Below are 66389 nucleotides of genomic sequence, written 5' to 3' on the forward strand. Positions count from 1 at the left end.
AAGAAAGAAAGGAAATTATCCCCGAGCAGTGTTTCTCAATATTCCTAATGCTGCAGCCTTTAATGCAGTTTCTGGAACTCATTCAGGCGGACTCATCTGGAGATGGATAGAGAGGAGCCGTGTCTCAGTTCCTAAGCCCATTGGAAATAGGTGTTTTCTGGTGGTCTTAGGCGACCCCTTTGAGGGTCATGACCCACATGTTGAGAACCACTAGGGCCTAGAGCCACAGGTGGTGGTAGACACCTGTAACCCAGCACTCAGGAGGCAGAGGCAGAGAATGGCAAGTTCGAGACAAGCCTAGGCAATTTAGTAGAACCTCCTTCAAAACTAGATACAGCTCATTGGTAAAGCACTTGCCTAGGACAATCATCAGTATTGGGCGGGGGTAGGGGGAGCACTGGACTAAGGAACTAATGAAACTCCAGAGCAAAATGGCAGCCAAGGGGCAAAAATACAGACTAAATGGTCTAATGCTAAGTAAAACAAGAGCAGAGCCAGCAAAGAAACGCATAAATGCCGTGGCTGCATTCCAACAGAGATCCAGGTGGAAGCAGGGGGTTGAGAGTTTGAGACCAGCCTGAACTGCATAGTGAGACCGGGTTTAAATAAATATAAGTAAACTGGGTTTGGTGACTGACGCATATAACCCTCAGGTAAGAGGATTGCTCTTGGAACGCAGCCCGGGAATGGAAGTCCTTTGAGGGGAATTCCGAATGCTCTAAGAAAACAAAGAGTCTTGTGACCTCAGTTCTTTCAAGACATGAAATTGTTCTTGGAATGTGGTTTGTGCCCCTCCCAGGTGGAGGGGATAAGAGCGAGTTGACTCCAGATCAGACTCTGTTGCTTGCTGCTGTTATTATATGTCTGGACAAAAGACCCTGAGTTTGCCACTCCTGCGTCTTGTCCCTGTGATCGTACACTCACATGATTCTTCTCAGCCTTCAGAGTATAAACTGCCTGATGCTCTGAGTAAAGGTGGCTAGTGCGTGAGACTTAGTCTGCCTCATTTTTCAGGCTCCGTTCTCCCAAGTTCAACCACCTCAAGAGCTGTAAGCAAATGACCACAAATTTGAGGCCAGACGGGGCTACCCAGCAAGACCCTGTCTCAGAGACATTAAGAAATCGAGGCTCTGTGCAAGAAACATGGGGCCCACCCGCTCTTAAAGAGACCCTGCCCCAGCACGACTCATGTCTGCCTGCCTGCCACAGTTGGGTCTACTGTTGTATGGGATTCCCTCAGCCTTCTTCCCACTCCAAGGAACAAGACGCTCCTTACTATATTAGCATGCTCAAATTCTGCTTGTTAGAAAACTGCATCCATGGGGCTGGAGAGATGGCTCCGTGGTTAAGAGCACCAGCTGCTCTTCCAGAAGTCCGGGGTTCAATTCCCAGCACCCACATGGCAGCCCACAACTGTCTGTAGCTCTAGTTCCAGGAGTCCAACACACATAAATGCAGGTGAAACACCAATGCACATTTAAAAAAAGAAAAAGAAAACTGCACCCTTTGAGCATCAAGATTACAGGTTGTAGAGAACCAGCTCCCACCCCTCCTCTTACCCAGAACCATGCAGGCGGCCACTGGACAGTGTCTTCCTCTTGGCCTCTGCAGCCTGGGCCCCAGCCTCTGAAGGTAGCGTTTTTCTGATCTGTTTGGCTCTGGCTCTGTTTTTGCCGACTCTTGTCTTGCTGAAGTTTTCATGGTTGTATCCGTAGCCCTTTTATTATCCTTACAGAGTCTATTTTCCCCATCAGAGTGGTTCTCAACCTTCCTAACGCTGCGACCCTTTAACACAGTTCCTCATGCTGTGGTGACCCCTGACCATGGAATTATTTTCATGGCTGCTTCATTAACTGTGATTTTGCTCCTGTTACGAATCATAATGTAAATATCTGATATGCCGATAGTTAGGTGACCCCTGTAAAAGGGGTTCGGCCACCCAGGGGGTCTCGACCCACAGGTTGAGAACTACTATCCTGTACTGTTCACCCAGATCCATGCCTTTTAGGTTGACCCTGCTTTCACAGACAGACTCCTTCCCTTCTGCACTTCTGAGAACTCTTTATTGACCCATCCAACACCACCTCACCCCCATTATTTCATGATTCCCCTTCCATGCTGACTTCCCATCCTGTGAAACTCTCCATTTTACCTCTTCACACTGATCTAATAATATCACTAGAAAGGGACTCCCTGTGGTCTGCACCCAATGGATACTTAAATGAATAGTTCCCAGACGACAAGAGTTTAGGTATCTGCCCACCCAGAGGGCATTTAGAAAGTGTGACTTCTAAACTGGGTGGTGGTGGCGACACATGACTTTAATCCTAGCCTCGGGAGGCAGAGGCAGGTGGATCGCTATGAGTTCAAGGCAAGCCTGGTCTACAGAGTAAATTCCAGGACAGGCTCCAAAGCTACACAGAGAAACCCTGTCTTGAAAACAAAATGTTACTTATAGCTGGATGGATAATACACACCTCTAACCTCAGCATTTGGGAGGCTGAATCAGGTATTGCTACAAGTCTGAGGTCAGCCTGGGCTACCTAAGAATCCTGGCCAGCCTAGACTACAGGCAGTGTGAAACCCTGTCTAAAAAGTGGCGGGGAGACAATGGTACATGTTTATGATCTCAACTCTTGAGCACTGGGGTCAAGAGGATCAGGAATTGAAGGTCATCCTCGGCTACGCAGTTTGGGGCCAGTCTGAACTACATGAGACACAGTCTAAAAAAACAAAAAAAAAAACAAAAAACAAAAAAAAAACTTGAAAAAAAGTAGGCTTGCACTGCATAAACCAAGCATGGTGAAACATGCCTCTATAGTCCTAGCGCTCAGGAAGTGGAGGCAGGGAGCTAAAACCTTCAAGGTCCTCCTCCTCTACACCACGACTCTGAAGCCAGCCTGAGCTACAAGATACCCTGTCTAAAACTAAAACAAACAACAACAAAACACACACACACACACACACACACACACACACACACACACACACACACTAATAACCAGGCATGAGAGCTCAAGCCTGTAATTCCTGCATGGGGGCGGGCTGCGAGGAGGGATTGCCATGAGTTTGAGGATAGCCTGGGCTACAGTGAGAGGCTCTGTCTCAAATACGCGCAAAGTGTGTGTGTGTGTGTGTGTGTGTGTGTGTGTGTGTGTGTGTGAAAGAGAAACAGAAACAGAGAGACAGAGAGGGACAGAAAGTATTATTTGGGGGGAAATGACATTTACATGATTAAAAACTTCAAAAGTGATTTGTAAAGAGTGGGTCCCTCCCATACTCTCCGGATTCTCCTCTCCACAAACCTTCTCCTATTGTGTGGATCTCCCCGTGTCCATTCCAACGCTGACCAGGTTCCTTTCGCATGTCCATTTCTGGGCACCGAGCTCCCCGGTAGCTGTCTGTCTTCAGCGGCTGGCTGGCGCGCCCCCTGGCGGCAGCACCGCGCGCCGCTGCCGCAGCCGTACGCTGCTCCCCCTGGCGGCCGCGCCCCTCCACTACAGCGGCCTAGCGCCCTGCCCCGCCCTAGCCGGAGCGGCCCGGCCGGGGGAGGGGTCGCGGCGGCGGCGGCGGCGGCGGCGGCGGCGGTGCCGTCAGCGGCACCCGGGCGGTAGGGAGCTTCAGGCTCCGGAGCAAGATGGCGGCACGAGTGCTGCTCGCGCGAGGAGGCCTGCTGCGGCCAGCCGCCCCCGGCAGCTTCCTGCCCGGGCTCCGGTGAGCCAGCGCCGCCCTTTCCGGGGCCCGGCCGGGGAGGGGCCCCGCTATGGTGCACCGAAGGGTGCAGGGTCCCCGGGGCGGACTGTGGGACACCGGGGGAGGGGGAGGGGGGCGGCCGAAGGGCTGGCGTGGCTGCAGCGCCTTCCCGGGGGGGACCCCCCCCTCCCGTGGGGTTCAAGGTCACGGTCCTGCCGGCGCCGCCCCGGGCTCGGGCTCGGGCTCGGGCTCGCGGGCCACGTCTGCCCGCAGCCTCCGTGCACTGCGCTCTCCCTCCGCAGTCGCCCCTTGGTTGTGCAGAAGTGAGATGGTGGCAGGTCCCCTCCACCCCATCCCATCCCCCTTAAACCCTCCCGGGGAAGCTCTGCACCCAGGTCCCCCCGACTCGGGATGCAGCAAGTCTCTGGACTTAAATTGGAAAGCGGAGTGGATCGGAAAAGTCATCGACAGTGGCCAGCGGGCGTAGATGGCGGAGTTCACGTTCAAACTTTTTTTTTTTCCCCCTTTGCCTAACCTCAGTGGATTCCGTGTGCAGTTGTCTGAATCTGTCACCTTGACATTTGAACAAAATAGCTAAAGGCTATCCTAATTTACCGACAGATTTGTTTTCCCTTCCTTCCCTTGTATGATTATTTGATTTTTTAAAGCGGATTTATTTTTATTTTATGTGTATAAGCGTTTGGCTGCATGTATGTGTACCACGTATGTGCCTGGTGCCAGTGGTAGCCAGAAGGTGGTTGGGATTCCCCGGAACTGTGGAGTTAGAGAGGGTTGTGAGCCGCCATGTGGGGGCTGGGAATTCAATCTGGGTCCTCTACAAGAGCAGCAAGTGCTCTTAGCTGCTGAGCCATGTCTCCAGCCCCTGGTTACTTTTTGAGACAAGGTCTTAATACATGTATCTCTGGCTGGCCTGAACTTTCTGCAAACAGGTATTGATTGCAATTGCAGGTGTGCACTACCAAGCCCAGCCTTCGCTAATTGAAATGTTGCCTTTTAAAAAATTAGTAGATTTATCTAGTGCGCGCTTGCCCACACGAGTGTGTAATTGGTTTTCTTCCACCATGTGGGCCTGGGAAATTGAACTTAGTCCCCCAGATTTAGTAGCTAGTGTCTTTACCCTTTAAGCCATCTCACCAGCCCTAAAACTTTTTTTTTCTTTTTTAAGATTTCGTGTGTGTGTGTGTGTGTGTGTGTGTGTGCGCATTTTTACCTGCATATGTGTATGTGCACAGTGCTCATGTCTGGTGCCTACAGAGGTCAGAAGAAAGCATCCAATCCTCTGTAACTAGAGTTAGCGAGGTGGGTTGTGAGCCACCACAGGGGTGCTGGGAATGGAACTCTGGCTCTCTGGGAAAGGAACAAGTGGTTTTAACCACTGAGCCGTGTCTCCCCAGCCCTGTGTGTGTGTTATATAATATGGCTTGTCTAATTTAGTAGCAATCTTAAGTATGGGGTGTGCATTTCAGAAGATGGAGCCTCACAGAGACTAGGGAAAGTGTGAACTCAAGTGTGTCAGGCCCGGTGCCTTTTCTAGGACAGATGCAGCTTGTAGATGCAAATTATTTAAGTCACGTGGAACATGTTTCCAAGTAGAATGGGCAAACAACTTCGACACCTGTGGCTACTAAACAAGCAATCCGAGCCTCTGAAGTGTGTATTTTGTTCCTTGGTAAACAGGTTTCAGGCAGCTGAAACCCAAAGCGTTCAGCTGAAACTCAAAGCGTTCATTCAAGACCTAACAAAGTTGTAAAGCTGGTAAATTCGAGATTTGGGCCTACCAGGAACCCCTACTTCCTGCTGGAGCCGAATGCCCTGTGCTTCCTTAGAGACACATTCACCCTCCCCTCTCCCTTTCTGCCAGTCCTTTCTGGGAGCAATTCAGAGAAGGAGGAAGGACCCAGGGTCCAGGGCAGTTTAGAACCTTGTGAAGTTTGAGGTGCAGGCCGTTCAAATGGAGAGACCAAGTGTCTGGGCTCCAAGCAGCTGGTGAGAATTGTCAGCATATAGGAATGTTGATAGAGACCTGGGTTCTTTCTAGCCCAGGCTGGTCTCGAACTCACAGAGATTGGCCTGGCTCTGCCTCCCGAGTGCTGGGATTAAAGGCGTGGGCTCTTTAATGGTTGTGAGCCACCATGTGGTTGCTAGGAATTGAACTCGGGACTTCTGGGAGAACAGCAGGTGCTCTTAACTGCTGGGCCACCTCTCCAGAACCTCGTTGTTTTGTTTTTAAGCCACGGTGATGATTGGAAGTGTTTTAAAAAAGACTCTGGCTAGTGAAGAAGCCGAGAGGCAAGCCCTAGTGTGTGCCCACATTTACAGACTGATTGGGTAGAGGAGATTGAGCCGGTAAGGGAGGCAGGGAGAGAGCAACCAGCGCCATCCCTGTGTGACAGCTGTTAGAGGGAGAATGTTTATTGGACTGCTCAGCTGTGTCTCCTGCTGGCTAAAAGGTTAAGTAAGATGACATTTGAAAAAAAAACAAAAAAAACAAAACAGAGTATTGCCTACAGGAGTATTGGGGTGACCTTGCAACATGAGTCTCAGAAAGGAATCGGGTCTTTGTGGGAATCCCAGACTTATGTACTCTCTAGTTCATCGTATTTAGCTATGGTTTGTATTAGGATGTTTACTAGAACAATTGTGCTAATGCCCGGAAGCTCTGGCAAGGATTTAAGATACCAGGATTTAATTCATGTTCCTCCCAGTAATGCAATTGTCCAGGCCAGAAACCAGACCTTCCCCCAAGCCTATGCTCCCTCCCTCCCTGCCTTCTCATTGGCTGTCAGAGCTGTCCTTTCTGCTTCCAAATGTCTAGGCTCCACCGTCTCCCTTCCCGTTACCCTTAACCAGCAGCAACACTTGTCCTATGAAGAATGTGAACTTGATCCCGTCATTGAAGGGGACAGATAAAAAATTCTAAGAGGACACTTTTTCCCATTATAAAACACCTGTTACGCAGGCTATAGTGACTGGAGAGATGACTCAGTGGTTAAGAGCTTGTACTATTGCATAGGACCTGAGTTCAGATCCTGTCACCCACATCAAGCCATTCATAAGCACCTGTAACTCTAGCTTCGGGGGACCCTGACCCCTCTGGGAACCTGCGCTCTCATGCCCATGCCCCCCTCTTGCATACATATACACACAGTTAAAAATAAAAATGAATCTTAAAAAAAACCTGGCTACAGCCAGTACTTGAGAAAGTGAGGTAAGAGGATTGCCAGTTGGAGGCCAGGCTGGACGACATGATGAGACCCTGTCTCACCCCCTCCTGCCCACCCCTCCCATCCTTCTCCAACACCCCTCCTAGGAAAAGTAATAGAAGCCATTTGAAAGACAATGGAAACATTTAATAGAGAATGGGTATAGATTTTATGTTTCTTTGTTTGTTTGTTTGTTTTGTTTTTTTGGTTTTGGTTTTGGTTTTTGGTTTTTTGAGACAGGGTTTCTCTGTGTAGCTTTGGCACCTTTCCTGGAACTCACTCTGTAGCCCAGGCTGGCCTCAAACTCACAGAGATCCGCCTGCCTCTACTTCCCGAGTGCTGGGATTAAAGGCGTGCGCCTCCATGCCTGGCCTATGCTGAAGTATTAAGCTTATATTATGTCTATACAATTTTCAAATCTATAAAAGTTAAAAAGAAAACACTTTAAAAGATAACCACGTTAATTTTTTGATCCACATGGAGTGCATAAGTTCTCTTATTTCAACTTATCTGTGTTTGAACTTTTTCTAAGTGAAAAAAACTGGGGAGTGGGGTCTCCGTAGCAGAGTGGGAGTTAGGTTTAGGGGAGTATTGCTTTAATATGAGACTTCTTACAATAGATCTGCCTTCTCCTTTGCCCCGTCTGTCCTTCCTCACTTCAATATTTTCTCTTGGCCTTGGCCATTACCAGCTCTTAGAATGTGCTTTCTCCCATCACTATCCACCTGGCAAATGTCATCTCCTCCTCTGCAGCTTTAGCTCGCCAGGTACTTCTTCGGGTGCCTCATCTCCAGGCCGACTGAGACATCTCCCCCACCCCCACCCCCTACACACACACCCCACCCCACCCCACCCCACCCCGGGGCCTCTGTCCCAGAGCTCATGTCACACTGATTGTGATCATGTTTCCCTGCTCTGACTGCAGACTCAGCTCTGGGAGGTCAGGGGCTAGATTTGTTCTTCAGTGCGGGTGCATTCTTCCACACTGGCCCGACCCCTAACACATGCGCAGAGGGTCAGTGAGTAAGGCCCATGGTGCTGCTGCCCTGGCCTGAACATTAAGTGTATTTCCTTTCTTCATTTGCTCAGACTAAACGCTAGTGCTGTCCTCTGACCTGGTAGGACCCTTTCCACCTCAGGGCCTTTTGGGTTTGTTTTTGTGGGGAGGTTTTGTTTTGTTTTGTTGGTTTTTTTTGTTTTGTTTTTTTATTTTGTTTTGACGCAGGGTTTCACAGCATAGTCCTGGCAGGCCAGGATCTTGATACATGGATCAGACCAGCCCCAAACCCAGAGATCTACCGATCCCTGACTCTGCCCCTCCCAAGTGCTAAGATTCACACCAGCAGGTTTTTTTTTTTTTTTTTTTTTTTTTTTCTCTAGTGCTGGGAATGGAACCCAGGACTCAGAGGTTTCTTTTGAAAACCTTCTTTCCCTTCATCTCTCCATCCACTGCCTAAGCAGCGGGCTGTCCCTTGTCCCACCCACTGAGTGAATGCTTCCTTCAGAAAAAGGTTCTGCTGGGCACGGCACTCCCTGCCCTCAGCCGCTGGCTCAGTGCTTCCAGGCTGCTTTTCATGCTTGTTTTGAAAACCTGCTAGCATACACATGTCCAGGTGTAATGCGCAGAAACCTAGCCACCCTGCCCGAGTTGATCTCTATTATAGGCGCTTTCTTCCCCCACTCTGCTCTCGTGCCTTATGGAGCTCTTTGCTGTCCCAGAAGTCTGCCGTCCATTTCCATGACACTGTGTCCTTGTACATGTAGTTCCCTCTGACTGGGATTATCACCTGCCTTGTCCATCTGTCCTGCTTGGCCTCCAGGGCAGAGCTGCGGTAGCTCTACTGGAGTCCCCTTCGCGCCCGCCTCTGATTCCAAGCTGATGATTCATTCCCTTGAGCTCTGGCACTGTGTGGCCGCTCTGGTATCTGTTGTGCTCATTCTGGCTGTTTTCCCCAGGAGAATGGATGGGCGTCTGGTTGAACTTGGTAGCAACAGAGCCTAGTGCACAAAGTTTATTTGTAGTGTTTGATAGGAAGCAGGGGAGGGGGGGCACGACCCTCCAATGTGTGTGTATGTGTGTGTGTGTGTGTGTGTGTGTGTGTGTATGTATGTGTGTGTGCGCGCGCGCTCGCCTGTGTCTGTCTGTCTGTCTGTCTGTGGTTGTCAGTAAGACCCCAGGCCTTCCCTGGATCTTACCACTCTGGCAGCTCTTGGCATAGCTCTCTCCGTATTTGGCTTACACAGTGAGAGAGCCTGGGCCATGTATCGCTCATCCTGTGTCCAGGACTAAGCATTATCATATCAGCTTCAGTCAGCTGATACCTGACACCCAAAAAAAGATTTCAAAGTTGGACACTCAAAGCCAGGCTCACACGGAAGGTCAGCTGCAGAGACGTCTATCTGGGAGATGTCCCCGATTAGTGAAAACAGTTTGAATGTCTGTCGTTTGTCCTTAGCTCATTATTTTGTCTCTCTGAGCCAGTCTTTTGTAAGACATAACCTTGCTAGTTGTTTTGACGCTCTAATGAGATGCCATCGGCAGTGAATGACATCAACCAGTCCGTGGAAAGAAATGTGTGTTTATTAGCTTTCAATACCCTTGAGCCCTAAGGAAAAAGAAAAATGTGTCACTGGGTTTTTCCACTCTCTATTTAGCCTGCAAATAATTCCTTACTAGATTCACATATATAAAATATTAGATGCGGGGCTGGAGAGATGGCTCAGAGGTTAAGAGCACTGCTTGCTCTTCCAAAGGTCCTGAGTTCAATTCCCAGCAACCACATGGTGGCTCACAACCATCTGTAGTGAAATCTGGTGCCCTCTTCTGGCCTGCAAGGATATGTGCAGACAGAACACTGTATACATAAATAAATAAATCTTTAAAAAAAAAAAAAAATATTAGATGCAATAAAAATTAAATAGTCGTGTGTGTGTGTGTGTGTGTGTGTGTGTGTGTGTAATTCAGACTTGTGTGCATTTCTGAAGGACACATTAAAAACAATTAGAGTTGGACATGGTGGCACATGCCTGTAATCTAAGCACTTAGGAGGCAGAGACAGAAAGATCAATAGTGAATTTCGGGTCAATCTGGGCTACGTGAGACTTGATCTAAGAATAGAAAACCAAACACATTCCTAAGTGCCAAATAAATATTGATGATGGGGGAGAAACTAAATTCATAGTAATTGCTTTGGTCTTAAGTGAAATTCCTAGTGTAATATATTTTTTTTAACATTTTCATTGTTCTCTGGTGATGGTGGTGGTGGTGGTGGTGGTGGTGGTGGTGGTGGTGGTGGTGGTGGTGGTGGTGGTGGTGGTGGTGTTGAGACAAAAGTCTCCACTGTAGGCTAGTTTGGTGTGGACCTCACTGTGTAGACCAGGCTAGTTTTAAACTTGAGACAGTTTTCCTGGCTCAGCCTCAACTAGGAACTAGATAAGATACTCTTTTCTTAATAGGTCATAATTTTTAATACTAATCTGTTACAACTTATTTAAACAAAAAAAAACCCTACAATTTTAATTTTTTAAAATTTATTTTTATGTATATGGATGTTTTGTCTGCATGTATGACTGTGTACCATGTGTGTGCCTGATGCCCTTGGAGGTCAGGAGATGGTGCTGGGTTCCCTGGAACTAGAGTTACAGACAGTTGTGAGCTGCCATGTGGTTGCTGGGACTCTCCCACTGTATACAGTGTGTTTGGATCATGTCCACCCTTCCCACTCTCCCCAGGCCCTGCTGTCACGACCTCCTCCCCATTTCATGTCACCTTTTCTAGTCTCCATCCACCGAGTCCAGTTAATGCTTCCTGTATGCACGTGGTTGTGGACCGTCCACTAAAGCAATGGTTCTCAGCCTTCCTAACGCTGCGACCCTTGAATACAGTTCCTCACGTTGTGGTGACCCCCTACCATAAAATTATTTCCGTTGCTACTTCATAACTGCCGTTTTGTTACTGTTATGAATCGTAATGTAAATGTCTGAGTTTTCCGATGGTCTTAGGCGACCCCTGTGAAAGAGTTGTTCGACCCCCCCCAGGGGTCCAGACCCACAGGTTGAGCACGGCTGCCCTAAAGCAGGAGTAACTTTACCAGGAGCCATGCTGGTGAAGAGAAGGGACTGGAGAGACGGCTCAGCAGTGAAAACCACTTGTTGCTCTTGCAGAGGACCCAGGATTGGTCCCCCAGCATCCACATGGTGCTCACAACCATCTCTAACTCCAGCTCCTGGGATCTTAGGCCCTCTTTTGAACCCTTTCAGGCACAAGGAACACACATGGTACCCAGACATATATGTAGGCAAAAATTTATACACAGAAAATAATTTTTAATCTTTTTTTTTTTCTTTTTGATTTTTCGAGACAGGGTTTCTCTGTGTAACAGCCCTGACTGTCCTGAAACTCCCTTTGTAGACCAGGCTGGTCTTGAACTCACAGAGATCCACCTGCCTCTGCCTCCCAAGCTGGACAATCTGGTTTCTTTTTTCTTTTTTCTTTTCGAGACAGGGTTTCTCTGTGTAGTTTTGGTGCCTGCCCTGGAACTCACTCTGTAGACCAGGCCAGCCTCGGACTCACAGAGATCCACCTGGCTCTGCCTCCCGAGTGCTGGGATTAAAGGCGTGCGCCACCACCTCCCGGCCGCCGGTTTCTTAAAAGATAAGTAAAGGCTGTGAAAAAAGCTCGCTGGTACTGAGCGCCTGTCTGGACTTCAGCAGTGGCATAGGTACGAATCATGGCTTCTGTGCTCGATGTACAGTTCACAGAGGAATCCGGGAGGAGGAACGGATAGTCAGTAAGCCAGCTGTGGGTGCCAGAGGTCCCACCCAAGAGTGCTTTCATCGAGTGTCCGACATAAAGATGAGCGCGAGGCAGGGAGCTCGGGAAGAGACTAAAAGCAGAAAGGTTTAGGGGACGCTGGTGAAACAGCTCATTCAGAGCAGACAGAAGGGCCAGCGGAAGGAGATGGAAGCGGAATACTGCAAACCTTCCAAAGGAGGAGGAGGAGGCGGTCCTTAAGAAAGGATAAAAAAAAAGTGTAGTTTTTCTCTTCAAAAACCCATCGGCATTACCTGGTGCAAGCGTAAGCAGGATGCAGTCAAGATTTGATTACGACAATCAACTAAAGCACATAGAATTTCCCGCCCCACCCCCGCCACCCTTGGCTGATGTGGCTGTCCCTGTACTGCTTTCCGTGAGGCAGATATCCACTGTGACAGGTAATGCATCAGGCAAGAGTAGCTTCAGGACACCGACCAATGAGCCATCTTCCCAATTCTGGCCACCTTTGGGTCTGAATAGTCTATTGGACTCTGAAGAATGGGAGAAACCAGTATTCAGATGACGTCATATGTGTTTATGAGACTTGCATATAAACTAATAAACCACAAGTTAAGGCTTAGAAAAAATATTTCAAAAATTTTATGTTAAGGTTGCTTTGCGGCCGGGCGGTGGTGGCGCACGTCTTTAATCCCAGCACTCAGGAGGCAGAGGCAGGTGAATCTCTGTGAGTTCGAGGCCAGCCTGGTCTACAGAGTGAGTTCCAGGACAGGCACCAAAGCTACACAGAGAAACCCTGTCTCAAAAAAAAAAAAAAGGTTGCTTTGCCTGCATGTCTGTGTAGCACGTGCATGCCTGGTGCCCATGAAGGCCAAAAGAAGGAAAACGTCAGGGGAGGAGTTACAGACAGTTGTGAGCTGGCCTGTAGGTGCTAGAAATTGGATGCTAGTCCTCTGGAAGGGCAGCCAGTGTTCTTTCCTGCTGAACCATCTCTTGTCCAACTCCTAAAAAAATTTTAATATATATTTAAAACATTTAAACAAAGCCAGACATGGTGGCACACACCTTTAATCCTAGCCCTCAAGAGTCAGAGGCAGGTGGATGTCTGGAGAGTTTGAGGGCAACCTGGTCTGCATAGCAAGTTCGAACCCAGAGCAACATAGAGAGAGACCCTGTCCCATATAACAACAACGAAAACCAAGCTGGGCATAGGGGTACACAGCTGTATTCAGAAGACAGAAGCAGGGGGATTGCCACATTTGAAGCCAGCCTGGATATATAGGGAGGTGCAGGTCAGCCAAAGATGTATAACGAGACTTTCTTTTTTAAAAAATAAATTATTGTGTTGCATTTTTTATTGAAATAAAATATGCAATGATTCATTTACAGAGTTTTCAAAATAAGGGTTTTTTTTTAAATATTCAGAGAATGGATTGATGACAGAAACAAACACTGTATGATATCGAAGAAAAAGAATCTCTACGTAGCCCAGGCTGGCCTCAAGCTCACCATCTCCCTGCCTTAGCCTTTGGAGGGTTCAGACTGTTAAGATTTACTGTTCATCATTTTTAGTTATGTGTCTGTGTGTGGGTGTGTACATGTGAGTGCAGTGCCTACAGAGGTCAGAGCTATGGGATCCCCTGGAGCCGGAGTTACAGGAGGTTGAGAGCTGCCTAATGTGGATGCTGGGAATTGAACTCGGGTCCTCTGCAAGAGCAGCAGTACATACGTACTCTAAACTGTGGAGCCGTCTCTCCACACCCCAGAAGCAATTTGTTAAGCTCTTTCTGTTTACCATATGCCATTCTTAGAACTTTAAGTGTGTGACCTCGAAGCATGTACATTTTTGCACTTAAAAATATACAAAAATGGGGACCAGCAAAATGGCTCAGTGGGTAGAAGCGCTTGCTACACAGTCCTGATGACCTGAGTTCAGTCCCCAAAACTCACCTTAAAAAGCCAGCTGCAGGGACTGGAGAGATGGCTCAGAGATTAAGAGCACTGGCTGCTCTTCCAGAGGTCCTGAGTTCAATTCCCAGCAACCGTGTGGTTGCTCACAACCATCTACAATGAGATCTGGTGTCCTCTTCTGGTCCACAGGCATACATCCAGGCAGAACACCATATAGGTTAATAATAAATCTTTACAAAAAAAAAAAAAAAAAGGCAGCTGCAGTGTTACCTGTAATCTAGCGCACCTGTACTGAGGTGGGAGGTGGAGACAGGAGAAGCTTGGGGGCCAGTTAGCCGGGAGGATGCAGTGTATCAGACAGGAGAGGAATGACCCCTGTCGTTCTGACCTCCTAATGCTTACTGTGGCACACACACACACACACACACACACACACACACACACACACACACGTCTACCCTCACAAACACACAGTATAATCAATTTTTAAAAACTGAAAATACAACAAGTTAAAGGCCAACCTGGCTTATCTGAGCCCCTTTCTTTTTTTCTTTTTTTGGTTTTTCGAGACAGGGTTTCTCTGTGCAGCTTTGTGCCTTTTCCTGGAACTCACTTGGTAGCCCAGGCTGGCCTCGAACTCACAGAGATCCACCTGGCTCTGCCTCCCGAGTGCTGGGATTAAAGGCGTGCGCCACCACCGCCCGGCGAGCCCCTTTCTTGAAAGAAAGAAATGGACAGGAAGATGGCAAAAAAAAAAAAAAAAAAAGAAAAAAGAAAAAACTTGCTCACACCTGTCCTGAGTGTCTTGAACCACAGTGAACGGAGAGAGAATTGACTCCCAGATTTGTTCTTCTAAGCTCTGCACAGCTGTCCTCGCTCACACAGGAGGAGACAGGAGGATTGCCCTGAGTTTCCTGTTAGCCTGGGCTGCAGAATGATACCCAGTCTCAAAGTTAAATAAATTATGGGGAACTGGATCTGTGGCTAAAGCGCTTGAGCAAGTGGCACAAAGAATGTAGTTGAAAGCCTCGGGTCACCCTTTTACAAAGCGGGGGACTGGGGGCTCCCCACCTGTAATTCAAGCCTCAGCAGGCTGAGTCTGGGTCCTCAAAGCAAGCTGGCTAGCTAGGCTAGTCATACGGCGAGCTCTGGGTTTGCCTGAGAGACCCTGCCTATGCGGGCGTGGCAGCGTGGCGCACACCTTTCATCCCGGCATTCGGGAGGCAGAGCCAGGCAGATCTCTCTGAGTTCGAGGCCAGCCTGGTCTACAGAGCGAGATCCAGGACAGGCTCCAAAATGACACAGAGAAACCCTGTCTCAGAACAAAAGGGGGGGGGGGGGGCGGGAAGCAGTCAGGAACAATTCTCACGTGAGCCTCAGCTCCAGGTGCACACCACAGGCATACGTGGAAATGGAAGGGTGGGAGAATCTTGCTTTCAAATTATAAAAATTTTATATGTATATGTGTGTATATATATACATATAATTGTCTGTGGAGTTAGCTCAGTAAAGTCCTCTACAAGGACTTGAGTGATATCCATTACCCACCCTTCTCCCCTCCCCTCCTCTTTCCTTCCCCTCCCCTCCCCCCCATTCCATCCTCTAGCTGTCTGGTTCTTTCTCTCTCGTTCTCTCTGTTTTTCAAGTCAGGATTTCTCTGTAGAGTTCTGACTGTCCTCGCTCTGTAGACCAGGCTGGGCCTCAAACTCACAAACATATGCCTGCCTCTGCCTCCTGAGTACCACTGCCCCCCAAGCACTGTGACTAAAGGTGTGTGCCACCACCACCTTGATCCGTTGCCACATTTTAAAACTTTTACATTTCTTTTGGTTTTTGAGATGTGGCCTCTTTTTTTTTTTTTTTTTTTTTTTAGTTTTTCAAGACAGGGTTTCTTTGTGTAGTGGTGCTCATTCTGTAGCCCAGGCTGGCCTCCAACTCACAGAGATCTGCCTGCCTCTGCCTCCCTGGTGCTGGGATTAAAGGTGTGTGCCGCTACTGCCCAACTTGAGATCTTGTAGCCTAAATCGAACCTTGAACTTGACACCAAGGCTAGCCTCACACTCCTGATCCCCCTGTCTCTACCTCCAAGGTGCTGTGATTACAGGTATGCTGCACCATGCCCAGCTTCAGAACTACTTTATTTCTTTTGTGCGCATGTGTGGAAGTCAGGAGTTGGTTCTCTGCTGCCACTTGGTAGGATTGAACTTAGGTCACCAGGCCAGGCCTGTGGCTGGCACATTTACCTGCTGAGCCAGAGATCCCAGAACTATTTTCTAATCAGTTTTTTAATTATGTATAAAGTGAGTTTCATTTTTCAGTTATTTTCCTAATAATAGGTTCCATACATTTATCCTTGCATATCTTGCCTCCCCCACCCCGGGGGGTGGGGAGTATGGGAAACGGTGTGCTTCCGGAAGTGGTGACAGAACTTAAGAACGCTAAGGTCTTCACACTTGTGAGTAGATTCAGAAGGCTGTTTTCACTCTTCCCTAGGACAGTGACATCCTCAAGTCCCAGAGCTCGGGAAGACAGCTGGCTCAAGTCCTTATTTGTCAGAAAGGTAGATCCGAGAAAAGATGCGCACTCCAACCTCCTGGCCAAGAAGGAGACGAGCAGTCTGTACAAGTTACAGTGTGAGTAGCAGCTCCGCTGTCCTGGTGCGCAGCTCTGTCCGTCCGTCTGTCTGTTCATAAGTTCATCCTTGCATTTTCTTTTTGTTTCAGTTCACAACGTTTGGTGTGTATCTCAAGCTCTTCCATTTTCCCCCGGGGGTGGGTTGGGGGGGTGGCCATGTAATGATTTTCATATGTGTTGGCTCGGCTAACACTCCATAGCAGAGGAGAGTTCTATTTTGATCTCCCTAAAGGCTGAATGTTCAGAGGTTGGGCCTGAGTTTCCCAGGAGGGACTGCCGGGTGGGCGTCTTGGTCTTAAGCACTCCACACAGAATCCCTCGTCAGAACCCCAGGAAGACCCTCCTTCCCGATCCAATCTGTGACTCTGGCCTTTGGGTCTTGTTCCAGGCCCCCTCCTGGCTGCCTTCGGATAAAAAAAACTCCCCTCTCATCTGGACAACTTGGAGTGTTAGCAGTTCCAAATACGAACCTCCATTGTTTTTCCCTAAGAAGTCCCGTGTGAGGAACTGGGGTGGCCTTGGTGACTGGGTCTGTCATGCCAGCACATGGAAGGTGAAGACACAAAGATTAGGAGTTCAGAGTCGTTCTTGACTACGTAGTGAGTTCCAGCCTGGAGGGCAGCTTGGGCTACAATGTGAAACTCTTCCTAAAACTTTGAAAAATTAGCTAGCTGTGGTGGTGCATGCCTTTAATGCCAGCACTCGGGAGCCCAAGGGAGGCAGATCTCTGAATTCAAGGCCAGGTTGGTCTACAATAGTGAGTTCCAGGCCAACTAGTGCTATATAGAGACACCCTATCTGGCTATTTTTCCCCCGAATAAACTAAAAATAAAGGATCCGGAAGGATGGCTCAGTGGTTAAGAGCACCTGTTGCTCTTTGCAGAGGGACCTAGGTTCAGTTCCCGGCACTCCCATGATGACTAATAACTTAGTTACTCTTCTGTTGCTGTGCTGTGATGCTGTGACCAAAGCAACGTACAGAAGAAACATTTTATTGGGAGCTTACCATTTCAGAGGGTGAGTCTGTGGCCATCACGGTTGGGGGCATGGCAGGCAGGCAGGAGGTAGCTGGTAGAGCAGTGGCCCTTAGCTTACATCCTGATCCACAAACATGAGGCAAAGAGAGCTAACTGGGAATGGCATGGACCTCAAAGTCTACCCCTCACCCCATGACACACCTCCTCCAACAAGGCCACACCTCCTAATCCTTCTCAAAGTTTCACCAACTGGGGACCAAGCATTCAAATCTATGAGCCTCTGGGGTCCATTCTCATTTAAACTGCCACCAGTTCCAAGGGATATAGTGCCCTCTTCTGACATCCACAGTTACTGCATGCACATGGTACACAAACATACATGCAAAACTACCTATACACATAAAATAAAAATAAATATTGGCCACGAGTGGTGGCACATGGCTTTAGTCCCAGCACTTGGGAGACAGAGACAGGCAGATCTCTTTAGTTTGAGGCAAGCTTGGTCTACAAAGAGAGTACCAGGATACCCAGGGATACATAGAAAAACCCTATCTCAATAACAACAATAATAGTAATAAACCTTTAAGTAGTAAATATAACCAAAACCAAAGATGTTTATCTCTTGGTTTTTCCCCTCATAAAATGATATTTTCTCTGTGTTTATGCTTCCCTGGGTCATCTTTCTAGCCTGTCTTAGATTCCTGGCTATATGTCTTATGTGTGTTTGGACAGCTTATACTCACTTCACACTCAGCACCCCAAATCACCCGCTCTCCTTCTGTCCCTGCCATGTTCTATTTAACCCTTTCCTGGATTCTGGGAGATCAGTCACTGAGGGCTGGCATTCTTCACCTGCCTTGTCGTTGATCTCCCTGTACTTTCCTCCTCCCTCTCCCTCTCGGCCTACCGAGTCCCGTCCCCAAGTTACCTTCTCCTCTGGCTGCCCTTCTCCCTGGAGCGACATGTCCCTTAGCAACCCGTTACCCCAGAGTCTGTCCCGTTGATCTGCCTGAGTTCTGTTTTCTCCCCTCATCATGGTTTATTTTTTTGTTGTTTATTTGTCTGTTTTTTTCCTTTTCTTTAAAACTCCCTGCAGCACCTGATCCCATAACCTAACTGCTGCCTGGCCCTTAGGGGCCCCTGTCAAGAGACTCTGCCCAACCCACCCAGTTCTCAGTACAAGTACCACCTGTCTCCCAGCCTCCGCTTAGATAAGGCCTGGGCTTGTAAGAGCAAGTCTGGGGCCCCCACACAAAGAACTGACTGACTCCGTATGTGGGTTGTGTAGATGAGAAGCCTAGGGCCCATTGTTATTCCCCCCCAGAACTTTCTGGACCCCACCCTGATTGTACATACTATCACTCCTCTGCAGTAGCTCCACTGCACAGTTGGTTTACTTCCTGCTCACATCAGGGCACAGAAGGAAACTCATCCTGAACTTACTCCTCCACCCCCACCCCAGATCTGCATTATTTAAGAAAATCAACGTACACAAAAAAGTAAATGTCACCTCTCAAGAGGTAGACATGGGCTATCCTTGGCCGTGCACGCCTGTGATTCTAGACTTCCAGAATCTGAGGCAGGATTGTGAGTTCAAGGCCAGCCAGGAATATATAGTAACAAGACCTTATCTCAAAAGCAACAACAAAATTTAGATGTATGTAACTAATAAGACATAGGCCCACTGGAGGGTAGGGGGCAGAGGCAGGAGATCGATGCAAGTTTGAAGCCTGTATAATTTGCATAGCAAGTTCCAGGCTGGCCAGGGCTACCCAGCAAAATCCTGTGTCAAAAAAAAAAAAAAAACTAGTGGTGACACATGCCTTTGATCCTAGCACTCAGGAGGCAGAGGCAGGCGGATCTCTGTGAGTTTAAGGCTATCCTGATCTACAGAGAGAGTTCCAGGACAGCCAAAGCCACACAGAGAAACCCTGTCTCAAAAAAAAAGACTAAACAAACAACACGGTAGTACTTGTCACCAGCCTACTATTATGGTCTGTTGTTATTAGATAAATGGAACCAGTAACATTTCTTTTTTTCTTTCAGTTTTTTGAGACAAGGTCGAATATTAATTTTCTGTATAGCCAGGCATGGTGGCATGTGCCTATAATGCTGGTGCCTAGAAAAAAATCAGTCCCAAGTGTAAGGTCCTTATCAGCTATATGAGACCCTGTTTATACCATAGGAAGGTTTCCATGGAGTTAAGCTTGGATAGAACACCCGTGAAAAGTCACACACGGCCATGACTTGTGGGAGCTCAGGCACCCATCCTGCTCTTGGCGGTCCTGGATTGGCTGGCGTGTTCATTGTGATGCTTCTGAGATCCCTGTAGCTGGCTGAATTGAGTGGAACCAATTGTTGCTTGAGTGTATACTTGATTTTGATTCTTCCACATTGTTACACCACGCCAGTGGCCTTGGGGACTATGGAGGTCGGCTTGCTTCATCCCACTATGTTTGCTGCCTTGCTCTGCTGAGCTAGCTGCCCATCCTTCGTCCCTGTCTTGAATGCTTCCCCCCACTTTCTGATTTCTTCCATGATCTTGTATCTAATTCCCATCTTTCTTTCTTTATGGGAACCAGCAGAACTTAACTTTTGTAAACATCACATCCCTAAATAGCCTTTTTTTCTTCTTTCTCCTAAAATAGCAAATAATAGAAGCCATAACTCCTGGACTCTGGGACCTTTGGTCCTTTGTAAACACCTTTATCACATTCCAGGAGTTGCTTGTAAATACCCTGGAGTTAAAGCCTAAGCTGTTGATAAATGGGTGCTGACAGACAACAGAATTTGGCTAACACTTCAGTTCCGGACATCATCTTACAAATAGGCCATAGGGGGCTGGAGAGATGGCCCAGTGGTTTAGAGGACTGGTTACTCTAGCAGAAGACTCAGGTTTGACTCCCAGCACCCACACTGTGGCTTACAACCATCTGTAACTCTAGTTCCAGGGGATCCGATGCTCTCTTCTGGCCTCTGTGGGCACCAGGCACACACATGGTACACAGACATACATGCAGACAAAACACTCATACCGATAAAATAAATAAATCTGAAATAAAATAAAACACATAACGCTGTGGGGTCAGTTGCTAGAACACATGGTAAATGGTTGCATCCAATTGATGCTCCTGTGCTGTCTACAGGGAAATCGCTCCCCTGTGTAATCAGCTCTGCTGTTTTTTCTCTTTAAGTCAAGAAGTGTTACCAAAGATTCATGAAGGCAAGCAGTACCCTTGTACCTTGGTGGGAACATGGAACACGTGGTATGGCGAGCAGGATCAAGCCGGTAAGAAGCAGAAGTCTTTGGGATAGATATCTTTGTGCTACTTTGCAGTCATTCAAATTATTTTGCAATGTAATGCTTGTTTTTACAGTCCTTTTCAAGCCCCGTCTGGTTTCATGGATCAAGTGGTTTCTTCAGTAACTCACTGTAAAAGTTACTTTTTTTTTTTTTAATGTTCAAATCTGTTATGGAAACTTTGTAATATAACTCAATGGCAGATACAAGGCACACTACAATGTTGTACCATGTTCATATGGTAGATACAAGGTACACTACAGTGTTGTAACATGTTCATATGGTAGCTACAAGGTACATTACAATGTTTTACTGTATTCATGTGGTGGATATGAGGTACACTACAATATTGTACTGTGTTCACATGGTGAATACAAGGCACACTACAGCGCTGTACTGTGTTCATGTGGCAGGCATCTATATTGTCTAGGTAAGAGTGCCTTGAGACTAAATGTGTGCTGTCCTTTAAAATGCATTTCAGTCCACCTGTGGAGGTATGAAGGAGGCTATCCAGCCCTCACGGAGGTCATGAATAAACTCAAAGAAAACCAGGTAACAATTTTGGGGAAAAAAATTTATTTATAGATAATAGATATGCTTGTGTAGTCTAATGTTACAGGGTGTATTCACACAGAACTTCATGAAGACCCAGTTATCAGCTTTTGTTAGTAAACCATTTAGTTTTCATAGTAGAAATTTCATCATATCAGCTCTTAAAATTGTATGTAAGCATGAAATTATTAGATTTAATACTATCAAAATCACAATTCCTCCATGAACATTGAAATTGATGAGACAAGACTCTAACACTGGCCAAGCTGCATGGTAGACACAGCCTTAGATTACAGTTAGAAACTGTCAGCCTCATACATTGTTTTCAATTTTTCAATTTTTGTTTGTTTGTTGGAGACGGTCTCATATAGCTCAGGCCAGCCTCAAACTCCTTATGTACCCAGGGATGGCCTTAAGTTCCTGATTCTCCTGCCTTCCCAAACTCCAGGATCATAGGTGTGTGCCACTGTCCCTGGGGTATGTGCTGCTGTGGATCAAACCCCAGCTCAGTAGTTTAGAGGGCTTGTTGCTCTTGTGGAAGACTGAGGTTTGATTCCAACACCCACAGTTCTAGGGGGTCCTGATGCCCTCTTCTGACCTCCATGGGTGCCAGGGTTATGCATGGTGCACATATATTCATGCAAACAAACATTCATACACATGAAATAAAATAAATCCTTGAAAAAAAATCTGGATACATTAGGAAGTGGAAAGGAATGCTGTATTCATTATTTCAGTGCAATAGATAAAAAATAAGATGGTCTTTCTTATAACCATATCCTGTGGAATTTAGTTGTTACTAAAGTATATTTATATATGTAAGTATTCGAAGATTTCACAAGCATATTTTTTTTCACCCAAAGGAATTTGTAAATTTCCGTAAAGCCAGAAGCGACATGCTTCTTTCCAGGAAGAATCAACTGCTGTTGGAGTTCAGTTTCTGGAATGAGCCAGTGCCGAGATCAGGACCCAATATATACGAACTCAGGTCCTACCAGCTCCGAGTAAGTAGTGAACGCAGGCGGTGTCCCTGACGCAGACAGTAAAACAGAAGTAGGCGTTTTGTTACGTGTATTTTTCAAGGGTGGTGGCAGTGATTGGAAACAGGGTCTGGCCTTGGCCGTTTAGCCCAGGCTGGCCTTGAACTTGAGCTCCTGCCGTAGTCTCCTGAGTGCTGGGATTTCAGACATCCAGCACCATATCCGCCTTATATTTTGATTAGACTTGTTTTCTCCCAATCTAGTCTTTTTTTGTTTTACTTTTCTCTCTCTCTCTCTTTCATCCTTTTCCTCCTGCTAAGTTCTTTTGTATTTATGGCATTATGTATAATGTTTGTTACTTGATGTTTTTCCAAGTAATTTTTTTGAGGGTGGCTTCAAACTTAGTATGTAGCCAGGGTTAGCCTTGAACTCTTGGTCCCCCTCCTTCTACCTCCCCAGCACTGGGATCACAGGTGTACACCACCTTATACATAAAAATAAATTTAAAAAATTAAAAATTGTGAGCCGAGCGGTGGTGGCGCACATCTTTAATCCCAGCACTTGGGAGGCAGGGCCAGGTGGATCTCTAAGTTGAGGCCAGCCTGGGCTACCAAGTGAGATCCAGGACAGGCACTAAAACTACACAGGAAAACCCTGTCTCAAAAAAAACAAAAAAAAAAAACAAAAACAAAAACAAAACTGAGCTCTGTGCAAGCCAGGTAAACACTCTATCAACTGAACTACGTTACATCCCTAACCCCCAATAACATTTTGTTTGAGGAAACACCTTGAGTGCAGAACTAGGCACAAAGTACAGCAACTACACTTGCTGAACCAAGAGTGCCTAATAAACACTGAGTGTTGCACAAATTCAACAGCACTGTCTGTGTGAGAAGGAGAGTGAGCCAGGCCTGGTGGCGATTGCCTTTAATTCCAGCACTTGGGAGGCCAAGGCAGGCAAGTCTCTGAGTTCAAAGCTACCCTGGTCTATATAGCAAGTTCCAGGATAGCCATGGCTACATAGAGAAATCTTATCTCAAAAAAAAAAAAAAAAAAAAAAAACCAACAAAAAAGAACTGAATAAAAAATGGAAATGCTTTTTTTTTCAACTTTCTAAACGTGTCCTTCCTGTGTACTAAGAAGAATGACCTAGATATAGCCCCATTTTTATTGATTGTACATACAATAAAAAACATGGTTAATTACATCCATGAACCACCTTCTTTGTATACACATCCTTCGCCCTTGCCAGACTCCAGTGACAGCAGCATTACAAGGTGTCCGTCTCTGTGATCTAATGATCAGCTCTGTGCTGGGGGAGGTGGAGAGACGGGAGGTGGAGAGAGGGGAGGTGGAGAGAGGGGAGGTGGAGAGAGGGCCTTCAGTGCATCAGAGGATGGCCCGACAATGGTTTCATCACCATCCGTGGGTGACTTACTCTTAGGGTATGTGTGGGTTGTTTTCTCATAGGACCCCGTAAACTGCTACAGTGATGGCAGAGGAACACTGCAGATGATCAGTTTGTTCCTATCCTTTATGTTTCCATACCACTAACCAAACTCTAAATTCCCTTTCAGCCGGGGACAATGATCGAATGGGGCAATTACTGGTAAGTACGTTATTATGTTGAGTTTGTCAATCCCATGAATTATTTTAAGCCATGCCATGAATGATTTTTGTTCTGCCTTTTGAGACAATCTCATAACCCAGCCTACCTTCAGACGCACTATGTAACCAAGACAGGCCTTGAACTCCTGATCCTTGTGCCTCCGCCTCCCAGGTTCCTGGACTTCCAGATGTGTGTCACCACATCTGGCTCATACTATAAATCCTTAAGTAAAAAAAAAAAAAAAAGCTTAAATGCCTTGACTTAGTGCTGCATTTTTCACAGAGTCTCTCACTGCGTTGCCAGGATAGTCTTGAATGCCTGGGCTCTAATGTGCCTCCTGCCTCCACCTCTAAAGAAACCGGAAGTGTAGACACACACCACCACACACCACCATCCTTTTTTCTTTCCCCCCCCTTGAGTGGAGGCGGTTTTTTGGGGGATTTGTTTTAGTTTAGGTTTTTTGTTTTTTTGTTTTTCTTTTCAAGACAAGAGTTTCTCTCTGTAGCTTTGGAGCCTGTCCTGGAACTCAGTCTGTAGCCCAGGCTGGCCTCGAACTCACAGAGATCCGCCTGCCTCTGCCTCCCAAGTGCTGGGATTAAAGGCGTGCACCACCACCGCCCGGTGTCACCATCCATTTTGTAAGATTTATTTTTCTTTTGTGTGTCTGGGCATCTTGTCTGCATGTACGTCTGTGTACTGCATGCATGCAGTACCCACAGAGTCCAAAAGAGAGTGTTGGATCCTCTGGAACTGGAGTTACAGGTGTTTGTCACCCACCATTGTGAGTTGGGAACCAAACTTGGTCCTCTGGAAGACCGGCAGGTGCTCTTAAGTACAGAGCTGTCTCTCCAACCCCTGCCCGATCTGTCTTCTGTAATTGTCTTTTTACTACGTTTTTTGTTTGTTATTGGTAGGGCATGGTGCCTGCGGAAGCCAGAGGACAGCTTCCTGGAGTTGCCTCTTTCCTTCTGCCGTATGAATCCCAAGGATGAAACGCAGGTCGTCAGGTTTGGCTACAAGAGCCTTTAACAAACCCTGAGTCATCTTGCTGGCCCCTGGTTTAGATGGCTTTGTTTTATGTTTTTATGAAAAAATTGAAACATGTACAAAACTAGACAGAACAATATAACGGATTCCCCATTCTATACTTACTTCTAAGCTTCCATAATAATTTTTAAAGTAATTTTTATTTTTATTTCATGTTCATTCATGTTTTGCCTGCATATATGTCTGTGTGAAGGTGTTAGATCCCCTGAAACTGGAGTTACGGGCACTTATGAGCTGCCATGTTGGTGCTGGGAATTGAACTCGGATCCTCTAGAAGAGCAGCCAGTGTTCTTAGCCAATGAGCCAACTCTCCAGCCCTGCTTCCATAATATTAACACAAGTCAAATATCACATATAATCCCACCACTTAGGCTAACGTGGGACAGTCACAAGACATAGGCAGACCCTGTCTCAAAAAACAAAACAAACAACAAACAAAAACACATACATAAAAATAAATCACTAACACATGGCCAGTCATGTTTAGGTCTAACTCTTCCAGTTAAGACTCTTAGGAATTACCAAGAGCACATGCTGTTTAATCTATAACCCTTTCAACATACATCCTTTCAAAGGGGCTTGCAAACCAAGTCTCAGTACTGTGTGACACTATTCTGTACACTTCAGATCTCCTCAGGGATCTGGGGTTTGTTTACTAACAGAACAGCTGGGGTTGATGATGCAGCTCTTTTTCTTTCTGTAGTTTGCATAGCAAAGTACCAATGCAAGTTAAAACAGACCAAGTAGGAAGATTGACAGTTCTCTTCAAAAACTGGTACCTTAAGCCTTATGTTGTGTGGCCTGTAATCCTTCCTACTCAGGGAGGTCGAAGCAGGAAGATTGCCACAGGTTAGATGCCAGCCTGAGATACAATGGAAGATGTTCTCTTTAAAAAGTGTCGTCTTGCCGAGCAGTGGTGGCACACGCCTTTGATCCCAACACTCGGGAGGCAGAGGCAGGTGGATCTCTGTGAGTTCTAGATGAGCCTGGTCTACAGAGTGAGTTCCAGGACAGGCTCCAAAGCTACACAGAGAAACCCTGTCTTGAAAAAACAGAACAAACAAACAAACAAAAAGTATGGTCTTGGTACATGGATAAGCCTATAGACCAGTGGTACAGAACTGAAGGGCTAGAAATTAACATTTGATGGCATTTATGAGCAGGTTCTTTTTGACAAATATGCCAAGGTAAATCTTCCTACAGTGAGGGGAGATAGTTATTTAATCAAAGGGTGCCAGGAAAACTGGGTATATGGAAAAAAAAGTTTACACTCCTGGCTTACATTGTGTAAAAAATATAAACCAACTCAAGGGGCTGGAGAGATGGCTCAGCAGTTAAGAGCATTATTTGCTGCTCTTGTAGAGTAGGGTTGAGGTTTTTTTTTTTTTTTTTTCTGAGACAGGGTTTCTCTGTGTAGCCCTGGCTGTCCTGGAACTCACTTTGTAGACCAGGCTGACCTTGAACTCAAAAGATCCGCCTGCCTCTGCCTTCTGAATCCTGGGATTAAAGGCATGCACCACCAACCAACCCAGCATCAGGTTGGGTTTTTAACAACCATGGAAGTTCATAACCATTTGTAACTCCAATTTCAGGGGACGCTGATGCCCTTTACTGGCCTCCAAGGGTGCTGCATACACACAGTGCACATACATACATGCAGGTAGACAGACACTCATAAACATAAAATAAAAATAAACATTTCTTTAAATGTAAGAACTGAAGCATGAAAAAAGCCCAGGGAAAATCTTTGTTAGTCTGAACTAGCAAAAGTTCTTAGGTTCAGTACAAAAGTTCAATCTAGCTAGGTGTGGTAGAACACACTGTGCTCCCAGCACTGGGGAGGTAGAGGCAGAAGGATCAGGAGATCAAGGCTATCCCCAGCTACATAGCAAGTTTGAAACCAGCCTGTGCTACTGAGACCCTGCCTCAAACAAATAAAAAAAAATACATATTTGATTATGTGCTATGATAGGTACCATTTTTGTCAAGGGGTTTTTGTTCATGTTTCTGAGCTGTTTGTGTTAGCTTATAGCAGTTTAGATGTTCATACAACTGGGATGTTACTAATGAATATTTTTTCACAGTGAATCCACAGGATATGTTGAGGTTACTCAGCTACTTTAAACTTTTTCTATAGCCAGTTCAGCATTTGATTTGTATTTTGGCATGTAGGTAACTATTAAGATGGTGGTCTCCTCCGCAGCACACATTTCTGATTATTACCAGGCTACGGCAAGTATATTTCCTTTGCCTTCCATAACTGAATTAGAAAACTTCAGAATGAAACTAATAATCCAGAATATTTTATCACTGTCAATGAAAACCTCTTTTCTTCCTCCTGAGCAGTTACAGCGCACAGTTCAGTTGATTTCCTTAATTTCGAGATAATTGATCACATTTGTAATTTTTATGACCATATCTGTATAATTTGTGGGTAACTCATGGTGGATTCACAACAGAGGAACCTAGAGGCCTTGGTGGGGTCACACTTGGGGTACTCCGTGCACGTGAATGAGAGTGGAGGTGTACAAAGTGGTCTTCAGCAAGCTGGCCTCATCACTAACCGGACAGGTTGCTCCCCTGTTTCTGAGCCCTGTTAAGGTGTTAGAATTGAGTCTGTGAAGTTTCCCTTCAGTAAGAGAACACATTGGTCAGGCCAGCTGGAGAATCTTACTCCTTACTGGGCATAGTGGTTCACACCTGTAGTCCTAGCATTTGGCAAGCTGAGGCAAGATCATGATTTCAAGGCTAGCCTGGGCTAACATAGTAGGCCCTATCTCAAAAAAAAAAATGTAAAGCATCCGGTCCCATAAGGGTTATTTTTCTCACTGTAGATGTTCATAGCTTATTTTTCAGGTTCTGGTCATTTAAATAAATGACGGTGAATCTATCTCCCCAAATTTCATCAGCGCTAAGCCCTTCGTGTGCCTGAGACCAGGCCAGAGCTTGGGAAGTAGTAACACTGATTTCCTGGATAGTCCGTGGTAGTGTCTTTACACTTGATACACCCCAGCTTTGCTCTCCTGGTGAGATGGGAGCCCTACATCACTTGAAGCCCTGCCTTCATTTTTATCCGGGATGATAGAAAATTAATTTTGGGAAAAAGTCATTTTTAAACATTTTCAAGATTTCAGGTTCTCTCACTGAATGTGAAAACAGAGTCCCTGGTGCCAGTAGAAGAAGATGTTTAAGATTTTTTTGTTGTTGTTGTTGTTTTTTTTTGTTTTTTTTGAGACAGGGTTTCTCTGTGTAACAGCTCTGGCAGTCCTGGAACTCGATTTGTAGTCCAGGCTGGCTTGGAACTCACTGAGATCTGCCTGCCTCTGCCTCCGAGTGTTGAGATTAAAGGGATGCACCACCACTGCTGCCCCGTGATGTTTAAGTTAAAAAAAAAAAACCAAAAAAAAAAACCTGATGCTTTTTTTTTTCTTTTCTTTTTTTTTTTTTTTACAGTATTAAATCTTGGAAACAAAAGGGGTTTGGTATGTGCTTATTTGGTTGGTTGGTTTTAGAAGACTTTTTTTGTTTTTTTTGGTTTTTTTTTCAAGACAGGGTTTCTCTGTGTAGCTTTGGAGCCTGTCCTGGATCTCACTCTATAGACCAAGCTGGCCTTAAACTCACAGAGATCCGCCTGGCTCTGCTCTGCCTCCCAAGTGCTGGGATTAAAGGTGTGTGCCCCCCACCACCCAAACAGAAGATTTTTTTTAAATGATTTATTTTTATCAGTTTGCTTTGTTGTTTTGTTTTTTGTTATTTTTCTTTTTTTTTTTTTTAAAGAGCTATTTATTTATTATGTATAGTGTTCTGCCTGCATGTATGCCTGCATGCCAGAAGAGGGCACCAGGTCTCATTATAGGTGGTTGAGAGCCACCATGTGGCTGCTGGGAATTGAACTCAGGACCTTTGGAAGAACAGCCAGTGCTCTTAACCTCTGAGCCATCTCTCCAACCCCTGTTTTTTGTTATTTTTCAAAGCAGAGTTTCTCTGTGTAGCCCTGGCTGTCCTGGAACTGACTGTGGACCAGGCTGGCCTCGAACTCACAGAGATCCACCTGCCTCTGCCTCTCAAATGCTGGGATCAAAGGTGTGTGCCACCACTGCCAGGCCTGTTTTTATCGATTTTAAATGTGTATGTGTGTATGCACACACACATGCATGCTTCTGTGGAGATCAGCAGTGATCAGAGTCCTGGAAGTTGTGGTTGCAGGTGGTCACGAGCTGTCTGGGGAGTTGAACCTGGGTCCTCTAGAAGACCAGCAAATGCTCTCAACACTGAGCTCTCTCTCTCCAGAACCAGACACCCATTTTAAACCACTTCAATCATGACTCCATGCTGTGTGTATCAATAGCACACATGTATGCACACCCTCCACACATATGACCACCACCTCTGGCTTTCACAGTCTTCCTGCCCATCTTCCCCATAGATCCCTGAGTTTTCGTGGTTTATAGGACTGAACACTCCAAAGCCCCTTATTCTCTGCATGTGGACCAGTTGTGGGTCTCTGTGTTAACTGCCATCTACAAGGAAAGCTCCGATGAGGATTGAGCAATGTACTGATTAGTCATTTTATTACTCTGTCCATTTAACAGAATAATAGTAGCAGGTTGTCCCCTAGGGCCTATAATGTATTTATTCTGTTATTGGCCTCATTAACAGTATCAGATATGGATTCTACCTCATGGAATAGGCCTTAAATCCAACCAAAAAATAGTTGGTTTCCCCAATAACATTAGTGCCGCCATTGTACCGGTGGGCATATCTTGTGAGGAAAGTTACTGTAGACTGCCAAGTTCACAGCCGTGAAGTGGTTCCTTTTAAGTTAACAGCTCTCCTCCCCTTCCAGTTTATATCAAGAATCAGAAGTATAAATTTAAATTTAGTAATAAGCAGAAGTGCCACCATATATCTTTATGTTGCTGTTTTTATTCTGAAAAGTCATAATTAAATATTATCTACTTCTCACAAAAATAATTAGGAGGCTGAGGGTCATCTGGCCTACAGAATAAATTCTAAGCTTAGCCTGGGGTACAGAATGAGATCCTATTCCCCCAAAATTAAATAAAATAAAAACTTGATTGTATTTAATGATTTGATACGTGTTAGAAGAAAACAGTCTTCATTCCCACTAGCTGGCTCCGAGTGGAGGAAATACAGTCTGAGTCTTTGCTTCGATGGGAAAGGGTCTCATTCCATAGCATGGGCTGGCCTGGACTCACTGTGCAGCCCAGGCTGGTCTCTGACTTACTGCAGATCCTCCTCCCTCGGTCTTTGCCTTCCGAGTGCTGGGATCACAGGTGTGCATCAGCATCCCCGAAGTGCTGGGATCACAGGTGTGCATCAGCATCCCCGAAGTGCTGGGATCACAGGTGTGCATCAGCATCCCCGAAGTGCTGGGATCACAGGTGTGCATCAGCATCCCCGAAGTGCTGGGATCACAGGTGTGCATCAGCATCCCCGAAGTGCTGGGATCACAGGTGTGCATCAGCATCCCTGAGCGCCGGCTGACTCTCCTTAACCATCGGAACACTGCTTTTCTCTCATAGGGCCCGAGCCATTCGCTTTAGACAGGACAGTAATGAGGCAGTTGGGGGATTCTTCTCTCAAATTGGGCAGCTATATATGGTGCACCATCTTTGGGGTATGTGTATTTTTCCTTCTTTTGTGACTTACTGGGATTGAATTCATTACTAACGAAGTTGTGATACACAGCGGGGTAAATCTAGACTCGGTAACCTTAAACCCTATAGCAGATGCAAATGTCACAGGTGGATGATAAATGCTGGGCTTTCTAGAACAAAAAGACCATCAGCAGAGGCCAGTGGATCACTGGCTTATAAACTGGCAACAAGTCGGCCTCAAGTCAGATGTGTGGGCACGGCTGTAATCCCAGCACTCAGGAGGCTGAGAGAGAAGACTTGAGAGTTCCCTACCAGCAAGGGCTGCATGGAAGGTTCCAGAGCAGCCTTGAGCTATAAAGCAAGCCAGGGTAAAAAAAAGTGGGGGGCTGTTGGGGAGGCTACTGAGCATTGGAAGGGGGACATGGGAGGATGGTTATAATTATATTTCATTGCATGCATGTATGTAAATACAAATTAAAACGGGAAAAAATGACAACCAGAGTCTAGAGAGACGGCGCAGCAATGAAGAACTTGCTATTCTTCCAAAGAACCTGGGTTCAGTACGTCTGGCTCTAGGGGATCTGCTGCTCCCCTGGCCTCTGCATGCACCCGCCCTCGCATGGCATACATCACATTAACATACATACCTACACTTACATAAATTAAAAGGGTATGGCTGGCTGGTAGGACTTAATACCCATGTGCAAGGCCCAGGATTCAATCTTTATCAGGAAAAAAAAAAATCCACAAATAGTGCAGACTAGTTACATAGTAGCAGAGCCGCGGGGAAGCCAAGCTTCAGTGGTTACATTGAGGCAAAAAAGATAACTTCTCGTGGAAGGATCCTGTCATTACGCCCAGAAACCCTTGCGGTAGCCCGGGCTCTTCTGCTCAATTGAACTTACCTGTAGCATCTAAGAAACTTGAAAGCCTCCACTAATGATAGATTATAACAGTAACCCTTCCTCTTCAAAGCACCTCTGGTCAGCCATGTCCTCAACAGTGCATTGCCTGGTGAGTGAGATTTGACTCCACAAAGCATCAGAGTTTTCAAATGTATAGAGTTCACAAAAAAACAGCAACAAAAAGTGTGTTCTCCTGGTGAAAGGACTCACAGGTTAACAATACTGACTGCTCTTGCAGAGGACCCAGTTCATTTCCCAGCACCCACACAGTGACTAATGATCACCTGTAACCCCAGTTCCGGAGGATCTGTGGCTCTCTTCTGGCCTCCATGTCATGTACGGAGTACACATATATAATACATGCATTCATGCCTGCATATATATGTATAGATTATATATAGGCAAAACACACATAGATTTAAATTAAATCATTTTTTTAAATCAAAAACGTGTTCTGCCCTATCGCGTTGCATATGCCCATAATCCCAGTGCTTGGGAGACAGAGGCAGGAGGATTGTGAGTCTAAGGCCATTGTTTATCTGATCTGATCATAGATGTAGTATGTTATTGAAGAAGCTTCCTTGCTTTCTTAAAGACGTCGTGGGCTTACCGGATTATAAAACCCTGAGAGCAGACAGCTTCACTCCTCCCAGAAGCCCTCACATTGCCTTCTCTCAGTCCATGCTTGCTACTTTCCAAGTCAGTTCCTGAGTGACCAAAGTAGTGTCAGAGAAGGAGACAGGCCCCTGAGCGACCGTACTCCTGGAGTGTGGGGATTGTGTCTGACGCGGATCTCTTTCCCTGTGCTTATGTTTAAGCTTATAAAGATCTTCAGACCAGGGAAGACATACGGAGCTCAGCGTGGCAGAAGCATGGCTGGGAGGAACTGGTGTACTACACGGGTGAGCTGCTCATGACCCCTTACAGCTTTGGGGAAAACGCAGACAAAGTATAGGATGGAAGATAAGGCTAACAAGGCATGAGATAGACCGATTTTTTTTTTTTTCCTCTTTAAATACTAACTTGACTTTGTTTCAAATTAAGAATCTTGATTCTGCCCGGCAGTGGTGGCGCACGCCTTTAATCCCAGCACTCCGGAGGCAGAGGCAGGCGGATCTCTGAGTTCGAGGCCAGCCTGGTCTATAGAGCAAGTTCCAGGACGGGCTCCAAAATTACACAGAGAAACCCTGTCTCGAAAAGCCAAAAGGAAAAAAAAATTTTTTTTGATTCTTTAACCCGGCATGGTGGCTCATGACTATATTCTAGCTCTTTGGGAGGTTGATGTAGGAGGATCAAAAGTGTAGGGCCAGGCTAGGCTACAGAGTTAGACCCTGTCTGAAAAAAAGCAAAAATGGGGCCGGAAAGATGGCCCAGAATAAGAGCACTGGCTGCTCTTCCAGAGGACCTGGGTCCAATTCCTAGCACCCTCATGGTGGCTCACAACCAACCACCTGTAACTCCAGGTCTAGGGAATCCAGTGCCTTTTTCTGGCCTCCATGGGCATAATGCATATAGACATGTATGCAGACAAAACACCCATACACATATAATTAATAAATAAAATTATTTTTTAAAGCAGAAAGACAGACAAAATAAGAATATTGATTCTTGCTGGGCGGTGGTGGTGAGTTCTGGGACAGCCAGGACTACACACAGAGAAATCCTGTCTGGAAAAACCAAAAAACCACTATTGTATCACCTAGTAGAGTTTTCAGACATGTGGATAGCTTAATTTCTTTTAATTTAATTATTTTATTCCCTTGCTGTCCTAGAACTCACTATGTAGAACAGACTGGTCTCAAACTCACAGAGATCCACCTGCCTCTGCTTCCTAAGTGCTAGGATCAAAAGCATGCACCACCATGCTGGACTAGCTTAATTTTTTAATATATTATTTTTTTTTAAGTTTCTTTGTTCTCTAAAACTTATAATTTTTTCTAAACTTTTTTCCCATTAAAACCATCACTTCCCAAAAATAATTTAATACATCAATTAAAAAGAATATATTTGCAAATAGGTATGGTGGCACACACATTTGGAAGACTAAGACTGAAAGAATGCTCCAGGGTGGACTGGGCTCCAGAGTAATGAATAGCAATAATAGTAATGACAATGATAATAAATTTAGGGCTGAGGATATGGCTTTGAGCCACAGCACTAAAAGTCAAGAGCAATTATAAAGTTAATTTTTGTTTGGTTGGTTGTTTTCCCAGACAGGGTCTCCACTGTATAGCCCTGGCTGTCCTGGAACTCACAATGTAGACCAGGCTAGCCTCAAACTCATAGAGATTGGCATAAAGTTCAATTCGATGGGAATTTAGCTGCATACTAAGAAGATGAGAGAGCAATCTAGGAAGTAGAAATAGCTTGTCTTTTAGTTTAAAAAAAAAAAATCACACAATTGAGCCAGGCCTGTGCCAGGAAGGGGAGGTAGGTAGGGCAGGTAGGTAGGAAGGTCCCGGTTAAAGGTCTTCCTTGGCTACATGGAGAGTGGAAGCCAGTCACAAAAGAAACAAAATCCTTAATCGTATGTAATTCTGTGTTTTATTCTTCTGTTATTTTGATACAGTCTCTCTGTATCAAACTTGTTCACAAACTTGGGGGGGGAGGGGTCCTTCCTGCCTGAGCCTCCCACACACCGGGATTACAGATGTGAGCCGCCATGCCTGCCTGTAATTTCCTCTTAAACTTCTCATCAGTTTCCAGAATGTGTCTTAGTCCACAGAAGTGGTTGGGGTTTTTTGTTTTGTTGTTTTGTTTTGTTTTGTTTTGTTTCAAGGCAGGGTTTCTCTGTGTAGCCCTGGCTGTCCTGGAACACACTCTGTAGCCCAGGCTGGTCTCGAACTCACAGAGATCCGCCTGCCTCTGCCTCCCGAGTGCTGGGATTAAAGGTGTGCGCCACCACGACCCATCGGTTTTTACAAATTTTTAAATGAAAAAAAAATTTTTTTTCCATTTATTTCCATGCGTGCTGTTGTTATGTTGGGGGGCAGCGGCCCACCACAAAGCACACCTGTGGATGTCAGTGGGCAGTTTGTGGGAGTCAGTTCTCTCCTTCCTCACGTAGCCCCCAGGGATTGAACTCAGGTCGTCAGGCTTGGTGACAGGTGCCTTTACCCTGAGCTTTCTACTTTCCTTTCTATGGGATACTTTTAGATGCAGTATTATTTGGATTTTTGTTTGTTTGTTTTAGTTTAAAGGACTTTTTGAGAAAGTGTTATTTTTCCACAGCCAAGACTTGGCTAATTTCCCATCAAGCAGCTCTCCAGGCTGGACCCTCTTTCAGTTTCAGTGACACCCTAGTCGGTGCTGTCACCGATTTCTGCCCCGGTACCCAGTCCCTTTCCTTACCTCCCCTGCTTTCTAGCAGCGTGTGTTTCTGGTCTGCGCAGGCGCCTTGTTAATGTGTCCTTACCCCGGTGCCTTCGGAAAGGCCCGCGAAGTAACCTGCACCTTGCTTTCAGTCCCGCTCATTCAGGAAATGGAGTCCAGAATCATGATCCCGCTCAAGACCTCACCCCTCCAGTGAAGCTTCCACGTGCCTACACGGATTTCCGGGATGAATACATGTCATGAATTCGTTTCAGCCATTCATCAAGTGAAAAAAAGAAACCGAGGTGTAAACTGCTGTACATAGCTTGTGAGATCTCTTTTCTTTAAAGTTTGCATAATCACGAAGGGAAATCGGGGATCGGACTACCCCGGAGCATCACGCTGACACAGCTCTGCTTACCAAATTTAAGCCTCTAGCCCTTCAGGAAAGCATGATCGTTTGAAGCTGGGGGTGGTAGCTTGCACTCAGGGAGCTGAGGCAGGAGAATTATAAGTCCTAGGTCAATCTGGGCTACACAGAGTTTCAGGCAAGCTTGGACCCCTGGGCTTCCATAGTGAGACCCTGTCTCAAAAACCGAATTTAAAATTCGAATCATCTCTGAGTAAAATTCTATCTCTGAAAAAGAATCAGCTATTGCTTTCTATTTTTTTAAAAAAAAAAAATCTGTTTTATGTTTACAGATTTCTACAAATTTCTTTCCTTCAGGAAGAAATACAAATTATGTCGTTTCCCGAGCATTTTTTCTGAGTCTCAAACTAGGAACAAATTATGAGGGTACCCAATGGCTGAAAAGGTTCTGATTTTGTGACTTTTGGTCAGTCAGGGAGGGCTGAGCAGTGTACCACCCTGAACTGGAAGGGTGGTCACGGGGCACCTGCCCAGTAATTCGGGCTCCACCAGGCACTGTGTCCTGAGGGGTTGACATGAACCAGTGCACCACATGCGATTTGGTAATAAACACCTCAGATAGCTCTAATTTTATTTGTAATATTTTTCTATAAAACAAGTAGCTCTTGGAAAAGAGGTTTTATTTTGTAAGCCGCCATCTGTGACCTCTGACCTCTGGTTCTATTTTGGTAAGCGCACAGCAGACACTTCCAAGATCTTGTATGAAGGGCAGTGCACGTTGGGTCTAAGTTGACATAAAGCTTCATATTCTGTCTGTCTCCGTTTGGTTTTGTTTTTTAATGTAGTGTGCCAATTTTGTGACTGCAGTCCTGTGTGAAAGTCCCACTGAACTGAAGAATTATGTCTGCCCTGCAAATTGATATGTGTAAAATAAAGTATGACTAAATCTCCTATCAGATGCCTAATTTTTACATGCGAATGGTTTTCTCCAAGAACATAGAAAAGTAAATAAAATCCTCTTAATTTTCACATTTTGCATGATTGAAACCTTTTTTGTTTTGTTTTGTTTTGTTTTTGTTGTTTGGTGGTTTTGAGACAGGGTTTCTCTGTGTAACGGCCTTGGCCTTCCTGGAACTCACTCTGTAGACCAGGCTAGTCTTGAACTCACAGAGATCCACCTGTCTCTGCCTCCTGAGTGCTGGGACTAAAGGCGTGCGTCACCACCAGCTGTTTGTCTCTTTGTTGGTTTGGTTTTTTTGAAACAGAGTCTCACTCTATAGCCCATGCTGGCCCAGACCCAGAACGTTCAGAATCCTCTGGCCTTTCCTTCCCCAAGTGCTAGAGTTATATACACGAACCACCACACCCTAAAAGAAAAAAAAAAACAAACAAAACCTCATTTTTGCACCAGCGATCCATCTCTCTCATCCTTAGGGTGAGGACAATCGGCTGTCTTCCTCTTCCTCTTTGAGTTTTGGGGAAAATTTCAATTTTTAAATTTTTTTGTAACTCTAACTGTAATTACGTGTGTGTGTGTGTGTGTGTGTGTGTGTGTGTGTGTGTGTGTGTGGCAGAGGAGAGAGAGAGGTAGAGGTAGTTCATGGGTGCACAGCCTGTGGAGGTCAGAAGACATCTTTTGGAGTTGGTCCCCTCCTTCCACCACGTGGGTCCCAGAGATTAAATTCAGGTCACGATGTGTGGCAGGCAGTGCGTGCCTTTTCCCACTGAGCCATCTCACGGGTCTGGTTGTTTTGAGACAGGGACTTACTGTATGTCAGGTTGGCTCTAAATCACAGCAATCCTCTTACCTCAGACTTCTGAGCACTGGGATTACAGGTGTGCCAACAGGTCTAGCTGTGTTTTTGCCTTCAAGAAAATGAAGAAGCCAGGCAGTGGTGGTGCACACCTTTAATCCCAGCACTCGGGAGGCAGAGGCAGGCTGATCTCTGAGTTTGAGGCCAGCCTGGTCTACAAAGTGAGTTCCAAGATGGCCAGGGTTTCACACAGAAACTGGAAACCCTGTCTCCAAAACAAAACAAAAAGGCTAGGGCTGAGGGTGCAGCTCACTTTATAGAGTGCTTATGCACAAGCTCTCCCAGGCTCAATCGATCTCCAGAGCTTACACTTACACACTGGGCATGCTGGCACATGCTGGAATCCCAGCATTTGTAAGGTGGAAGCAGGAGGTGGATCAGGGGTTCAGGGCCATCCTCAGCTATAGCATAGTTTGAAGCCATCTTGAGCTACAGGAAACCTTGTCTCCCAAAAAGGCAAAATAAAACCAAGAGCATGACGTTGCTCCTGCCCGGCTCCACTGGGACCCATTCTCTGGATAAACTGCTGTTTTAATGAATGTATATATTCTCCTCCCCAGGCAAGTACGTCTCTAAGAAAGGGAGAGAAACCCCCAGAACAGCAGCAGTGAAAGATTCCAGAGATACTCGGAGCCACCTTAATGATGGCAGAGATAGGACGGCTTTTTGCCTCTACAGCCTCAGAATCTTTTGTTTGCTTGTGGGTTTTGTTGTTGTTGTTTTGTTTTGTTTTGTTTTGTTTTTCTTCCCCAAGACAGGGGCTCTCTGTGTAGCCCCGGCTGTCCTAGAACTCACTCTGTAGACCAGGCTGCCCTCAAATTCACAGAGATCCGCCTGCCACTGCCTCCCGAGTGCTGGGATTAAAGGTGTGCACCACCACCACCACCACCACCACCACCACCACCACCACCACCACCACCACCGCCACCACCGCCACCACCGCCTGGCAGCCGACAGAATCTTAACGGTCGGTTTCATCCGGACCAGTAAGTGACCTGTCCACAGGTCACATGAGTTCTGTTCACATCCTCCAAAGTGTTTTCCCATCTCTCCTCATGCAGTTCCCCCAACCCTGAGGTCAGCAGGACAAGAACCGCTGCCTCCAACAGAAAGATTTGCTCACTCGCTCCTGACTGCCACCAGGTCACACCCAGAGCTGAAACCCTTTCCCCAACATTCTTTATCGAATGCATTACTAAAGTTAACAATTTACCTAAACCAGGCGTTTCCACCCTGACCTACTACTTATTAACACTGGCCCCAGCGTTAACGTATTAATACAGCAGATGAAATCTTACTCCCTAAGGTTCTTTTTTTTTTTTTTTTTTTTTTTTTTTTTTGGTTTTTTTCGAGACAGGGTTTCTCTGTGTAGCTTTGCGCCTTTCCTGGAACTCACTTGGTAGCCCAGGCTGGCCTCGAACTCACAGAGATCCTCCTGGCTCTGCCTCCCAAGTGCTGGGATTAAAGGCGTGCGCCACCACCGCCCGGCCTCCCTAAGGTTCTAAGACCTACTTTGTGAAGAACAGTGTGAGGATAACAGGCCTGTGCAACCTCACCTGGAGTTCTGTGGTGCTCGGGATGGACCCCTCGGGCTTCCCGCATGCCAGGCAAGCACTCCACCAACTGCGTTCCTCCAACTCTTCACCCTTTAAAAAAAATAATTTATCTGTGTGAGTCCGTCTATGAGCGCACGTGCCGTGACATGCCTAAGGAGACCAGAGAACAACTTGCAAGAAAGAGTCTGTTCTCTCCTTCCACCGTGTGGGTCCTGGGGGCAAACTCAGGTTGTCACGTCGTCAGGGTTGACATCCAGAGCCTTGACTTGCTGAAGCATCACACCTCACCACCCTTTCCTCATTTTTTTTTTGTTTTTGTTTGTTTTGTTTTGTTTTTCTGTGTGGCCCTGGCTGTCCTGGATCTCACTCTTTAGGCCAGACTGGCCTAACTCAGAGATCCGCCTGCCTCTGCCTCCTGAGTGCTGGGATTAAAGGAATTCACCACCACCACCCGGCCCATTCCTTCTTTTTAATATTTTATGTGTGTGTGTGCCTGAGTATGGGTATGTGCACTATGTATATACGGGTGCCCTCAGAGGCCAGAAGACAGCATTGGCTCCCCTGGAACTGGAGTTACAGGGATAAGCCACCCCATGTGGATGCTAGGAACCAGGTCATCTTCAAGAGCAGTAAATACTCTTAACTAAACCATCTCTCTACCTCCCCCCATCCTCAAATGTTTATTAGTTTTGCATGCATGCACTCGTGTGTGTGCACACACGTGCATACGCTATGGAGTGAGGGGGGTCAGAAGACAATCTTGTGGAGTGGGTTCTCTCCACCTTTATGTGGATTCTTGAGATCTAACCAGGCTTGTGTGGGAAACACCTTGACCCACTGAGAAATCTCGCTGGCCCTGTTGTTTAGAGACAGGGTCTCATGCAGTCCAGGCAGGCTGGTTCAGTCTCACTCTGTACCCAAGGTGGGCCTTAAAATCCTGATCTTCCCACTTTGCTGGGATCACAGGCGTGTACCACTCTGCCCACTTGCTGCTTTTTTTTGATATAGTTAGTATCTGGCTGTGAAGTCCATTCTTGCCTGGAGCCTCAGATCCTCCTGCCTCAGACCCCAGAGTGCTAGGATTACAAGTATATACCACTATACCTAGCTACGAAGGCTTGTATTGCTTCAACCAGGACAAACTTCAACCCCTTAACTTTCTCTGGTTATACAAACAGTTTTCATAGATTGAAAAGTGGCACCCCCAAACAGGAGCTGTATCATGCTGCTACCACTCGGGGAACCCCCCCTACTATATCTACCCGTGGATGCCGCCCGTGGGAGAAGTAACCTCTGGCTGCTTCCAGCCAGTCTACAATTAGAAAAGCATGAGAGAGTTCAGTACAGTTCTTGCCTCATTCATATTCACCCCTGACACAACAGAGAGGAGATTGTACCAGTTGTCGGGGTGGTGAGCTCAGAGCCGGTGGCCTATGGCCCACAGAACTGATGGTAGGATTGTAAACTTCTCTATCAGAGTCTCCATCTGCACCCTTATCAGATTCCTCTGGGGCAAATTTGGCATCGCACCTGTTCAGATGTCCTGTCAGGAGCAAGCTTTTGTAACCAAGCAGGTGGTGGCCTCCTCCTCCTCCTCCACCTCTGCCTGGGCTTGTGTGCCCTAGGTGGCAATGAAAACGGAGACCTTTTGTAGCAGCACTCTGCTGAGACCCAGCGTGCCTGGTCCTGCCCATTTTGTTCTGCTGAGAAGTGCAAACCCACAAAGCAACATCCAGGAGAACTGCCAGGAAGCATTTACAACCGGGACAACGGCCTTGTTGTTTGGGAGCCCGTGGGAGCGCGGCCAAGCACACTCCTCCATGCCTCTCCTCCAAACCCTGAGCTTTTTGCTTTGTTTTGCCTTCCAGTTTTTGTTTTGTTTGGTTTTCTGTTTGGTTTGGGTTTTTTGTTTTTTCTTTTGTTTCTCTTTCTGTCTTTTTTTTTTTTTTTTTTTGGTTTTTTTTTTTTTGGTTTTTCAAGACAGGGTTTCTCTGTGTAGTTTCGATGCCTGTCCTGGATCTCACTCCGTAGACCAGGCTGGCCTCGAACTCACAGAGATCCACCTGCCTCCCGAGTGCTGGGATTAAATGCCTGCGCCACCACCGCCCGGCTGCCTCAGCCTCTTGAGTGCTGAAGATTTCAGGCACCATTCACCCTCAACTGATTTTGAAATTGGACACATTTGATCAATTGGGCTAAGTTATAAATGTTTTATATAATTTACACTAGCCAAACACTGAGCAGTAGAGGCTAGGGCTGGGGTGGAGGGCTTGCCTAGCATGTATGAAGCCTCACATTCAGTACTCAGCACTGAATAACCCAGGCATGATGGTGCACACCTGGGACCCCAACACTCAGGAGGCAAGACAAGCAGGAGTTCAAGGTCATCCTCACGTACATGGCTGAGATGTGCGAGACCCTACCATTAAAAATAAAAATTAAGGGGTTGGGGTTTTAGCTCAATGGTAGAGCGCTTGCCTAGCAAGCGCAAGGCCCTGGGTTTGATCCTCAGCTCCAGAAATTAAATAAATAAATAAATAAATAAATAAATAAATAAATAAATAAATAAATAAAAAAAATTAAAAACCCTGGGTAGAAAGAGTACTTACCTCAAATGTGCAAATCTCTAGGCTCCATCCCTAGCACTACTCAAAAATAAAACACACACAATAAAACCCAAAAAAATCTATATGCCTTCCCTACTTAATGACCTAATAGTCAATACTACATGTGTCTTCCTAACCCACGCCCTTCCCCTCGGACAGAATATAGGCAAGGAGGGTAAACAATCTCATCCTTTAAAGCATTTTCTGGGGCTGGAGAGATGGCTCAGAGGTTAAGAACACTGGCTGTTCTTCCAGAGGTCCTGAGTTCAAATCCCAGCAACCACATGGTGGCTCACAACCATCTGTAAGAACACTGGCTGTTCTTCCAGAGGTCCTGAGTTCAAATCCCAGCAACCACATGGTGGCTCACAACCATCTGTAATGAGATCTGGTGCCCTCTTCTGGTCATACATGCTGTATACAAAATAAATAAATAAATCTTAAAATAAATAAAAAATTAAAAAAAATAAATAAAAAAGCATTTTCTGAACTTCCCCCCTCTTGATAGTGCCTCAGACATGAACCTGCAGGTCTTTCTTCCCAAGACATCTGTGAAAAAGAACTCTGTGTGTGTGCACATGTGCGTGTACATGCGTGCATGTGTGTGTGTGTGTGTGCGCGCATGTGTGGTTTGGGTGCTAGGTACACACATGCCACAGCACACGTGCAGAGGTGAGAAGACAACTTTTGAGAGAGTTGTCTCCTCTGAGTTCCAGGAATTGAACTTGCATGGCCAGGCTTTTGCAGCAAGGACTTTTACCCAGGGAGCCCATCTCTCTGGGGGTTTTTGTTACTCCTTTCTGTTTATTTAGCATATCCTTTAGAGTTCTGTTTGATCTTTCTATAACTGCTTGGCCTGTAGGATTATGTGGTATACCTGTAATATGCTTTATATTGTAATAAGCAAAAAACTGTTTCTTTTTTTTTTTTTTTTTTTTTTGGTTTTTCGAGGCAGGGTTTCTCTGTGTAGCTTTGCGCCTTTCCTGGAACTCACTCTGTAACCCAGGCTGGCCTCGAACTCACAGAGATCCGCCTGGCTCTGCCTCCCGAGTGCTGGGATTAAAGGCGTGTTCCACCAACCCCCGGCAAAACTGTTTCATTTTAACAGAGACATATGATGGAGCATTGTCAGTTTTGATTTGTGCAGGTATGCCCATGATGGCCATAACTTCTAGCAAATGCATGATTACAGAATCAGCTTTTTCAGAACTCAAAGCAGTTGCCCATTGAAATCCTGAATAAGTATCGATAGTGTGGTGTACATATTTCAATTTTCCAAATTCTGCAAAATGAAACACGTCCATCTGCCAGATTTCATTCCTCTGAGTACCCTTTGGGTTACATCCTGCTGGTAATGGCATTTGTATAAAGAACAAGTAGGACATTTCTTTACTATTTCCTTGGCTTGTTGCCAGGTTATGGAAAAATCCTTTTTTAAACCTTTACTATTGACATGATGTTTTTTATGAAATTCTGAGGCCTCCAGCACATTTCCTATCAATAATTTATCAATCTCATCATTACCTTGTGCTAGAGGGCCTGGCAGACCAGTATGGGATTGGATGTGAGTTATATATAAAGGACTCCTTTTCCTGATTGTATCTTGTAACTGAATAAATAGTGATGTTAATTCTGACGCATCAGGGGTAAATTCTGCAGTCTCAATATGTAACTGTGCTAATATTAGGAAAATGTTCCCCTCCCTTCATGATTTGTAAACCCTATGTGTAACTTCGATGTAACTTACAAAAATAAATGTGTTTTTTTATTTTCCTTTGTTTTGTCTTTTGAGACAGGGTATAGACAGGTTTTGTTTTGTGACTCTGGGTACAGAACTGAGGCACCAAGTTGGCCCCAAATGTGGCAATGATCCCCCTGCCTCTGCCTCCTGAGTGCTACCACTCAGACCCAGAGACAGGAGCTACCACTTCTGACCCAGGAGCAACTTTTTTTAAAGCCAGTATTTCTATTCAAGCTCCATTGTTCCTTTTTAAAATGTTTGTTTTTATTATTTTCCATTGTGTGTATGTGTGTTTCTGCATGTGGGTATGTGCACATGAATGCATGTGCCTGAGGAGGCCAGAGGCATCAGATCCCCGAGGAACTGGAGTTACAGAGAGTTATAAACCACTGGTTGTGGGTGCTGGGAACTTCCATACTCACAGTCACTGAAACACTAGACAAAGGATTCCTAAGAGGCAGAACTGAAAATGGAACAAATCAGCTGGTTGTGGTGATATACACCTTTAATCCCAGCACTTGGGAGGCAGAGGCAGGTGGATCTCTGAGTTTGAGGCCAGCCTGGTCTATAGAGTGAGTTCCAGGACAGCCAGAGCTACACAGAGAAACTTTGTCTCAAAAGAAACAAATAAAAAAAAATAAAATTAAAAAAAAAAAGGAAAATTGAACAGGCCTGTTCTGATATACAAACATTCTTTTTATACCAAGAGAAACCCAATATTCACTTAAGGCTACTGAATCCATGTCCCAAGAGTAAAAGCATTTAATTTACTATGCACCTCAGAAAGCTCCAGGTAAAATATAGGTAGGAATATTCACAAAACATTCAGAATATAAAACTCTCCAGGTAATTAGTAGTCATATTAATATTGGAACTACAGTAGAAAAGGCTAGCTATCCCCTGGACTGCACCAGGGGCCTCACTGTTGTAGCTTGGAAAAACTGGAGTTGTTCTGAGTGAGCGACAAGCTGAAATCATTCTTCCAGTTCTCCCAACAGCTCAACGAAGTCGGTGATGTACCACTTGGCATTGTTCTTCACTTGTTGCCTGATCACATTTCCCCCAAATCCAATGAAGGCATCCTAGGAGGGAAAGGGAGAAGGGGATTAATGTCGTTGAAAATGGCACACCCAGAAACATACATCCAAATAAATATAAAATAATTTTTAAAGACTTATTTATTTATTATGTATACAGCGTTTGGCCTGCATGACAGAAGAGGGCACCAGATATCATTACAGATGGCTGTGAGCCGCCATGTGGTTGCTGGGAATTGAACTCAGGACCTCTGGAAGAGCAGCCAGTGCTCTGAGCCATCTCTCCCATGCCCTATAAAATACTTCTAAGGGAAAAATTGCCTATATACTTAAAAAAACATGTATATCTGTGTGTGTGTGCATATTGCTATATATACGTATATATGTATATATGCCCAGTCTCACTCTCTGCTTCCAACTTGCTGATAAGATGTGAGCTCCCAGCTATTGCTCCGGCACCATGCCTGCCTGCCTGCCACCACGCTCCCCTACGTGATGACAGGCTAACCCTCTGAAACTCTAAGCAAGCCCCAGTGAAATGTTTTTTGGGTTTTTTTTAAAGTTGCCTTGGTCATAGTGTCTCTTCACAGCAATAGAACAGTAACTCAGACACTTATTCACACTGTGTTCCTGGTTTTGTGTTCTTATGATATTTAGCTGTTCTTGTTTAAGTTCTGTGGTTAACTTCCTATGGTTTTCAGGCAGACCTAGGAAACAAAATTACCACCTGGAAAACAACAACAAAACCCCCCAGCACCCTTGGATACGTACAGCAGGAGGGCAGGCTTCCATGTCCGTAGCTCCATCTCCAATCATGATTATTTTCTTAAAGTGAAATTTTTCCTTTAAAAATCCAATAACCTTTCCTTTCCCACCAGACTCAGCTGTTGGCTGCATCTCATCGAAACCTGCATATTCCCCTTAAGAGGACAGAGAGAAAATGCGAGGTTCACAGAAGCATTTGGCTCCGGCCAGCTTGTTTATACTGATGACACCCGAACTTAACTATCAGCCTGAAGTCTGAAACAGCCCTGGGTATGGTCACACCGCAAGGGACTTGACCCATATTCCTGAGGAGGTGGCGCTGGTGGGTTACCTTGAGTTGAATTACCTGCGTCTTCTAAGCTTCCACTGTAGGAATTTTAAACTTTGTTAAGATATCAGAGCACCATAATATAGCAATACATTAATTATCACATTAATATATTAACATTACCTAAAGGAAATAACCAATTTATTCTTACTTTTTCTTTTAAAGATGGGATCTCACGTAGAGCAGGCTTTCCTTGAATTTACTATGAATCCTAGGATGACCTTGAATGTCTGATTCTCCAGCTTCCACATCTGGAGCACTGTGATTACAGGTGTGCATGCGCTCCCCACGCCTGGTATATGCAGTGCTGGGGATGGAACCCAGGGCTTCCTACACATTAGGCAAGTGCTCTACCCACTGAATCCCATCCCCAACTCTGAATTTATTTCTATTATTGCAGAAATGAACACACTCATTGGTGGGGCATGGGACTGGTGTGGTGTGTTTGAGATGAGTGTCACTCTGTGGCTCAGGCTGGACTAGAACTTGAAGCAATACTCCCTCCTCAGCCTCCCAAATGTTAAGAGTGAGTCCCCAGGCCTGGTCACTCAATTGTTTTTTGTTTGTTTTGTTTTGTTTGTTGGCTTAGTTTGGTTTGTTTGTTTGTTTATGTTTTTCGAGACAGGGTTTCTCTGTGTAGTTTTGGAGCCTGTCCTGGATCTCGCGCTATAGACCAGGCTGGCCTCGAACTCACAGAGATCCAGCCATCTCTGCCTGGGATCAAAGGCGTGTGCCACTACCGCCCAGCCTTGTTTTTATTTTTTAAGATGGAGTCTAAGTAGCCAAAAATGACCTTTAATTCCTAATCCCCTGCCTCTGCTTTCTAAGTGCTAGGATTACACAGGCATTCCCTGTTACAGGAGTTCATGCAGAATTCTGCAGCTGGTTTGATTCCGGAGTGTTAGTACCTGGACTGATCTGCCTTTTGTGACTGCTACCTTTTGTTTGAAACTCTCTTATTTAGAGAGTTTCCTAACAGTTCAAAGCTGATGCAAAACTTGGTTACAAGAGGACTCTGCAAACTGAGATGTCCCATGGCTAGGAACTGCTTTGGCATTTGTCTCTTTGGGAGCTTCAGATAAGAAGTTTTGGTATATGGAAATTGACTTGCTCAGGGTGTAAAATTGCATAACAATAAAAGAGCCTTGGCTAAGCTATAGGAGTCAGTTCATCAGAAGTTGACTATCCTGCGGCCACAGAAAGCTAGAATTCATCCTAGAGTGCCTCTGTTCCTTCTTTCCACGGACCTGTCCCTGCCACAATTCCCTTCCCCAGTGTCATACTTTTTTTTTTTTTTCCCCAAGACAGGCTTTCTGTGTAGCCCTGGCTGTCCTGGAACTTGCTCTGTAGACCAGGCTGGTCTCAAAGATTCACCTGCTTCTGCCTCCTGGGATGAAAGGCGTGAGCCACCGCTGCCTGGCTATCTCGATACCTTTTTAAATCAGTGGGGTGGGGACGTGCAAGCTACGATACCCACGATACCCACGATACCCACGTGGAGGTCAACAGACAACTCTGTGGAGTCGGTTCTCTCCTTCCAACTTTATGTGGGTTCCAGGCATTGAATTCAAGTCAGGCGTCTTTGGCAAGCACCTTTACCTGCTGAGCCATCTCTCTGGCCCTCACTTGGTTTTAAGACTACCAGCTACCCCATGACAAAACTAGAGAGCCCTTTGGTTTTTTGAAACAGGGTTTCATACAGCCCAGGCTATCCTAGAACTTACTGTGTGTCCTAAGATGACCCTCAACTCCTGATCTTCCTGCTTCCACCTGGAGTATAGGTGGGAACCAACCTGCCCAGTTTAAATGCCAACCCGGTGCTTTAGGCAGGCTGCGCAAACACTGAACCAAAGGACCGAGCCCAGCCCAAGAGCTCTGTTTGCTGTTTATTTCGTTGTTGTTGTTGTTGTTGTTGTTGTTGTTGTTGTTATTAATTATGATTTATTTGTGGGGGGATGTACATGTGGGTACAGCTGTGTGGAATCCAGACCACTGTAAGCTGCCAACCAATGCGGTACTGGGAATAAACTCGGCTCCTCCAAGTGAACTGCCTGTACTCTTAACCACTGAGCCATATCTCATCCTGTTTTCAGTCTTTAGAGACAAGTTTTTGTTCTGTAGCCCAAATTAGACTCAAACTTGAAATACTCCTGCCTCAGCACCTCAAGAGTCTACGTAACTGGAGCCCTCTTGAGACTATGTAAATGTAGCTGTGGCCCCAGGTGTCCCAAGAACAATGGTAACGCAGCAACTCATTAACCAAACTCCTTCCTGGGTCTAAATTGCTCCAGATACAGCAAAACAAACAAACGAACAAACCCTCAACAGTAACATCACAAAATAAGCCAGCAGGCTAACATTTTAGTTTATATGTAGACGGGCGAGCATATGAATATGCAAAGTCAAGCCAGGACAGGTGACATCCTCAGCCTGTTTTGCACAGCAAAGAACACCAAAGTGCAGAGGATATCAGTCAAAAGAGCCATTCAAATGGGGCTGGAGAGATGACTCAGCAGTTCAGAGTGCAAATAGCTCTTGCAGAGTTCAATTCTCAGTATACAAGTCAGGTGTCTCAGAACAGCCTGTAACTCCTGCTGCAGGAGATCTGATACGCTCTTTTGGCCTCCAAGGGCACTTGTAGTGAGACACATACACACACACACACACACACACACACACACACAATTTGTTTGTTTGTTCTTGCAAGACAGGGTTTCTCTGTGTAGTTTTGGTGCCTGTCCTGGAACTTGCTCTGTAGACCACGCTGGCCTCGAACTCACAGAGATCCTCCCACCTCTGTCTCGAAAGTGCTGGGATTAAAGGCGTGTGCCACCACTGCCCGGTCATAAAATTTGTTAAAGATTTATTTATTTTTATTTATGTGTGTGGGTGTTTGGCCTGTATGCTTGTTTGTGTACTACATGAGTGTCTGGTGCCTTCAGAGGCCAGAAGAGGGAGTTGGATACCTGGAGCTGGGTTATCCAATGTGGATGCTAGGAATTGAACCCAGGTCCTCTGGAAGAGTGGTCAGTGCTCTTAACCCATAAGCCACCTCTCCAGCTGCCATAAAAAAAATGTTTTTAAAAGAATAATTCATGTAACTCTTAACCTCAGAGCTACCATTCTTTAAGTTACATTCCAACAGACACTATCTAGAATATTAAATAACGGAACAGATAAGAAAGGGAATATACTACCATCAAAATCTTACCATTAGCCAAGGTGGTTAAAAAATCTTACCATTAAAGTAGAATTTCAGCCTATTGGCAAATACATTAGTTGTTGGAATATTGAGCTTTGCAGCCACATGCTCCACAATACTCCTAAAGCCACCAGATATGAGGAACACCTGAACATTTCGCTCCTGTAGGCGACTTACCAGCTCCCTACAAAAATAAACACAAGGTGCAAAAACATCAATTAATATAAAAAGGAAACATGAAAAAGGTGCTTTTTTAAAAAATTTCCTCTTAAGTCCAACACTGGAGGTCCATCTATAAGGGCTTAACATTTTGTATGCTTTTCCTTTTTGTTTTTTGTTTTTTTTTTTCCTGAGGGGGTGTCAGTGGTGCTAGTGAGGTATTGTTCATCTGGGTTTTATGTGTTTAAATAAAACTTTATTGATCTTCTGTCCGGTCACAGAGGCTGTTCTGAAGCCAGGTCTCTCTGCTCAGGGTCCGCACTTTCACCATTGACGACATTTTTATTCCTCCGTCTGCTCGTCTGTGGTGAGGTTGTTGTCATTTTTGTCCTTTTCATTGTTCTTTGGTTGGTTCTTTTGCTATGTAGCCAGCGGGGCTTTGAACTCACAACAGCAATCCTGCCTCGTCCGTAAGCCAACACCTGGTCTTGGCTTTTGTGTTTGTCTGTCTGTTTTGCTGGCTGACTTTGATATAGGATCTCATGTGTCTGGGGATGACTGAACTTCTGACCACCTGCCCCAACCTCCTATGTGCTAGGATGTCAAGGGTATGCTACACACATATCCGGCTTGTGAGTGTGTGTGTGTGTGTGTGTGTGTGTGTGTGTGTTCTAAGGCAAGGTCTCACTATGTAGCCCAGGTTGGCCTTGAACTCATGAACCTCCAGCCTTAGGTCCCTGAATACTAGAATTACAAAACGTGCACCACCATTCCCAGCATTATATGTGTTTTTTTTCAGATGTACTTAGAAATTAATGGGTGGAGCTTTTCTGCTTCGGGAAACCATGATGAGCAAACAATGCAAGCAAACCAGGCTCGCACCAATGCTAAGATAAAGAACCCCTAGAGAGCCTTGTGGAAGCATGAGGACAGACCTGAGCGAGACCAGAGAGTAAGAGGAGAGCAGCTATAAGTACCAAGACAGCCATACAGAAGGGAGCCGCATAGCAACAGAGCCTCCCAGGAGCAAAGAGTGTCACAAATCCCCAAGCCGATAGGAAGGCAGTGTGCCAAGGGTCCAGGCTGTACTTACCTTATGCCAGGGGTCAGGTGTGGAGGGTGCTCAGCTAGGAGCCTTTGCACCTGCTCCCTGGAGGGCTGGATCAATGCCAGGCGTTCAGTGAGCGCGTCTTTGAAAGGCAATGCTCCTCCCATGGCCCTCCGTGTCCTAGGAGGAAGACTCAATGATCAGGCCTGTTGGCATAGCTGTTCTTGAGGTCAACATGCCTTCCTATGCCAGGACTTCATGATAACCATCAGGAAGAAGGTTAGTGCCATGAGACCAACTCTCCAACAGACACACTGCAGGCGGCGTACGGGAAGGCTGCTCGGGAATCACACTGAGACTCTGATACTACGTACTATGCATCCACCAACAGGTCAGAAACCCACACACCCCACACACAAAGCCATAAATCCAGAACGAAACCAAAGGCTGCCAGGAGGTGGTAGTGCATGCCTTTAAACCCAGCACATGGAAGGCAGAGTCAGGGGGATCTCAGTAAGTTTGAGGCCAGCCTGGTCTACAGAGTGAGTTCCAGGACAGCCAGGACTACACGGAGAAACCGTGTCTTGAAAAACCAAAACAAACAAACAACCAGAAACCAAAGGCTGAAAGCTCCTGTGTCAAATGCAGTGACAGCCATAGCTCAGGAAGGTGTCGCTGCCGCAGGATGGGAAGGGGAGAGGGAAGGGACAGAAGATCCTGGCCTGGGATCTCTCTCCACCGAGGCAGAAGGCTGCACTCTCAACCATGACAGGAGGAACTGAATGTTTAGAGCTCTGGATTATCTTCTTGGATTAATCATTTTCCCAGCCTGTCTAAGAATGCGTCTCATCTACCTAGTGCTTTGTCTTAGCACTGGACCAGAAACCAAACCTAGGTAGGAACCGAGACCCTGGCCTTTCATCCAGTCTTTTTTTTGTTGTTGGTGGTGTTTTTGTTTGTTTATCTTTGGGGGTTTTTTTTGTTATTGTTGTTTTGTTTTTGGGGGTTTTGTTTTTGTTTTTGTTTTTGTTTTTGTTTTGAGACAGGGTTTCTCTTGTGTAGCCCTGGCTGTCCTGGAACTCACTCTGTAGACCAGGCTGGCCTCGAACTCACAGAGATCTGCCTGCCTCTGCCTCTCGAGTGCTGGGATAAAAGGCGTGCACTACTATGCCCAGAAGGTCATTTTTTTTTTTTTTTCAAACATGGTGACATCTTTACCATCTCATAAAGGGAATAAAGACACTCATACATTTCAGACACGGCAGCCTCCACACCACAGAATTTGGCCAGCTCGTCAATCCCTTCTTCTCGGATGACGGTGCTGTCGACATCAAAGCACACTGCGTCCGCTGAACAGACGAGTTCCCTCAGCTCTGAGTGGGAGACCATCCTGGGAAGAATTTTCCTCCTGGAGGAGAAAAAGAGGAATGTGCTTAAAAATGTCAGATGCAATCAGAAGGGGCTAGGGATGGGGCTCAGTGGTAGAGTGTTTGTCCAGCACTCATGAAGCCCTGAGTTTCAGCCCCCCAGCACCACCTAAGTCAGGTGTAGTGATGTCTGCCTGTGATCCCAGCTCTTAGGAGGGGGAAGCGGGAGGAACAAGAGTTAGGGCTGAAGAGATGGATCAGTGGTAAAGAGTGCTTGCTGCAATTTCAAAGGACCCAAGTTCAATTCCCAGTACCCTCATCAGGCAGCTCACAACTGCCTGTAACTCCAGCTCCAGGAGACCCATCACCCTCTCTGGCACACACACACACACACACACACACACACACACACACACACACGTACACGTACACAGTTAAATAAAAATAGCAATAATAATTTTTTAAAAAGAGAGAATTGCGGGGTGGTGGTGGCACATGCCTTTAATCCCAGCACTTAGGAGGCAGAGGCAGGCAGATCTCTGTGAGTTTGAGGCCAGCCTGGTCTACAGAGTTCCAGGACAGCCAGAGAAAGAAACCCTGTCTCAAAAAACCAAAAGATAGAAAGAGAGTGAGAGAGAGAGTTAGTTTAAGTTCATCCTTAGCTACATAGCAAGTCTGAGGCCAGTCTGCGCTACATGAGACCCTGTTTCAAATAAAAACGGCAGTAGGGAGACAGTTCAATAGGTAAAGATGCCTGCTGCCAAACCTCAACCCTGGAAGCCACATGGTAGAAGAGAGGAGTCATGAAAGTTGACCTCTGACCTCCATGCTCACACTGTGCTACACATGCATCCCCACTCACACACAACAACAGTTTCTTAAGAAAAGACATAAAGCTTGTTCCATAAATGTATCATGCCATTCAACTGGGCGGGACGGTGAGGCACAGGTTGAGGGAAAGCTAGCCAGGAAGGCAAAAATTACTTAAGAGCTAAAATGAGATGGTGGCCGAGAGTAACTGACAGGCACCCAGAGGCTCAAAACCAGCCAAAAAGACAAATCCGGGTCAGGCACCTGACGTGGGACCTGAAGGTAAACAAAACAATGTCCTTAAGAGGCTCGCGGTCTTTCAGAGATGCTGGGCATGGCGGTGCGTGTGTGCGCTTGCAATCTCAGCACTAGGGAGGGGAGATGGGGGGAGGAGGGTCAGGGGTTAAAGGTCATCCTTGGGTATAAACTGAGTTGGGGTAATTAGGTCAAGGCACACCTGGGCTAGAGATCCAACCTCTAAATAAATAAATAAATAAGTGGGTATGGGTGGTGATGCACATCTGTGTTCCCAGCACTAAGGAGGCTGAGGCAGGGGGATCATGAGTGCAAAGCGAGGCTGGTGCTACATTGTGAGACTAGTCTTAAAAAAAAAAAAAAAAAAAACCCTTGGCTTGGCTATAGGGGACACTAAGTTCAGCTGCTTCAAAGTAAATTGTGCACGTTAGACTTTCACAGAGAGAAAGAAAAATCACTGCTGGGAATGGACTCTGGAACCGTCACATCTGGCTTTGGGGGGAAGGGAGGAGGCCCACGGATGAGCAGTGGAGAGACTGCCAGAAGAAAGGTCTGTGTTCAAACACAGGCCCAGGCCCACTTACGGCCTCCCGTGGTGCAGGCTGGGACTTCAGCTTGGCAGTGCGTCCACCTGACTGTATTTTTTTTAAAAATTGTGCTGACAAGCTGTTCTTCCCCGGAACTCCGAAATGAAAACAAGGGTTTTTCCTTCGTGGCTGGATTTAGGAGGCCGGAATTGGGGTTAGAGGGAAAAAATAAAAAATAAAAAATCTCCTTGCTCAAACAGATTGATGCTTTTCCATCTAGTATCTTGCAAGAGGCACCTAAGATTACGTTAGCTCTTATGTTATGATACACACCTCTTATCTCCTAAGCTGCGTTAAAAACAGCAGGTGTGGTGGGACTGTCTATCTTCCCAGCACAGGAAGGGTGGAAACAGAAGGATTAGCAGCTCAGGGCCAATGAGGCTGCAGGAAACCCTGCCTCAAAAGAAAGGACAGTTAAGGTCAGCACTGGGAGGCTGGAGAGGTGGCACAGCGGTTAAGAGCATTTGCTGCTTGTACAGAGGACCAGCCCAGCTCCCAGCACCCACACGGCCGCTCTCCAATCGCCTGTAACTCCAGGCCCAGGGGATCCAGTGCTTTCTTCTGACTAGTCCATGTGTGGTACACATACATCAAATAAAAACAGATACATTTTTTTTTTTTTTTTTTTTGGTTTTTCGAGACAGGGTTTCTCTGTGTAGCTTTGCGCCTTTCCTGGAACTCACTTGGTAGCCCAGGCTGGCCTCGAACTCACAGAGATCCACCTGCCTCTGCCTCCCGAGTGCTGGGATTAAAGGCGTGCGCCACCACCGCCCGGCCAGATACATTTTTAAAGTGGCCACACAGAAGAGGACATCAGATCCTCTGGAGATGGAGTTACAGGTGGTCTAAGGTGCCTACCATGGGTACTAGAAGCCAGACTCAAGTCCTCTGGAAGAGCAACAACACTTAGCTCGCTGAGCCACCTCTCCAGTCCCCAGTGTTGAAATTGTTAAAGACCATGAGGACTTTCAGTGTTGGAATAAGTACATTTTGCATTACGAAAATAAATAAACAAATAAATAAAGTGGCCACAGAGGTTAAACACATCGGAGAGAATCAAGTTTACTAGGCTCTGGAAGTGGGTGAAACATCCTAAGGGCAAAGCTATTCAGGACCCCTGGACAGCAAAACAGGTTCCGGGAAACTTCTAGATCCACCTCAAATCAGAGACCCTCTTTGGAGTGGGGGAAAAGTGGTAGGCCAGCATATTTTTTTTTCTTTCTTTTTCTTTTGTTTTTATTGGGTTTTTTTGTTGTTGCTGTTTTGTTTTGTTTTTTGTTTGTTTGTTTTTCATTGCAGAAGGGTTTGTCAGGTAGCCCAGGCTGGTATGGAACTCCTCATGTAGCCTAGGCTATGCCAAACACAAGACCTTCATGCCTTAGCTAAAGTGCTAAGATTACAGGAGTATGATTCTATACCTGGCCACTTACATTTTATAATTAAAGAAACAGTTAATCTGGATGAATGAAATGGCTTGGTGTAGATACAGGAGTCTGCTGCCAAGCCTGATGACCTAAGTTCAGTCCCCAGGGCCCACATAGTAGAGGAAGAGAACTGAGTCTCGAATATTGTGCTCTGACTTCACAAGTACCAGGGCACCTGTGCAGGAATCAACATGTACAATAAACAAATTAGTAAGCAAGTAAATAAATGTAAAAAAAAATAGATAAATAAAAATGTTTTTAAAAAGAAAAAAAAACAGGGTTGGGTAGATGTCTCAGTGGTTAGAAATATATATACACACACACACACACACACACACACACACACACACACACACGTATTTTTAAAATGTAATGGTAAATTTGAAAAAGAAAAGGGAGCTAGGGAAATGGTTCCGCACTCAAGAGCACTTGTTGCTCTTGCAGAGAGCCTGGGTTTAGTTCCCAGAATCTACTCGGTGATTTACAACTATCCGTAACTCTAAGCTCCTGGGGATCCACTGCCATCTTCTGACTTCAGTGGACACTGAATGCAGGTTATGCACATACATCCAGGCAGGCAAAACATTCATACACAAGAAATTCCTTTCTTATTCTTCTGGTTTTTTTGAGATATGATCTCTCTACATGTCCCGGAGCTCACCACATGGACCAGGCTGGGCTCAGACTCACAGAGATCCTCCTGCCTCTGCCTTCCAAATGCTGGGATCAAAGGTGTGTGTCACCACGAAGGCAAAATAAACTTAAGAAAGAAAGCTAGCTATTCAAGCTGGGCATGATGTGTATGTCACGACTCTGGAGGCTGCGGTAGGAGGTTACTGTGAATTACAGACCAACCTGGGATACAAAATGAGTCCTTGCCACAAAAAAAATAAAATACAATAAAGAAAAAGAAAAGCATTTTTCGGGAGCTAGAGAGACAGTTTACTGGTTAAGAGCACTGGCTGCTCTTTCAGGGAACTTGATTTTGACCCTAGCAAGCACCCATAGCGTGGCTCATAACCAACTACACCTCCAGTTCCGGAAGATCTGATACCCTCTTCTGACCTCCTCAGGCACCAGGCATGCAAGTGGTACACAGATATGCATGTGGGGAAAACACCCATACACATATAACAAAAATTTAATTAAAAAAAAAAAAAGAAAGAGACAAACTTCTTGTAACCAGAGTGGCAGACATATGTCATGTTATGGCAGACAATGCTTTTTTCTTCTTTTCCTCCTCCTCCCCTCCTCCTCCTTTTTAAAGACAGGTCTCCTGTATCCTACCTAGCCTGGCGTCGAACCTGCTACGTAGCCAAGGATAACCTTGAACTCCTGATCATCCCATTCCCACCTTCAGAGTGCTGAGATGCCAGGCATGCACACTACACCTGCTTTGTACAGTGGAACCCAGGGCTTTGAGCACGATAAGCATGCACTCTACCCACTAAGCCACACCCTCAAACCAACAGCTGCTACTTTCCGCTGGAGGAGGTTAGCTCATTGGCAAACCTAACGACCAAATGCATGGAGATGTCAGGTACTCACGATTCTCCAGAGCTGGATTCCTGGATGACAGTGTCTTTCTCTTCCCCTTACTTAGATGGTTAAAAATGCACCGTAAACCTCAGGTTAGAGTTGTTGTTGTTGTTTAAAGAAATATCTGTGGGTTTTTTGCAAGAGCCTAAAAAAAAAAAAAAAAGAGAAAATGAAAAACCAGGAACAGACTTGTGGCAAAGGAGGCAGAGGGGCTGGGGATTGTGGGACAGTTGGTAAAGCGCTTGCCTGGCAGGTAGCAAGCCTGGGGTTCTACCCCTCCGCAGTGCATAAACCAGGGATGATGACCTACACCTGTAATCCCAGCACTCAAGGGGCAGAATCCGTCCAAAGGATCAGAAGTTCAAGGTTATCTTAGGCTACACAGGGAGCTAGCGGTTCAAGGCAAACCTGGATTATATGAGACCCAGGCACAAAGAAAAATTTCTGTGGTGTTGGGGGAGGAAGACTGCTTGACCTCTTAGTAAGATTGTTCCAACAATGGTTCAAACCAAAGTTTCCTAAAACTGCTTCCCCTGGGCGATGCCGGAGCAGAGCAGAGAAGTAGCTACACAGCCTGGTCTGTGGCTTCCACTTCGGGAAGTTAACGTACCTGATGGACAGAGTACAAAGAGGGCCTGCTGGGAGACAATATGCAAATCAGAGTGGAGAGACCTGAGCATGGGCTAGATTCAACAGTCCCTGCAGTCTTCCAAATAAGACCCATGTGTGTGGTGCCTCGCGCCTGTAATTTCAACATTAGAGGGGCTAAGGAACCCTGAGGCAGGAGGATCACTCTGAGTTTTAATCCTGTCTCCAAAACTCAAAAAAGAAAAGAAATCAATGACCAGGAGCTAGAACTGTAGGTGTGGCCCAGCAGTAGAGTACCCTGGACCTGTGCTCACGAAACAATTTAATCAATCAACTAATGAATTACAAGTCAGGGAAACAAAGTCAAGAGTAACGGAGAAGTCAGAAAATGATTCCGGAACTGGCAAGATGGCTCGGTGGGTGCTCACCTTGAAACTCTGATGGCCCTCGCTCGCTCAAGCCCTGGGACCCTTGGTGAAAGAGGGGAACTGGCTCCTGAGCCGTCCTCTGACCTCCACAGGTGCGCCATGGCGCATGCGTGTCCGTGCCGATACTCGCAGTAATAATAAATACGTAAAGGAATTCTGGCGCTAGCATCGAGGGAGCAAAGCTACCAACTGTGAGCTGTGATATTCACCGTTAGCACCAGAGAAGTGCTCAGTGGTAAAGTGGTTACCTAACGCGCACCAAGTTCCATCCTCAGCACCACAAAAAGTTCTTTTAAAAAAACCAAGTAGAGCCGGGCGGTGGTGGCGCACGCCTTTAAGCCCAGCACTCGGGAGGCAAAGCCAGGCGGATCTCTGTGAGTTCGAGGCCAGCCTGGGCTACCAAGTGAGTCCCAGGAAAGGCGCAAAGCTACACAGAGAAACCCTGTCTCGAAAAACAAAAACAAAAACAACAACAACAAAAAAAAACAAGTAGAAGAAACTACAATAATAATAGTAAGCATTAAAACGCAAACAGAGGCCGGGCGGTGGTGGCGCACGCCTTTAATCCCAGCACTCGGGAGGCAGAGCCAGGCGGATCTCCGTGAGTTCGAGGCCAGCCTGGGCTACCAAGTGAGTTCCAGGAAAGGCGCAAAGCTACACAGAGAAACCCTGTCTCGAAAAACCAAAAAAAAAAACAAAACAAAAAACAAAAAACAAAAAAAACGCAAACAGAGGCTGCAGCGATGGTTCGGCAGTTAAGAACACTTGCTGCTCTTTCAGAGGACCCGGGTTCGCATCCCAGCACCCACATGTCATATTATAATCATCTGCAACGCCAGTTCCTGTTCCAAGGGATCTGATGCCCTTGCACTCTTCCGACCTCTGGGGGGCACCAGGCACACACATGGTGCACGGACATACATACAGGCAAAATATTTCACAAATATAAAATAAATAAGTCTTTAAAAAAAAAAAAAAAAAAAAACAGCTGGACGGGCTGGAGAGATGGCTCAGAGGTTAAGAGCACTGACTGCTCTTCCAGAGGTCCTGAGTTCAATTCCCAGCAACCACATGGCGGCTCACAACCACCTGTATTGAGATCTGGCGCCCTCTTCTGGCCTTCAGGGACACATGCAGGCAGAATACTGTATACATAATAAATAAATAAATCTTTAAAAAAAAATAGCTGGACATCTTGGTACATGACCATAATCTCAGCTCTCAGGAGAATAAGGCACAGGGGTGTTATGTTTAAAGACAGGCTCTACTACATAGCAAGAGTCTGTCTCAAAAAAAAAAAAAATCAAGGAGGTGGGGCCTGGGGAAATGGCTCACACAGTCAGTCTAACCTAAGTTCAGTCACTAGAACAGTGTTTTTAAAAATGCCAGGGGCTGGTCAAATGGTTTGGTGGGTAAAAGCCCTTGCCATGCAACCTGATGACCTGAGTCCAATTCCCAGAAACCAGAATAGCCTAGAAAAAGGTGAACTGATTCCAAAAAGTTGTCTTCTGACCCCCACACTCACACAACAAACACTCACGAAAGTTAGATCCAGCATGCACTCAGGTGTACACACACACACACACACACACACACACACACACACACACACACACACTCTCACACTCAATAAACATTTTTTTTTAAAAAGCCAAGCATAATGCACAGGCTGACAATAAGGAGAAAGGCAGATTGCTGAGCTCAGCCGGTCAGGCCTAATTGGCAAGCTCCAGGACAGTGAGCAACCCTAACTTAGAAAAAAAAAAAGCCCGGGCAGTGGTGGTGTAAGCCTCTAATCCCAGCACTCGGGAGGCAGAGGCAGGTGGATCTCTGTGAGTTTGAGGGTTCCAGGACAGGCTCCAAAGCTACACAGAGAAACCCTGTCTCAAAAAAAAAAAAAAAAAGAAAAGAAAATGGACACACCTGAGAAATAACACCCACGTTCCCAGATTTGTCCTCTGGCCTACACACACACACACACACACACACACACACACACACACACACTGCGAATATAAGTTTAGTAGAAGAAGGTGCTAAATCTCCAAAGAAAAAGAACAGTTAAGAAATAGAGCCAAAAGCCAGGCCTGAAGGTGCTGGTGCTGGCCATTATCCCAGCACTTGGGAAGCTAAGGCAGGAGAATCACTGCATGTTCACACTAGCCTGGGTTACATAAAGAATTTTCAAGTTTCAGGCCAGCTGGGCTGTAGACACTCTGTCTCAAAAAAATAAAAATAAAAACAAAACAAAACAAAAATTTAACTACATCATTCAAAAAGGAAATTATGTAAATAAACTTGTAAAAAGAATGAGTAAAGTTTCTGTGAAGATAAAAGTACTGAGAACTCTCATATACCACTGGGGGAGAGGGGGAGATTTAAGCAAATTTCTTTCTTTTTGTTTTTTGTTTTTTGTTTGTTTTGTTTTTAGAGACAGGGTTTCTCTGTGTAGCTTTGGAGCCTGTCCTGGAACTCACTCTGTAGACCAGGCTGGCCTCGAACTCACAGAGATCCACCTGCCTCTGCCTCTCGAGTGCTGGGATTAAAGGCGTGCACCACCACCGCCCCCCCCCCCCCGAATTAAACAAATTTCTTGTAGGTTGAAGACAGATTTACAAACCCCAGCAGCTCTGCTCTTAGAGAGATATATCTACAAAAAGAAAGGTTGATGGGAGAAAAACATTTTCACGATTTATTTGTGGTGATTGCCCAAATGTTCACCAACAGATAAGCTTTAGGCACTGGGAAATGGAAGCATGAGGATCAGGAGTTCAAGGCCAGCCTGTGCTAACACACACACACACACACACACACACACACACACACACACGAGTGTATCTATAATATCCAAGACTCATCTATAGATAATAAAACCGGTGCTGGAGAGATTGCTCAATGGTTAAGAGTGCTTGCTGTTCCTGCAGAAAATAGAAGTTTGGTTTCCAGCACCCACATGGGTCACAGAGGTCGATTCACAACCTTCTGTAACTCCAGTTCCTGGGGATCTGACACCTTTGGCCTCTGAAGGGAAGGAGGGAGGGAGAGAGAGAGAGAGAGAGAGAGAGAGAGAGAGAGAGAGAGAGAGAGAGAGAATGAGAATGAGCAAATTTAATGAATGAAAGATTTAACACCCAAATTAAAGCTATTCCTTTATAACTATATGTTGTGTGTGTGTGTGTGTGTGTGTGTGTGTGTGTGTGTGTGATTTCAAATTCTATTTCTAATGGAAACTATGGCAAAGTCAAGACACTTCGGTTCCCCGTTTGGAGAATTTCCATATCTACAGATGATTCTCCTGGGCCAGATTGCATCATTCATTCATGCTGTTTGTCTTGGAGAATAAAAAAAGTGGAGTTCTCTAAAATATGAACTAGCGAAAGGAAAGCCTTGGAGTCCCAAGAGATAATCTACCTATCCAGCAAAGAATCAGAGAGGCCACACAGCTGTGGGAAAGCGAGGACCGGTGCATCAGAGAGCCGGGCACAGGGCAAGACTGGCGCGGGCGGGGAACTCACCGCGGTTCCTGGGCCGCGCTGGTCTTCACGGTTCCTGTGCCTGTGACTTTCCGGTAGCAGCGGGGTCTGGAGCTGCCTGACGTGCAAGCGCTGTGTCCTAAGGGAGGTGACCCGTGCAGGAGGAGATCACAGCCGTCACCCAAGGCTGGTCTGGGATCTGCTGATGCGTCCGGTGGCTTCAGAACAGTTTTCGCATGTGCGTTTCCAACTGGAGATGGCAGATCTCAGCTCTGCAAAACCGGGTTGGAAGGCCGCCTTGGTCCAGCCCCCAGGGGAGGGGCTTCGCGGTCCCGCCCCCCACCCCTTCCCTTCCTAGGGGCTCCGCGCCTACCGAGCCTGCCTCCGTGAGCTCTGTGATCTCTAGTTTGTTGAGATGGCTGGGAAGAGCTCCCCGACTTTCAGAAGCAGTGCCCCAAGGCAGGGTCCCTGCAATCGAGAGGAGCGAGGGACCTCTGCACTGCTTTCACAATGCACGAAGCCCCTTGTGAGCCCTTTCTGAAATCCCGCGTTTCCTACGCTGTCCCTGCAGAAAGGCAGGAGCCAGGAGAATTACAAAATCTACACAGAGTCGCTGGCAAAGTAACTCAGTTGGCAGAGTGTTTGCCTGGCGTGCAAGAATTGGGTTCCATCCCCAGCCCCACATAAAGCCCACAGTGGGTACAAGCCTGTAACTTCAGCACTCAGGAGGTGGAGACAGGAGGATCAGAAGTTCAAAGTCGTCCTGACTACATAATGAATTTGAGACAAGCCTGAACAATAGGAGAGACCCTGTCTAAAAATGAAAACACTTTGTTCACACTTAAAGTGAATAAGAAAAAAAAAAGCCACAAATCTTTGCTGGGCTGGAGAAAGGCCCAGAAGTTAGCGGTACTTACTGCTACTGCAGAGGACCCAGGTCTGGGGCCCAGCACCTCCATCGGGGGCACGCAACCACCTGTAGCTCCAGTTCCAGGAGATCCAATGCCTGCTGGCCTCCGAGGGTACCAGCACACATGGAGGCACATACATACTCATGAATAAAAACAATCCTCTTTTATTTTAAAATTTGTATTTATTTAGTATGTACGGATGTTTCGTCTGCATGTAAGTCTGGCACTTTGGGGTACTTACTGAGGCCAGAAGGGGACATCTATCTGATCCTCTGGAGCTGGAGTTAAAGGAAGTTGTGAGCCCAGGGAATCAGGCCCAGGTCCTCTGGAGCCATCTCTCAAGCCCCTAGCTTTTCTTAATCTTGGCAGTTTTTCCCTCATGTGTATACTTGTGTGGTGTGTTTGCATGTTTTCTCGTGTGTGATGTGTGCTTGTGTGTGCACATGAAGACCCAAGGATGGTAGCAGGTGTCTTCCTCAATGGCTTTCTGCCTAAGGTAGGATCTCTCCACTGAACTCAAGAGTCCACGCACAGAACTATTCTACCAGGGGCTGGAGAGACAGTTCAACGGTTGAGAGCATCGGCTGCTCTTCCAGGGGAACTGAGATCAATTGCCAGCACCCACATGGTGGTTCCCAATAGGATCTGATGCCCTCTTCTGGCATGCAGGTATGCATGCATAGCACTCAGACATAAAATAAAATAAAATGAAAAACTATTCTACCTCGCCAGCCTACTTTGAGGATCACATTTCTGCCTTCCCGGTGCTGGAATTTCAGACAGGCCTCTATTCCCACCCCACATTTATGGGAGCTCCATGAATCTAAACTCCCAGTTTTGGGCTTACATGGCAAGTACTTTAACCACTGAGCCAACTTCTTAACCTGTATACCTGTTTGTTTTATCTGTCTATTTGGTTGGTTCGAGGGTTTTGTTTCTTGGGATTGTGTGTTTGTGTGTGTGTGTGTTCTTGGAATTGTGAACCTAGGGGTTTGTTTGTTTGTTTTTGGTTTTTCGAGACAGGGTTTCTCTGTGTAGTTTTGGTGCCTGTCCTGGATCTCCTTTGTAGACCAGGCTGGCCTCGAACTCACAGAGATCCGCCTGGCTCTGCCTCCCGAGTGCTGGGATCAAAGGCATGTGCCAACGCCACCCGGTGAACCTAGGGTTTTACACATATTAGTCAAATGTTCTCCTAGTCAGCATTTATAGCCCTCTTTTTCATTCATACTTTGAAAATGAGTCTAAACTGCCCACGTTGGCCTTCAACTGACTCTATAGTCCTGTCAGTCCTTGAACTTGTGATCCTTCTGCCTCAGTCTCTTGATGGCTGGAATGACAGGCCCGAATCACCAGGTCCAGCTTTGTTCTGTCCTGCCTGCCCCTTCCAGATGTCACTTGTCCAGCTATTACTGTAACATAACCAGTAAGGAATGTTGTTTCCAAATATTTACATTGCAGGAAGCTGGCTGCAATTAGGCAATGAAGTCCAACAAGAGACAACTTGTAGCCTTTAGTGCTGACCACCTGCTTCTCCAATCTGAGAGAATGCCAAGGCTAAGTCAGGCCTCCAGCCACAAACAACCATGCCCTTAGCCAGAGAAGCTCTCAAAATATACACTGCAGGAAGGTGGTACAAGTCTTTAATCCCAGCACTCAAGAGGGAGGAAGAGGCAAGTGAATCTCTGGGAGTTTGAGGCCAGCCAGGTCCACATTGTGAGTTCCAGGCTAACCTACAGCTCTATGTAGTGAGACTCTGTCTCAAAAGAAACAACAAAAAAAAATTATACAATTCAATCCATGCCAGGGACCCTTGATGGGGGGCGTGGGGGAGCATGAGGATTTGAGAAATGCAAGATAGGAAATATAGACAAATGTAGACGTAAATGGAGAGAAAGACAGAGACACAGGATAGCTTCAGGAGGGCCCTGGGTCAATACCCAGCAGCCTTGAGTTTATTTATTTTTTATTTATTTTTTATTATGTATACAATGTTCTGCCTGCATGTATGTCTGCAGGCCAGAAGAGGGCGCCAGGTCTCATTACAGATGGTTGTGAGCCACCATGTGGTTGCGGGGAATTGAACTCAGGACCTCTGGAAGAGCAGTCAGTGCTCTTAACCTCTGAGCCATCTCTCCAGCCCGAGTTTATTTTTAATGGGCTTTTTATACACTAGCAAGGGGAGAGGCAAAAGACCTCTCCCTTTCAAGATCAACAACATACAACGAAGTGTAGACCCTTCAAAACACCTGGTAACCACTCCCCACAGCAAAGCATCTTGTGATTAGGCCTTGAAGTTATAAGACATCTGGTAACCACGCCTTTGCACCCTATTATGCAGCCTTGGAGAGCAACATAAACTCTGACTCCCTGACCTTGAGTCAAACCACAGTTGGAATCTTTGTGGGCAGCCACACATCCAGTAACAAAAGCCCCCATGCTCTTTGATCGGACATGACTTTGAAGTTCCCTATTCCCAGAATTCACTAGTTGAAAAATGGCTGTAAAGCAGGGCAAACTTAGTTTTCCTATGCCCACTGAAGATGGGATTCTTCTAAATCACATTGATTTAATTACTGTGGGGCAAGTTCCACAATGTGCATGTGGAACTCAGCGATGACTTTATGGTGTCAGGCCTCTCCTTCCACTATGAGCGTCCTGGGGATCAAATTCATGCCATTAGGTTTATGGCAAATACCTTTACCAGCTGAGCCATCTAGCCAGCCTCAGAGATGATTTTGATGAAGTACAGTGCTTGCCTAAGTAATCCCCAAGACCAGATGAAATAGGTGAATTAAGAGTTTTGAAATAACAATATAGTCAATAACACATATGTATTTAGCAGTAGCTGTTGTTTGTTTGTTTGTTTTTCAAGACAGGGTTTCTCTGTGTAGCTTGGAAGCCTGTCCTGGAACTTTGTAGACCAGGCTGGCCTCGAACTCACAGAGATCCACTTGCCTCTGCCTTCCGAGTGCTGGGATTAAAGGTGTGCGCCACCACCGCCCGGCGTATATGGTAGTAACTTTAAAAGAAGTATAATAAAATATGCTAGACGTTAAACACTAAACATATGTGTTTAAGTATAGGTAGCAATGGAAATTCGTATTTGAAAAGGAAAGCTTAACTACTATAAATATGAACGACTACAAGAGTTCATGTGCGCTATTATTATTCCTACTTTACATAATCACGACATAAATTCCAGGTATTTAAATAAAATCTATCAGCTGTTCATGGTCCTTTTAGCCACCTCATCTCACACCTGTACAATGTTTGGGCACAAGATGGCAGTGTTGATGTTCAGCCAGGGTAGACACATTTAAGAAATGAGTCAGGGGCTGGAGACACAGCTCCGAGGTGAAGAGCATGTATTGAGTTTAATTCCCTGCACCCACATCAGGCAACTCACAACTGCCTGTCACTTCAGCTCCAGGGGGACCTGATATGCCAGGGCTTGTCAGGCACCTGCACTCACCTACACAGACAAACATAAAACTGAAAGACAAAATGTTAATGTGTCAGGAAGTCAGGTGTAGTGGCTCACACCTTTAATCCCAACACTTGGGAAACAGAGGCAGGCATTATTTTTGAGTTGGAAGCCAAACAGGACTACACAGTAAGACACAGTGAGACTGTCTCAATAGACAACAAACAAACACACAAAAATACACAAATAAGTGTCATAAAAAACAGCAACGGGCTGGAGAGATGGCTCAGAGGTTAAGAACACTGACTGCTCTTTCAGAGGTCCTGAGTTCAATTCCCAGCAACCACATGGTGGCTCACAACCATCTGTAATGAGATATGGCGCCCTCTTCTGGCCTGCAGACATACATGCAGGCAGAACATTGTATGCATAATAAATAAATAAATATTTAAAAAAAAAAAAAAAACAGCAACATGCTGGGAGGTGGCCTTTAATCCCAGCACTCTGGAGGCAGAGGCAGGCAGATCTCTGTGAGTTCGAGGCCAGCCTGGTGTTCAGAGTGAGTTCCAGGACAGCCAGGACTACACGGAGAGATCCTATCTTGAAAGACCAAAATCAAATAAACAAGCAGCAACAACAATAAAACCATTGACATATGCTAAAAGTAGTGTGTGGCATGGTGAAAAAGAGAATATTTATAGAATTCTTTACAAGATGCTGACTGAATAGAAAGTAAAGCTAGTTTTAAAGGTTTGTTTCTATTATTTTCTAGTTATGTATAGACTATGCATCTGCATGTAGGTATGTGCCCACGAGTGCAGGCCGGAGGTGTCAGATTTCCCTGCAGCTGGAGTTACAGAGAGTTGTGGGCTGCCTGATGTGTGGGTGCTGGGAATCAAACTCAGGTCTTCTAGAAGAGCCAGTGGCAAGTGCTCTTAACTGCTGAGCCAGCTGTCCTGTAGCCCCAAAGAGAAAAGTTACGACTTTATAGTAATCTGGCAACTTTCGAATAAATGGTCAAAGTTAACAGCACCAACAATGAGATAAACTGGAATCACATGCCTCTTTCTAAGCCACCACCAGGACACATCATTTCTGTAGTATTTCTCGCCAGAAATGAATTTAGGCATCAGGAAACAGCAAACTACACAAAATAAGTCTGTAAAACAATTGCTATATTGTTGTTGGTTGTTTTTGCTTTTTTGGCTCTTTTGGGGGACCCTACCAGCCAGCTTCCAAACACACACACACACACACACACACACACACACACACACACACGGAGGGTTACTCTTAATTGTAAATGCTCAGCCTTAGCTTGGCTTGTTGCTAGCCAGCTTTTCTTAACTTTTACTATCCCCATCTACCTTTTGCCTTTGGGCTTTTACTTTTCTCTTACTTCTGTAAATCTTACTTTCACTCTTACTCCGTAGCTGGCTGTGTGGCTGGGTGGCTGGTCCCTGATGACCTCCTCTCCTTGTTCTCTTGCTCTTTCTTCTTTTCCTCCCAGATTTCTCCTTCTATTTATTCACTCCACCTGCCAGCCCCTCCTATCCTTTCTCTTGCCTCACTATTGGACGTTCAGCTCTTTATTAGACCATCAGGTGTTTTACACACGCAAAGCAACACAGCTTCACAGAGTAAAACAAATGCAACATAAAAGAATGCAACACATCTTTGCATCATTAAACACATGTTCTACAGCATTAGCAAATGTAACACATCTTAAAATAATATTTTACCACACAGGAATCTCAAAACTGCCAAGATCAAGCCAGGGGGAGTGGCACAGGTCTGTTAATCCCAGCAATCTACACTATGGGGTGTGAGGATTGCCAGTTTGAGGCCAGCCTGGGCTACACAAGTCTCAGGTCATCTTGGGCTACACAGTAAGCCTGTCTCAGAACTAGACTAGGTATAGTGGTACAATACTACACTTACAGCACTCTTGAAACTGAGGCAGAAGAATCAGTTCAAAGTCACCCTGAGTTCACACTAAGTTTGAGGCCAGCCTGAGCTACAGGAGAACCTGTAATTAATTTATATTTTAAAACAAAACAAGAAACTAATTAAATAAGGAGAAAACCAACTCCTTTTTTCCAGTTTGTTTTGTTTTTTGAGACAGTTTTTCCGGTGTGGCTTTGGAGCTTTTTCTGGAACTCACTAGCCCAGGCTGGCCTCGAACTCACAGAGATACCATCTGCTTCTGCCTTCCTAGTGCTGGGATTAAAGGCATGCGCCACCAGCAACCAGCTGAGAACCAATGCTTAAAAGTTGTTCTATCATAGGGCGGTGGTGGTGCGTGCCTTTAATCCCAGCACTTGGGAGGCAAAGACAGGCAGATCTCTGTGAGTTCGAGGCCAGCCTGGTCTACAAAGTGAGTTCCAGGACAGGCACCAAAGCTACAGAGAAACCCT

General features: G+C 45.8%; 2 protein-coding genes across 3 annotated transcripts; one reads left to right on the forward strand and one right to left on the reverse strand.

Annotated features, from left to right (window-relative positions):
• Positions 1-3588: 3588 nt before the first annotated feature.
• Positions 3589-35939, forward strand: Nipsnap2 (nipsnap homolog 2). Its single transcript, XM_059249348.1, has 10 exons — positions 3589-3714; positions 16096-16235; positions 16326-16342; positions 20385-20502; positions 20996-21066; positions 21930-22070; positions 23624-23655; positions 30249-30343; positions 32047-32130; positions 34693-35939. The coding sequence occupies exons 1-10, from the start codon at positions 3638-3640 to the stop codon at positions 34755-34757; spliced, it is 840 nt and encodes a 279-aa protein (XP_059105331.1). The 5' UTR covers positions 3589-3637; the 3' UTR covers positions 34758-35939.
• Positions 35940-43371: 7432 nt separating this feature from the next.
• Psph (phosphoserine phosphatase) lies at positions 43372-60223 on the reverse strand. 2 transcript variants are annotated; one of them, XM_059249651.1, is made up of 8 exons: positions 60011-60223; positions 59680-59909; positions 55158-55293; positions 50416-50574; positions 49212-49346; positions 47998-48143; positions 44436-44584; positions 43372-43709 (listed from the first exon to the last, which is right to left on the reverse strand). In XM_059249651.1, exons 4-8 carry the CDS (start codon positions 50553-50555, stop codon positions 43602-43604), a joined length of 678 nt encoding a protein of 225 aa, XP_059105634.1. In that variant the 5' UTR covers positions 50556-50574; positions 55158-55293; positions 59680-59909; positions 60011-60223; the 3' UTR covers positions 43372-43601. The 2 variants fall into 2 exon arrangements, with proteins under 2 accessions (XP_059105634.1, XP_059105635.1); XM_059249652.1 differs by lacking the exons at positions 59680-59909; positions 60011-60223 and adding an exon at positions 55624-55753.
• Positions 60224-66389: the final 6166 nt, after the last annotated feature.

The sequence above is a fragment of the Peromyscus eremicus genome, chromosome 23 (assembly GCF_949786415.1).
Source record: "Peromyscus eremicus chromosome 23, PerEre_H2_v1, whole genome shotgun sequence".
In the NCBI taxonomy this organism is placed as follows: Eukaryota; Metazoa; Chordata; class Mammalia; order Rodentia; family Cricetidae; genus Peromyscus; species Peromyscus eremicus.

Coding starts and splice junctions, on each gene's coding strand:
- Nipsnap2 (XM_059249348.1), top strand. CDS start 3,638: ATGGCGGCACGAGTGCTGCTCGCGCGAGGAGGCCTGCTGCGGCCAGCC. Junction 3,715..16,095: donor AGCTTCCTGCCCGGGCTCCG/GTGAGCCAGCGC, acceptor ACTCTTCCCTAG/GACAGTGACATCCTCAAGTC. Junction 30,344..32,046: donor TATGGTGCACCATCTTTGGG/GTATGTGTATTT, acceptor CTTATGTTTAAG/CTTATAAAGATCTTCAGACC.
- Psph (XM_059249651.1), bottom strand. CDS start 50,555: ATGGTCTCCCACTCAGAGCTGAGGGAACTCGTCTGTTCAGCGGACGCA. Junction 44,585..47,997: donor GCTGAAATTCTACTTTAATG/GTAAGATTTTTT, acceptor TGTCCTCTTAAG/GGGAATATGCAGGTTTCGAT. Junction 43,710..44,435: donor TGGAAGCCTGCCCTCCTGCT/GTACGTATCCAA, acceptor TTTCCCTCCTAG/GATGCCTTCATTGGATTTGG.